Source organism: Ammospiza caudacuta, chromosome 4 (assembly GCF_027887145.1).
Source record: "Ammospiza caudacuta isolate bAmmCau1 chromosome 4, bAmmCau1.pri, whole genome shotgun sequence".
NCBI lineage: Eukaryota > Metazoa > Chordata > Aves > Passeriformes > Passerellidae > Ammospiza > Ammospiza caudacuta.
Window position 1 is genome coordinate 50551694 of NC_080596.1, and position 72089 is coordinate 50623782.

A 72089-nucleotide genomic window follows, 5' to 3' on the forward strand; every position below is an offset into this window, starting at 1 on the left:
TCCCCTTTTCTAAAGAAACCTAATCCAACACCAAATACAAAACCTATTGCTAAAATCTTTAGACTCAGGACTGCCTTAAAACTGGAGTAAAATTTAATCTTCCCTTTCGAAATGTGTTCACCTGGATAATGACAGAAAATGCTAGTGTTGCAATAGAGAAAGACTGCCTGTGTCTTTTCTCTGTAAGCAATCAGAGGGCTTCAGACCTCAGACTTTAAGAGTGTGAGCCTGCTACAAAAGCTATTTCTATTAATAAATATGTAAAATTAAGGGGGAATTTGGTGTCCCATCCTTCCACCTCAGCATGCCATAACAGTTGTCAGTAAGCCCCGTGTGAGAAATAAGTCCTCACAGCTGCTATCCTGTTAACTTTAGCGATTTTGTTATTTTGGCTAAGTTGTCAAAACGTTCATTTCCTGATGTCTGGGAATCTGGCTGAACAGCATATACAGCACTGGGCTCTGCTGGTTGCTCCTGAGATAGAGGGAGGCTGGCTATGAGGCACTGGCCTTCAGTGAAAGGTAATGCAGAGAAAGGACTGCTCTTAGTTCCTCAGCAGCAATTTTATCTTATCTGGCACATTGCTCTTTCCAAATCAAGACCAGCCTTTTCATCATTATAAACACCAAAGAGTGGTTCCCTGAGGCAAGAAGCAGCACTTGAAGTAAAGCACTGTGGTGGAAAGTGCAGCATGCAGCAAAATTTCTCACTCCGTAAGACATATTCCTGGTCTCACTGCAAAAGTCTCCTTTCTCCAAATGACACACAGCCTAGGGCCAGTTCCTCAAGCTCAATGAGACCATATTAAAGGACAGCATGCTGAGTCACAGCTTTAAATCATGCAAAGCTTGATCTCACGATGTGCTGCAGATGAGTGTCCAAGCTGCAGTCCCATAGTGCATGTCAGCCCCAAAGCACTCCTCCTGCTTGTGAAAGCCATGGGAGATACATACGTGCTTAAAACTGAGGACACAAGCTGAAACCTCTTCAGGAATAGCAAGGGCAGGATCTTGGAAGACTGAACTAAAACAAACCATAAGTAACTAGACTTTTGTGAAGTCAAATCACAAGTGTTGTTAGAGACGATGTCCAAATCAAATAACCTTATTTAGCAAAGAAAGTTGCATATTGAAATATAGGGTTTTGTCAATGAACCTTTTGAAATTTTATGACTCCTCCCACCTTTTCTCCTGAGCTGTCATGCTGTTGCTTTTATTAATTATGAGCATCCTCATTGTTATTACTCTTACTGTGGAACTGCTTGTATATATGTCTTGCAGTGCTGGTGTATCATTTCACCCCACATTTTCTCCAGCAAAGTGACCCAGCCTGCCTGTAATTGGAAGGTGGTGTTTGTGAGAGTGTGGTCAAAGTGCACCGCACAGCACAGGATGACAGCCTCAAAGTCAGCCCTGCAGCTGTTGTGCTTCTTTGAAAAAGGCCTCAGTCAGCTCTTACAAATTTGCTGATGTTTTTTCATTTCCATCAAACGGGCCAGAGCCCCAGAGCTGTTTCTCTCCCCATCTGCTCTTGCCTTCCCTGCACACCTCACTGAGAGCTTGCTGGAAAGGTTTTCTCTCCATTTGAAAGCCTGCTGGCATTCTGAACAAGGTCACTGTGGGCAAGGTGCTCACAAGCAGTCACAACTTGACATAGTCTTGAAATCTGATTGTATCACATAAGGACTTTCCTTTTTAGTAGGTATGAGCTTCTTTTAATCAACAGTTTCCAAAAGGGAGAAAGAAAACCAAAACTTGTATGAAGTTAAGGCTGGTGAAAACTCCAGGGCAATCCTCCAGACTCCGTGCCCTCAGCAAGGAACGGGAGAATACAAAGAGGGAATCGAGAATGTGATTCAGTGTGCAGAGGCAAGTGACACTGCTGCTTATGCCAGTTCTAGAGATGATTTTCTGGAAAACAGGAAGCTTTGTAGAGAACACGATCCACTAGACCCAGCTGAGGCAGCAGCATTCTGGTGCAATTTCATGATTTACCAAATTAGACCTGAGTGCTTACTGCCAGCAAGGAGTTGATCTATGCTTCCCAGCTTTTACCATAAGTTCTCTACTCTCTAATAATTGCATGATTATGGGTTGTGTTGGTCTGTTGATCTGTGCTGATGGAAAGCTGTTTCTTGGAACTGGGTCTGTTTTCTGCCAGATGAACTCAATTGACCAACTCACTGCAACTGTATGACTATGTCAATAAAGAGAACTGACAACTTGTGCCTGGAGGTGTAGCATGGGATCCCTTCTGGTGCCCCTGGATCAGACTGGAAAAGGTGAAATATTCAGCTTCATTTTCAGATGCCATGTCTGAGGCACCAGCTGGCCAGCAACATTCACATTATTCCTAAAACCAATGCTCTGTTGAGGGAGGGCAGGATCTGTGTTTCCTCTAGGACTGTAGCACTAATGCTGGCCCTCAGAAAGCCACAGGGATGTCTGGGGGAGAGGCTGGGACCACCTTTCTCAGAAGTAGTCTCAGCTCAGCCCAGATGTGAAGCACAACACAGGGCCTGGATTTGCTGTGTTTATGGGTAATGCAAGATAAATTTTCTGTCTCTAATTGAGATGAATACTCAACAGTAGATAAAACACAACTCCCCAACCAAAGTTTTTCACTACTATCAGTACATGTGTGTCATGGTGAATGATTCAAGCTCAAGATTTTGAAAGCTGACCATCCAGCAGCTTTGGCTATTGCTACAACTATGTGGTGAAAACCACTTGAGCTGCCAGAAGAGAGAACTTCCTGCTTGTGCAGTTTCATTTACCGTGGCAGGGAGCACAGTGGCACTCACCACGTGGAAGGAAGATGAGGGATCAAGCCATGGCACCAGCAGCCCAGCTCGGAGTGAATGCAGAGGCCTTGTGCCCATGTTGGCAGGGAAGGATTGCTGAGTGGCTTTTTTTAGCAAATGGTAGACATGACTTGGTTAGAAAGTGGAAGGGGAAGCTCCAAAGCCGGTTCTGTGTTCAGTGGTGCTCCATCATCCCTTCCTTTAGAGCTGTCTGGATGCAAGTATCACGGGACTGGCCAAGAATTACATGTCCAGCTAAGTCCATCTTGTGGAAGACCTCAGAGGCAGGATACATACCTAGGCAGATGTGATGGATTTGGGTGAACACCAGGTCCCTCTCTTCAGTCTTCTTATTTCCTAAAGGATATTGCCCTTACTGAACCATTGCAGCTTATAATCTTTTCACAAAATAGGCATTCATTCTGAGATCTTGCTGGATTGCAAAACCCATGGATTCACAGAGGCCAATGAGATGTCCTACGGCAAAAGTAACAGCTTCTGAGAAATGGGTGACAGAAATTGCCACAATTTTTTTGCAGTTCATAAATTAGACCTTTTCAAAGAAAAAAACACAGCTTCTGTTTTCTTAACAATTTACATTTCTTTTAAAAGAAGAAACTATGCATAAAATTTGGGATCTGTGGACTTATTTCTCTCAAGTAAAGTTACTGATTCTTGGTAAAAAGGAATTACATATTTAGACACACACAGCTTCCTCTCCTGTTTTGTTGTTTGGGGTTTTTTTCTCAGAGGGCAAGTACTTGGGCAGTAAACAAAATGAAGGAAGCAATACCTTCAAGATGTGTGAAGAAACACCAAAGATGGCATGATTTCTGCCCAGACTGGGCACTGGGAATTTATCAGAACCACTGATAAATGAAATACCTTATGCCTTACTAATTAATTACTCTCTGGTGACTAGGAATGGAATAGACTGGCAACTCTTAGTTAAAAACCAGCTGAGGGAAAATGATTTGAGCTTTCTGGTATTTTTCTTGTTTTGCTCTTTTTTTTTAACTCAGATTTGGTAAGTAGAGAAATTTCACCATGTATTATGTTTTCAATTTCCCTTTACCTAATCTTTAGTCTTAAAAGCACAGTCTGCTTTAGATCAAAATGGAAAAATATGTAGTAAACTTCATTGGGCTGGGATATAGAACAGCCCCTGCTTTAAAATGCATTATAGGAAGTGGGATGGGCACACAAAATAAGTGCTCTGCTTCCTGACAGTTAACTTTCCATCATTTTATTTTATCTAGGTCTGGGTGTGCTTGCCACTTTCACTGGAAATCCATATTTGTCTCTGAGTTATAAGAAAAGATTCAAGAAGTAAAAATCAGATGGAAATATTCCCCATAATGAAGGGGACTGTTAGAGCCTTTTGCTACAAGATTCCTTTTATGTGTGAAATATTTATTGGTCCTTGCCTGTTCATTATTTGAAGGGATATCTGAAGTAGTGCATCCTTGGGGAATTATGAGGGGAGCAGAGAGAATGTTTACAATGAAAATGGTGCTTAATCTCCATGAATGACAGGAAAAGATTAGGCAAACAACAGATAAACCATCTTATCATTTAGAAGTATACACGCTGAATGCGTTGTAAAATAAATACACTGCTGGTCTTTAAATCCTTTGTGCATCAAAGGACCAGGAGCACAAAAAGGGACTTATTCACCTCAAACAGGATTTACATGGATTCTCCATCCAAAGATTTAAAAAATACTTCCATTGATCAACCATTCTAGTCTAGCATCTGAGCTGGCCTGGATGTCCCTGTTGGGCCCGAAAATTGTATCTGCTTGCTGTGCTGCCTCCATAGCCAGAGTGATTCAGAAACTAGGCAAAGTGGCCTCTGTTCCTGTGCTGGCTGCACTGGGCTATAATATGACTATAGGACCTTTATTTTGGGAAAACCCACCATGGAGCCCATTTGTTATACAATACAGCAGTCAACTTGTATAGCCAAGAACGGGTGGCTTGGGTTTTATGCCCTCTCTCGTTAATGGTGACTCAAAACTGTAATTGCGAGCACTGGATTAAGACTGCCAGGCTCTAACAAAACCTAAGAAAACCTAAACATTTACAGACTGTGACCCCTGGATTGACAATGGTAATTTTGGGAAGTATTTCACAGAAGGAAAAATTTCTATGCCTTTATCAATTAGGTGAGAGCTCTTGAGATAGTTCTCCCACTGACATGTTCAGAAGATTGTCTCTTCAGATACTGTGTTATCTTCCCACTATAACATCCTCTCTCACAACCTAGAGCATTTTTCTACAACTAAACCAAACCAAGACACTTCCAGCCTTCATAAAAATTCATTTTGCAGAGCCTTTCCTGGTGTTTCACATCAAATGGAAGTTCTTCCTTATCCAGTCCATTACAAGTCCTCCAGGGTATAAAGGCTGCAATTCCAAAGTGCTGTGCAGCTATTACTAAAGCTGATCCCAAGATAAGGGGCAGTTTCATTCACCTCTGAGAGAGGACAATGTACAAACCTTTCAGTGTGATGGATAAAGTGTGAAGAGCCTGATTTGTTGTTATGTCATCTCCCAAAGTAAATCTCTTCCAGGTTAAGGCTGTCTCCAAATGCCACCTCCAAAATTTGACACAAGTTTTCCCTGTATTGGAACTTCATTGTCCATCACTATGTGCTGATCTCCACTTTGAAGAAAATGATGTCTCTGTTCCTACTGCATAAAAAGCCCCAGCCCCACTACACTCACAGTAGAGGATTATACCTTTCTCTATTACAGTTTTAAAAGTAATGACTTCAGATAGATAATTGGTAAAATCTAGCCATTAAGAATTAAATCTATTCATACTGAAGAAATCTAGATTGACTTTACTGGTGGAAATAGCCTTACCATTTATTCAAACCAAATGTAGCTGAATTCCACGGATGTGGTTCCTGCCCTGAGCACATAACTGTTGTAGTTTTGTGCTTTTTATAAAACCAATAGATTTCTATGGACTGTGAAAACACCTCCTGACGAATGTAAGATAGTGTTCTTCTTTGTGCAGGTTCTTTCTCACATGGAACACTGACCATTATTTTTAAGAAAATAGATCTGATATCAGTTCATGGGTAAAATTAATTTTTGCTCACTGGTGGGAATTATGGTCCTGTGTGAGGACTCTTTACACTGCAATCAGAAGATCGTATTTCAGATGAAGAATGACTTGGCATTTCTTCTTTTGTCACACTGAGCAGAAGTCACTATCAACTTCAGAGAAATTAAGGGTTACTGAATTTGGGTTACTGTCAAAAGGATTAAGTTGAATAATCCTGTCAGGGAAGTTGGAGATTTTTTTTCCTCTGTCTTTTGGTGAATTAGCTTTAAGCGGTATTTTCGATACCTTACATTAACCAGTGAAGGACGTTCATGCAGACTTTTCCAGTCTGCATCAGTGCACAGGAGGTCAGAACTGGACTTTGGAAACCCTGTGGTTTCTTTTTGAAAGGGACTGGCCTTTCATTTTTCTATGATTTGCAATGAATAAATCCAAGGCACTTTGGCATTTGGCACCTGAAGTACATTTGAACATAGCAACATTGAACATTAACACACTGAATTTTGTTGTAGCCCTCATTAGCATGTTCTGAGTTTTCCAAAGTCACCACATGGTCAGAGAGTGTTGTGCTACTCCTTGGCCTGCCTTGTCCTCTTGGAGAACACAGCACTGGGGATTCATGTGGGAGTTTCCCCTGCTCAGTCACTGTCCTTCAATGATACAGCTTGATAACTGCAGGTGGGCAGTAATTTCATTTGCTGTAGCACCAGGATAGCACCATCTGGGGTGGTGGATCAATAAAGGTAAGAAAAGGTCCGTGCTGAACTCTAACTGGACTGAGGAGACTGAACATCCACAGGGCACTCATCATCCCATCCAAAGAGGCATCCAGCCCGATGCTGCGTGGTCTTTGGTTCCTTTTTTACTGCTCAGCTCTCCCTGCTGCAGCCTGCAAGGGAAACACTGGTTTGTTTTCCTTCACCAGGGTCGTTTGAACCCAAATACCTTCCCATCACACAGCTATCCTCAGGGCCGATAAAAATCCCGACCCCTGGCCACGGGAAGGGACAGGATGTGGTTGTGCTAGCAGAGCCGGTGTGCAGGTGGCAAACCCTCACAGCAGAGGAGCCAAGGGTCAGGAAACATGTGGAGCTAAAGGGGCGGAAGAGAAAGTCGGGAGCCTGGGCTGAGTTTTCCTGATGACACGCACATCCAAGAGGAAGGCCGGGGGCTGCGGGAAGCGACTTCCGCTGACTGCACCAGGCCAGCGTGGCAAGGCTGCCTACCTCTGTGTGCTCCCCTGGCCAGCTGGGACCATCCTTTGGAGGCCAATGGATTAAGGAAGGGAAGCAGTATCAAAGTCATTTAACAGCTTTTAATCACGATCTGTCTTTTTCTCTTTTTTTTCCCCTACTAGCTAGAAACCATATACCTATATTTTCCCACTTGCTTCCTTTAATACCAGGATAATGTTATTACCTACCAGTAGGTGTGTTATTCTCCTAGCATGTTTTGACATCCATACCTTGGATTTGCCTGAAATGTTTTTGCACCAGTTCAATCAAAATATTTTCACAGGTTCACACACACACAAAAATCTAGTGACTGAAATGATAAAAAGAGGAGCACAAATTCGCAGTTAAACTGTGTGACTACAGTAAATAGCATTATAAGTGAGGCAGAGGAAAAGGGATGAAGAGACTTATTCTACATAGTGACTGTTCATGCATCTGTGGACATTAGACAGATTTGTTCTTCTCTGACACCTGCTGCTACATATTTTGGGTTAAAAATATTGTGATTTTTAAAAATTTAGAAATGATAATTTTATGCTTAGATTCCCACCCTTTATAAATCAAATATTCCTGTATTTCTAAGTCTGAAATAAAATAAGTCTTCTTGGCAGATATCAGTGACCCTGATCTCAATATCTTCCTTCCTTGAACTGCTCAGTTACCTTTTTCTTGGCACATGACAGTCTGCAGATGTCAAAGAATAAGGAGGTGTGTCGTGTGTGGTGCCAACACTTCAGTGTTGGCATAGTACTTCCTGCAATAAAGGTCTAATTTCAGGGTTATAGAGAATTCCTGCTGACTCACATCCTGTGGCATTTTATGGAAAAAAGTCCAAAACCAGATAATCTGGGTTCTATGTCACTTTCATAAGGTTCTCACCCTTTTCACCCAAAGGTTGCTTTCACCCCTCATTTCTAATGCTGGTAGTTGTGGCTTTAGGAAAAAAGCCTTTCCTACCAATTTAAGCCTGGAGATTTGCCATCCTTTTCTACATCTGCACCTGTGTAGTTCGCACCATGTCATTCTTGAACTCAAAATTCCCATCTCACCTCTTCTCCACTGCTGGCATTTCACTGCTGGTCTCAGCTGAAAATGAGAATTATAACCTCTGCAGAGAGAGCAGTGCCCCAGAGCGCAGCCTGCAGCCTCCACCACGCAGTCTCCCGTGGATCAGTTTCCCCAGTCTGTGGTGTTCCATATCCAGGGCTTGCCTGGAAAATGTGATGCTGACTGTGGAAAAGAACACAGCTGGGCTCTTTCCCTGACTGCTCCCTCAGCTGCAGGATGGTTCTCTAGGAAACCCTCCAGCCCCTCCCAAGGTTCTGTGCTTTCCTTATTGTTTCCTTGGCACTGCTAGCCTTTATCAGCTCCTTCTGAGTCTGGGCAGGAGAAAAAAAGGGTCCTCATTGCTTGCTGTGAGTGGTGCAAGGAAGGGTGACCTTGGTGGATCTCACAGCTGAAAGGGTGTGAATGGAAATGTATTACAAGCACTGAATCAGCAACTCAGTGAAATGAAATAATTTCAAAATGCTTATCAGCTATGTTTACTGTGTAGTTAATAAATGTTATACTAATAGAATTCCAGAAATATTCCTGACCTCTCACAAAGTGCAGATACATATGTGTATAAATATAAATGTATATATTATAGCCCCCATATATATGATTATACAGTTTGTCTTTTTATAATAATTTCAACACAGTGCTAATGTTGCTATTATATATGATCCCAAAATCCTCCTGAATAACATGCAGGCTCTGAGCCCTCCATCCAGCTCTAACTTCAGCCAGGCTCAATCTTCTAGTAAATATTCCTCTTCTCTTCTAGTAGAATTTGTAATGAAGCATTGTGTCCCAGTGGGTTCCCTTGGCTGCCTGTGCTTTTCAGAGGTCAGAATACATGTCCCAGTATTTCCTTTTGTCCTTAATGATTATTCTGTGAATTTTGTGCGTGGCTTGTTTGGGCGTCCTCCTCCAGAAAACAATGTGGAATGTATTTTTTAACCTTTGGTTGGTGACAACCTTTGGTGAGACAAACCCAGGGAAGAATACGGTCAGTGCCTGGTCACTTCCTTTCCTTTCCTGTTGATGCTTTTCTTCTGGTCCCACATTGCCACACATCAGCCATTAAATGTTCAGAGGATTCATTTAGCTACAGCCACAGCGGAAAAGAATGAGGAGGTAGTACAATATTTGCTATGATTTTTCTTATTGGATGAGAGATGTGAGAAAATAGTCAAATGATCAAAACCAGTGTAATCAATCAGCTTGTTCACAAAGATAAAATACATAGAAAACAGAGCTTTGGGTTAGGGTTTCCAGCTTAGGGGTAAAGAATGTGATTGTGAGAATTGATGTAGTCTGCTTCCCCAGGCTGTTGAAACATGATTTGTACCCCTGTAAAGAGAGCTTTGATCAGCAAAGAAGCTGGGATATTCTCCCTGTTCCTTTTCAAACCTGACTGATTTGTGTCCTGGAAGGGAAGCCTGAACAGAAGCTGAACTTGCCCTTAGTGGAACAGTTGGTTTCTTTGGAACAAATGATGGTCATTATCTCATGAAAATGGGCATGAAGCAAAAGAAAGAAAAATACTAAAATGAAAAGTCACAAACTGTGATGAACTCTTACACTTTGTAAGAAAAGGCTTCTGAGATATAGGTGTTAAAAATCAACTCCCATATAACAACTTTAAAGGGTTTAATTACATTTATCTGCTGTGCAAGTAAATTTTGAGCATAAAAACAAGGATTCCTCACTGTTGAGATAAAAATAGTTCTTCAGAGGGATTGTGAAAGCCAGGTGCACTAGTGCCTGAAAAAGTCTTTAGAAGAATGGTAGAGTGATGGAGATCCCTCCTATATCTGTAAGAGCCCTTGCTGTGTCTTTTGTGGATCTCAGAGTTCTTTGGTTCTGAAGTCCCTACATTATGTCCCATAATAAAGTTACTATTTAGTTATCCTGGCTGTGAAAATATTTGGGAAGAAAATGGAAGGAAAATGGAAAATTGGTATGGAAAATTCACCTGGAAGGAACCATTTTTGAAGTTTTCTCAAATGCAGTTTAGGTGTACTAGCAAGTATTAGTCGGGAAAGAGATGTCACATGCTCTGTGCCATTTGCTCTGATTTGGGAAAGTCATTTGATGTAATTTTGAACCATCTTTATAAAACTCTGCTTGAACTTTGGCAACTGTTGACACGTTTCAGAAATCCTCACCAAGTTTTGCCCTCAGAAGTCTCCCAGGAGTTCCTAGGTGGAAGCAGGGTGATGAGAATAACGTTTTGGAGGTTGGGTGGTTTTGGATTTCTTTTAGTTGTGTTGCCAAACACACAAAAAATGATAGGAGATGTAGTCTCTTCAAGATGGCTTCCAAGAGAAAGGTGTAGAAGAGGTATCAACTCAAACTGATCACATTAGTTCTTCTAGCTGAAAAGATATGCTGAAATGTTGTTGTAGGCTGGATGAAATATTACAGTTGACCCAATAAAGAAGTACTTAATTTTGGGCTGTTTATTAAAGAATGAGAAACCACAAATTGTACTCCTATTAATTATTAATACATGCAACTTGAATAAACCTGAGAAGAGTCTCCAATACCCACTTCTATTGCAAATTAGAATTAAATTTCATCCCTTACAAAGATCTGACAGACCTGATCTGAAATACCTCAATTGATGTCAGTCCCAGACCCTTCAGACAACATTATTTAGTGCTTAACTGCCCAGAAAATCGGAAAATGTACCCCACTATCTGAGATGGATCGCCTGTCCAGAAAATTAGACTGATTATTTCCTCTTTTACCTTTGGTGACTATAAGGATAATTGATCAGGCACCTCCAGCCCGTTCCCACTGGAAGGTTGTTATCATGCCTGTCGGTCTGGTCTCCTTTTTTTCAAGATTGAACAGCCTCAGATCTGTCAGCCTTTCCTTGTAGGCTGAGTTTTCACAATTCCTGACAGCCTTTTGCTCTCCTTTGCATTTCCTCCAGTCTCAACTCTTAATGCTGTCCTACAAACTGCTGGCAGTTTTTTCCAGTTGCTGTGACCAGTAAATTTTAGGTTGGTTCCCTAGGGAAATAGGACTTACTAATCACATTTTATGTCTGTCTGTTTAATTTTTCTATCTACTTGACTCATAATTTTTTAACTCTTCTGCCAGTTTCAGGCAAACGTGACAGTGGTTAAAAGTCTCTAAGATATTAGGTCCTTATTTTTTTCATTTAAGAAGTGGTAAGGTGTAGGAGAGACATCTGATTGGAGTGCTCACCAGGGAAAGGCTGCAACATGACAAAACCCTTGGCAGACACTGAGGCACCTCCATAGCAGAAAAGTGCTACAAACTACACAAAACCCTTGGGATTTTTTCTCATGCAGTATGGGACACACAAACTCTCTGGAAGCTGGGGTGCATTGCTTCTCCCCCTAACAAAATGATGACTCGTAAGAATATGTTGGATTGGCTGTCTCCCTGTCAGATACATTAATCATTTTTCTTTATTTCATAAAAAAACAATAACATATACCTGTGGAAGGTTGTTTCCCAAAGTTAGACTTCCACTACCATGGAAATTCAGCTGTGGGACGCCTGGCTTTGTGCCACTAGAAAGCCTCAGACACCATGATGCCATAACAGGTGGCCATTTCAGGGTTCCTGATGGTGCTGTTCCACCTCCATCACACTCCTTCCCTATTTGCAGGCACATGGTCCAGAATCCAGGTATTTGCTCCAGGACCTTCTCTGTGGGTAGTGTGATACTTGTTTTCCTTCAGTGAATGTTAAGGGAATTTGTGCCCTTAACATTTGGGCACAGCCATTTGGACATAGCTCCTAAGGATGCTGCTTTCCATTCCTGCAGCATGGAGGTGAGGATATTCTTGTGAATGCAAATCTCTTCACAGGAGGGGATGCAGGGAAAACATGCTGCACCAGGCAACTAATAGAAAAAAAGATTTTGTCCTTCTCCAGCAGTTTTTTCAACCTGGGCCTTGAGACTTTTTTCAGAGACTTTCAACTTTGAGCCCCAAAAAGTAAAAAGAAAATTCAAGGGTCAAAAAAATAGAATGAAAACAAAACTAACAAGGAAAACAAATATTGCATGCCACTTCTGCATAAGAATCTGTAGCTTATCCCTGTCACCAGTTGCCCATCCATTAGCCAAACTGACCAGGGGCCCCAGACACCCTCTGCTTCCTGCTCAGAAAGTGATGCTTCAGATCTGCTTCCTGCTGCAAGCAACAGGGAATCCACAGACTTCAGCCACAGAAACAACAAAGGCATTTGTCCCTTCTCCACAGAGCCCTTGCCCCGCAGACTTTGGTAGAAAAAACAACCAGATAGGGTAAAAAAGGAACAGTGTGAATGAAGAGTGTGTAGGGCCTTGTTGTCCTGGCAGGAGTAATTATGCAGAGTTTTAGGACACAATAGGGATAAGTAAATAAACAACTATATAAAATGAATTTTTAAAAGGTGCATCCCTAAAATTCCACACGCCTGGAACCATAATTACATGCCTAGGAGTGAAGAGACATATCCAAGGTACTTTAGACTACTCTGGGGCTTGACAGCAATGAACCTGCTCCTCCAATTTTGGTACCATCAGCATCCGGCCAAGCTAGAATAGAGTTGCTTTGGGGATGTCCATGCACACCAAACTCACACCTTCTGTTTATAGATGTACAAAGCCAAATACAAAGCACATATCCCTAGATCCCAGCAAAGGTACCAATGGTTTTGGCATACTCTGAAAATAGAAGCATTCACACCTCTACCTCTATGCAACTCTGTCTGAAAATTAGTGGATTTATGCCATCTCATTCCTACTTCCACATCTGTTCTAACCCGAGACAATTTATTATTTAATTTCTAGCTGCAAGCTTAGATTTTTTCCTTTGCAATGACCCTTTCAAGCCAACAGGTTTTGGGAGGGCCTACACACAAAGTGTATGTTGTGGTAAATGTATTTCTGAACCTGCATGCCATTTACATGGATGCCATCTCATTTTCTTGAAGCAGCATCTTGTACGTGCTGCGTGTCTGCCTATCAAAGTTCACCGGTGTGCTGGGGATGCGTGCCTGCTGACAGCCACGCTGGGGCCGAGGCTGCAGGCTGCTGCAGTGGTGCAGTCTGCACTGTGGCCAGAGCTGAAGGGAGCTGAAGGGAGCTGAAGGGAGCATGCACTGCTGCGTGAGGTGCTGAGTTGTGGCTCAGAGGTGTGCCCCGGAGGCGGCACAGCTGCTGGCTGCCGCATTCCAGATGTGTTCTGCATGGCATGCTGAGCCCCGGTAAACTTGTTGAGCTACAGGAGCAGGAAAGCACACAATCGGTGCTGCCAGGGCCAGCCCTTATCTCCCCCAGGTTGTTATTTGAATAATTAAGCAAACAAAGGGCCGCTCGGCTGCTGCTGCTCTGGCCTCTGCTCGGACTCCTGGCAGGGCTGCCCGGGACGCCCTGACAGAGCCAGAGAGCCTGGGGGAGTCGTGACAGGTCGGGGAGGAGACGGGAGGGGGCTTGTCCGGTTCCTCTGCTGCTTCTTTGTGTGCTGTTTTTAATGAGCTTTTGGCGGTCGGAGGAGCAGATGCACAAACAAAGGCTCGCCGGCCCAGCTTGGCCAAGGCAAGGCTCGGTGCCCCCTCCCATGGCTCAGACCATTCCCAGGGACAGCTCATGGACAGGAGCTTCCCCTGAGTGCAGCAGAAAGAGGCTGATGAGCCCAGACACTGGGGACACTCTGATTCCAGAACGGGGCTCGGGGAGATGCTCCGTGAACTGGGAGTCAATCTGATGAAACACGGAGTGATGCACAGGGCTTGATTGCATTCTGTCTGTCAGCCACCAGCTCTTCCACAGCTCCCCAGGTCTGGTCTCATGCTGAGCTGAGATCTGCTCAGTGTGGCAGGACGGCTGAAGCTTCATGGAGCTGCTTCCAGCCCCACGTTTCTTTGCTGTTATTGTCTGGACAAGGCAGAGGCACTTTTTTGAAGTAAGACAAGTTTAAAAAGTCTTGACAGGTTTTTTTCCTGTTGAGGCAGGTGAGAATGCTGAGACAGAGAGTAGAGTATCTTTAGAAGCCATTGCAGGCTGGATTCAGATCTCAGGAAGTTCTCCACGTTCACACTCTCACTGGTGAGGGAGGGAATCCCATCCTGTACTCACTGAGCTACATTAATATGTTCAGCTTTTCTCACTAGATCCCTGTGCTTCAGCACTGATAGTGTCTGGTGCAATCTGGACTACACTCTGCAAGTCTGACACAAAGGCTTTGCAGACATCACAGCCTAATCAGATGGATGAGAAAGCTTCCATCCCTTAAACCATTGGGGTTTTGATTTTGTAACCAGACATCTGTGTCCCACAGCTATCATAGCGACAATATATTTACATGAATCTTTCACTTGGATTCTAGGTCACTGTCCTTCTTCCATGCTCTGGTTGATTTTTCTCTCAGAGGTTCCCCATGGCATCTTCCAGTGAAAATCCACTACCAAAAGCCCCACTGAAGCTCAAAACAGAAAAATCAGTTTAGCAAAGTACATACAACATCATACACCATGTATTGGTAAAGTTACCTCACATCTTTTTCAATTCTTACTTTCCCCAAACATCTACCATTTCCAATGACACTTGGCTCTAGTTTTTATTTGATCTTCCTAGAGGATTAGTCTCACCAACACCATGTAACTAATTTGAATCAGATGAAAATCCTGCATCTGTTGACTGACTTCAAAATAAAGATACTTTTGTGCTTAAATGTTTACAGGGTTAGGGCCCCATTCAAAGAAGTTGCCTTCTTGTTCTCATTGGCACCACAAATGTCCCTGGTAATACAGGGATGGCAATTCACGCACTGAAGCAGCAGTTCTTGCAGAATTATTCTAGTTACCAAGATTATACTGACAGCCAGGCAAAGTGCTGAAGGATTGTGTCCCATCTAGGAAGCACAGTGTTAAAACTGGGATCTCACTGGGATCACTCAGGGAGATAAAAACAATTTGTGCTTTTGAAATGCAGAGTTCTCTGTGGATGAGCTGCAGTCACAACGCGCAAGCTCCTTGCTGCCAGCTGCTCAGTTCGATGTGTGCACTCGCCAGGTTTGTGTGTCTGAGGGGTCAGCCCCTCTCTCTCCTTCCCTTCTCCAGGACCCTGCAGGGCCGGGGACATGGCAAATGCCAAAGGGCCTGGAGAGGGCTAGCATTCATCTATCTTGGCTTAGATGTGCTCAGAGCAAACAGTAGGTATTTGTTTCCATAAAGCTCAGGCACCACAATAATTTTCAACAATGAATGCAGCTCCCCCTTCCAAACCACTCACTTAATAGCAATGACTGTGCATGAAAACAGAGCCCAAGTGGTATTGCAGCAAGCTGTAGCTGCACATCATCTGACTAGATTTTAGAAAAGTTACTTGTTAAAATAAATATAGGGGCATGTTTTCTACAGCTGCATTTTGGAAACTTTTGTAGAAATACAGAAAGCATTAAAGCGAGCTGCCAGTGACTCTACTGTTTTCTATGGACCCTGTAACTATTTCATGTAAATAGTTTTTAACTTACCCCTATAATTTAATTTTCTTTGTTGACTGCCCAAAGTGCTTTTGAGGCAAACACTTCTTGCAGGTCACCCAACCCTTATCAATTCTTTTTCTCTTTGTAGTCAAACCAAACAAAACCAGCATCACCACAAATAAAACTGGCTTTTTTTAGCAGCAGGTACCTTTGGTTTTCACTAACTATCTGCCACTAGCACACTAGCCCTTACATGCAGCCTAGTTTCAGCAAGGTCAGTAGTTGAACTCACTGCCAGAGTTCCCCAAATCACCCAGCAATACCGGTGACCTGACCCACAGTGTGATGGAGGTGGGGGTATGAATGAAGGCTGCCAATATTCTGGTTTAAGACCTCATAAGAATAGCAAGTGCAGTTTTTATTTGCATGGTGTTGACTCGCTGCCACTTGAATCACATGAGTCTTATTTGATTTTTCATGGATTTTATTTGATCTCTAGGAAAACTTTGGCTTCTCCCACTCCCTGTATCTTTCTGTGAGCAACAGGGGTGTAATTTCAAAGGAAATTACACTCTTTCCCCAGTACAGTAAAAGAGCTGGAATTGCATTGCATGCAAAATAAAATCACTTCTCCATTAGCTTAGTCATTTGTGGACAAGCTCCCATGCAATTTGCAGGGAAAGAGGAAAAGGTGGCACGTGGAGGTACACATATGTATAGGCATGCATAGTTATGTACCCAGCTGTGTATTTCTATCTACCTGATTATCTACCTGTTTATCTTTATACCTCTCTTTACTGATCTATCTAGCCCATGGGATTTATATTGTGCGTATGGATAACACATTAATGACCATTAATGACCACCACTATTAATGTGTGTTTATTTTTCCCAAAGGACTACCTCAAAACTTCTCTTTAGCAGGCACTAGTTAATAATTTTGATAAAAAGGCGGGAAGGGCAGCTGTGTCAGGCACTTGTCGGATCCCATTGCCGGGACGTGGCCGGTTGGGGTGGCTGGGTACATGCTGCATGGTTGGGGGACTCCGCGCTGTGAACTCAGCGCTGTCGCTGCCAGGCACTCCACACCCGGGGTGCAGTCGCTGCCAGCAGGATCGTGGCTGTGTCTCACTGACAGTACCTCATGTGGCGGGCCTTTGGGATCGCTTCTGTTGGGCGGATTTTAGGAAACCCCAAAAAAGCACGATGAAGCGCCAGACGACGCTGAATCTTACTGCTGAGGCCCTCCTGCCGCCGATCAGGGGACAGGGAGAGCTCCTGCCACCCGTCCGAAGGGGAGCATCCCGGCGGGATGCACAGGGAGCCCTGGCGCCGGGAAGGGGGCGGGATCGTGCTGGGGAGGGCGGGGGCTCGGCCCCGGGCCCGCCCCGGCCACAACAGGGGCGGCACCGTTCGCCGGGGTCCCGCATCCCCGCCGGGCGGTGTGGGGCGTGCGGAGCGCCTCGGCTCGGCTCGGCTCGGCTCGGCTCGGCTCGGCTCGGCTCGGCACGGCACGGCACGGCTCGGCACGGCTCGGCACGGCTCGGCTCGGCACGGCTCGGCTGCCGTCGGGCAGAGTGTTCTCTCGGCGCCCGCAGCCCCGCAGCGGGATGGAGCCCGGCGCGGCGCGGCTGCTGGCGGTGCTGCTGTGCCTGGCTCCAGGTAAGCCCCGGGGTACCCGCGGTACCCGCTCCGGTCTGCCGGGCAGCCCCTGAGGAGAGGGACGCGGGGATGCCCGGGTGCCGGCTATGGGTTTCCTATGGGTCTGTCGGGGCTGGGCCAGGGCGAGTCCCCGGGTGGGACGGAGCGCCGGTGGCTGCGGGCTTGCGGAGCCCTCTTGTCCTGTCCCCTCGGCCTCTCCTGTCCGCCCGGCCGGTGCTGGCCGTCGGAGAGCGCTGCCTGCCGCGGCACGCTGTCCTGCCCGCTTGGCTCCGGCATCAGCTGTCGTTTCCGAGAGCAAAATGTCCCTGGAGCCAAACGCGGGAAACCTGTCATGGGAAGAACCTGCTCGGAATGCGAGTGATCAGAGCCCGGGGAAGCGCTGGCGACACGGGGAGTGTCCCGCTCCGGGCACGCTGTCTCTGGCCCGGCTGTCACGGCCGGGGCTGCGGCTCGGCCCGGGGAGCCGGGACTCCCGAAGGTGATGGCAGCAGCCAGGGAGGAGTGAAAATCTTTCCCTGTGGTACTCCCTGTGGTACTCCCAAATGTTACACAAGCTGGGCTGGTGTCTCAGAGCAAGCACTGGCACCCAGAGGGCAATCACAGCCCTCACCAGCGCCAGTGGCTCCGGGTGGGTGCGATGCAAGCCGCTGTGCCGATAGTCCGGGAGTAACACAGTTTTGCCTAACTTCTTAGGAGGAAAGAGAAACTTAGGAAATCACAGCATAAAATAAATTAATGGGATTTCAGATTTGTGACAAACTGTGAAAATAGTTCCTTTGCTTAATTCATTGATCAGTAGTCTCAAAGAAGTATATTCGATTTATTATAAGAAAAGCTGGTAATCCCCAAGGGAGTGAGATCATCAGATGAAGGTTCACTTCGTTTCAATGTCCCACATCCTCTTGTTAGACCTTGAAGTTGGCAATGCAAGAAAACAGGAACTCCACCCTGGCTGCTGAATTGTAGTGCTCTGCAGCTAGCTCCTGACCATCTGCCTTTGCTTCCTGTTATGACAGAATTTTTGAACTTTTTGGGATGTGTGAAAAATCATGATTTACCCTTCGCTGCTAAATAGATGATGTGAAAGTGTCCACTTAAATCCGGATGAATATTCCTGCATATAATACTTTTCTGATTGAGTAGCATTTACTTGTTTATTTGGTTTATTAGAGAGGTTTCATACGTGTTTTTGCAGGTTTATGTATGTCTCTGGATCAGCCAAGCCTTAACATCCAAAAAGATGTCCTCACAATAATGGCAAACAACACACTAAATATTACTTGCAGGTAAGGACAAGTCTGTTCAGCATGATTTTGATGACTGGTAATTTATGTAGTGAGCTTTTGTACAGAATCCCACATGATGTGATCTCTCTCTCCTGTCAGGCCACCTTTTTTCTCTCCACTCCCTTTGGGCCTTGTGCCTCACTTTTCCCTAATGAGTTTTAGAAATTATGTGGGAGGGCTGCGGCCAGAGAGAGCTGGGGAGTGTAGGGTGGCTGTGGGAGGAAGCATTGGCTGTGTCCTTGTGCATCGTGCTGGTGAGCCATACTCTCAACACTCTCTTTTGGGTGATTTGTCACTTAGATTCAGCAGAATGTAAACCTCAAGTAGCTTCAGTGTAGCTGTTGGCAGTAGGTTGTGTGTGTGAATTTGTCCTACATGGTTTGATGCTCTCTGTGTGTGATGGGGTGAAGCCTGTCCCTCTCCACAGCCACAGAGACTGGTGGGGCTGGGGCTCACATCACAAGTGTCTGCTGCTCTAACATCTGCTTTCCCAGAGGTCAGAGACCGCTGGAGTGGTCATGGCCAAGCAAGCAGAGCAATGCTGAGCGGCGTGTCTCCGTGACAGAGTGCAGTGATGGCCCCTACTGCAAGACGCTTACTCTGAGCAAAGTCATTGGCAATGACACAGGGGACTACAAGTGCCTTTACAGGGACAGCCAGGCAGCTACAACCATTTATGTTTATGTCCAAGGTAAGTGCTTACACTGCTCTCAGGTGTCTTTTCCCTAGTGTCAAGAGAAGAAAGGAATATAGTGTCTCAAAACAGTTTTGATGTAAAATTTATTAATCCTAGAATATTTGATCCTATGGAACATTTTTCTTGTTTTCATGTTGACTAATTAAATTCAGGTATGCTAGTTGCCATCAGCATAAAATCCTTTATACCTATGATTCTGAACTGACCTGCCATATGCAGTACATGGTCTGCTGTTCTCCACCCAGAATTTAGCATAGCTAAATTCCACCCAGAATTTAGCATACATATCTCTGCTGAGCTCTGAGCCTGTCCTCATGCAGAGCTATTACTGACCTCAGCAGGAGTTTCATATGAGAGAGGATTGCAGAGGTTTTATATTTGTTAAAAATTACAGATCCAATCTCGTGTATGATTTGTACTGATACCATTTAAAAAAACCCCAAAACCACCCAAACCCCAAAACATAAACTTTCACACATTTGCTGACTCTGGTGGTAAAATCTATGTAGGCTGTAAGAGCTCAGTTTTCAGCTGAGTGTCACAGACACTGCAAAGCCTCCAGTTATACACTCAGCTTCAATAAGTGCACTCATTGAGGCATCTGCCTTTTTGTACTGATGGCTTCACCCTCATTTCCATATGCATCCTGTTTCCTCTTTATTGTTAACTTATAGTTAGCATTTTGAGAAATGAGATGTAATTAAGTACATGACTTAGCTTGTTTTATAGCGTCATGGAGCTATTTTTTTTTTTGGTGTTCTGCTCTGACTTTGAAAAGGATGCTGCCATCAGGGGAGTCAATGTAACATGTCACAATTTTTAACTGATACTTCCTGGAATACTTATGCAAGGAAAGTCACGCTAGGGTAAATCAGTTTTTTGTCGACAAAAGGACTGCTGTAGCAGGAAGCCATTCTCCAAAGTGCACTCTGCTGCTGATAACTGTTTTGAGAAAATTATATTCTAAATCTAGGGGGTGGGGTATCTATAAAGACATGTACCTCCCCTATTTAGTCTCATTATTTCAGTGCTTTATGACATGGATAATAGTACAACTGACTTGTGAAAAAATAGGGAAATAAGAAAACTGGAAAGGTTTCCAGTTTCCATAATCATGTGATGAATAATACCCACTTATCGATTGAATATTTTTCTAGATTACAGATCACCATTTGTGACTTCAGTTAGTGATCAGCTTGGCATTGTATACATCACTAAGAACAAAACTGTGGTAGTGCCGTGCCTTGGAACCATGTCAAATCTCAATGTATCTCTACATGCGGTAAGGAAAAAGCCTTCTATTTTTTCAAGAGTTTGTTGAAGTCACTCTGGCATAAATATGTTGTTTGAAGTAAAAATACATTTCTTAAAAACTCCTTTCCATCATTGTGAGTTTTATAGCCTGTGATTACAAGATGAGTGCTGTACCTGTACTCTCAAAGCATGTACTAATTCCCTGAGCTAGAATGTTGAAATGGGGGCCCTGCAGTTGTGGCAAATGCTGGTAAAAATTCAGGGTTGTTCGATTTTTGAATTCTGACTATGTGTTTTATCAATATTCCAAACAGAAATATCCAGAAAAGATATTTGTTCCTGATGGTAAATCCATTTCGTGGAATAATAAAAGAGGCTTCACTATACCCAGTCATTTGATCAACTATGCAGGCATGGTCTTCTGCGAAGCTAAAATAGATGATGAAAGCTACCAGTCTATGATATACATAGTTGCAGTTGTAGGTAAGCCAAAGGTTTTTATTTCTCTGTAACCGATGTTCTTTTGCTTTCTACAGCATACTGAACCAATTACATTTGGTTGGACGCTAGGTTATTCAATACTGACAATGCAGTTAATGCAAAATGGATGTTGAGATTTATATCACTTTTCTTTTAAATGCAATGTATTGTGTTCTTTCTGGTTGATCATTGGGATAAGTGCTTCTATTTTTAGTGTTTTACATTGATGCCAGGGATTTTAATACTTTTTTTTTCTGACAACGCAAACCTTTTCCCTAAAATCACTTATCCACAATCTCAGTCACAGTGGAAGGAAATGAGAGGCAAGCAACCATCAGCAACAGATGAAAAGAAATTGCTCTGAGTGGGTACCAAGGGAAGGGTGGATCTGAAGATCTTGCTGTGAGCTGGGTTGTCTTGTCTCCCTAAAGACCTGTGTCTTGCTCTCACAGGGTTTTATGCTTTCCTGCTACATTTTGTCAGTTGTTCCTCATACCCCAGAAATAATGTGATAATTCTGTGGAGGCCTAAGCCTGAACTTAGCAGCAGAAACTCAGCAGCTTTTTCAGCTGAGGACATAGTGGCCATTTCAAATGTCCAAATGGCACCAAGGCAATCTCTCCTGGCTTGTCAGGAAGTCATAGCCTTCCCTCTTTACTCTGTGCAGAAGGCTTTTACTTCTCCACCCAATTCACAAATCCTCACTCTGATTTGGAGGAATTTCAGAATATCTGTAGAATTTCTGCATTCAGAATGTTCTGTTTTGAAATATTTTACTGCACAAAGTAAACTTTGGATAATTTTGCTACTGCACTACCATTATTCTCTATAAAGTTCCTGCTTACTGCTGGGAATGGGTGTACAATCTCCCTTGGTTTAGGTCTCACAAGGATGAGAAGGAGGTGTCTAAGGCAGAGGAGCTGTATGAGTCACTGTCCCTTGCTTGCTCCCACCACTGGAGGGGCTCTGATCAGGGGCACACATCCTGCTGTGTCACTGTCTGACACGGATCTCAGCTCAGGGCAGGCACGTCACTTCTCTCCAGGCTCCTTTGTACACCCATTGTTGTGCTGCACTGGGGCATCGAGGGCCTCTTTTGTAGCTGGGGTTTTGGTGGGAGTTGTGGTGAATTCACCTGGGAAATTTGCTTACCCCCCCGTTTCGTGTGTGCCTTTTTCTCTAGGGTACCGAATTTATGACCTGACAATGAACCCACACAAAGAAGTAGAGCTGGCAGTGGGAGAAAAACTTGTTCTCAATTGCACTGTAAGGACAGAGCTGAATGTGGGAATAGATTTTAAATGGGACTACCCTTCCATCAAGGTAAAGTCGTACTAACTTACGGGTGCCTTCCTCACAAAGCAATTTTACTTATTTTGGCATAATGTCACTTCCCCCTTTAAAACATTGAGAAAGAAGATGATGATACGCAACAAAATTTCTGGTATATACAAATGTGCAAAGGGTGACAGAAGGAATAACAATGGCATTTCCAAACATCTCTGTCTTTTGTCTATTGCAGGAAAAGCGTGCCACTATTAGGGATGTAAAAACCACTGCAGGAGAAATAAAGAAGTTTGTGAGCACCCTCACCATTGACAGCGTGTCCTTAAGCGACAATGGTCGGTACACTTGTGCAGCCTCCAGTGGTCGCATGAACATGAAAAACAGCAGTTACTTCCTTATCCATGGTATGACATTTCCCACTGCAGTTCTGTTTGTTGTTTCAGATTTGGGATTAATTACTGGGATGCAGAAGGCCTCTTGATGATGAACCAAATGACAGAAATGAACCAAACTGCAGCTACAGTATTTCTCTTGCAACTAGTGTGGGGGTTTTTTATACCACAGCCTTAGTTAATAATAAGATTTTAAAGGATGCTGTATTTTACTGAAAGCTGTAGAATCCCACTGGAAAGTGGGCAGTAAAATAAAGTGATGTAAGCCTTTGACCCTCTTCTGCATTGACCTCCTCAAGGTCCTGTAAAACTCAGTTTGTGTAGGTGGCTTTGTACAAGGGCTGCCTGTTCTCACTCTTGGTGAACTTAGGCTGGATCTTGGTGGCTCTGTGACATGAGAGTCTGGGTCAGCATGAATGAAGCTAAGAAAATAAAACTTTCAGCTTTTGTATTATGAATAGATGAATCAAATGGAGTTTTGGTGGTACGGAAATGATGCAAGGGAAACAGCTTTGGCTAAGTGAATAGATAAGTACGAGGCCACATCCTACAGCCTTTTCTCACCCCCCTCTTGGGCACAGCCCCAGCTCTGCTAACTTGCTTATAGAAAAAATTACCAGCATGAGAATGGCTCATTTTTAATCACCAAGTTAGACAAAGAGATATATATTTTGAAGGAGAGTAATTTTCCTGAGGTCTGATTTCAGGGGCCAGAATATTCATGGCACTTTTAAAACAAAACAAAAGACTTTCAAACTTATTGTGGGCATAGTGATTCAAGATATACTGAATTTTCTCCTGGTCTCTTTCTGTTCTGCTCTTTAGCAGCCAAAATGAGATCATGTGCTAAACTGAGTATACCAGATACTAAGTCTAAACCATCCTAAATCTTAGTCAAAAGACTAATTTAGTCAAAAGGCTAATCACTGTCTTCTGTCTGAATGCAAGTTTATAACTTATATCAAGTAATGTAAATAATTTGAAGGTACTGTGTGACTGCAGTGGTTGAAATACATACTTGAGCATTTAACTTTATCACACTGCAGTTTTGAATAGTCTAATTTCCTGGAATAAGTATATTGAGAGAGTTTTATGATATGTGTATATATATATATGTATATACAGGTCTGACAGTTGGCATACTATCCTGAGAGCTGAGTCTTGTCTCTTCTTTCCAGAGCTCCTCAGTGAGGGAACTGGTCTGTTCCTCTGTGTGAAGGAACGGACTAGGCTTTCATGGTGGCATCTCTCCAGAGCCCAGTATGGAGCCATCTGACCAGTGACCCATAGTCCTGTCACTAGCTCCTATTTGTCATCTTGTTAGGTGCTGACCCACATGGAAAGCACTTTTGCTTTGGTCCATGAGAAAAGACCGTTTAGTTTGCTTCCTTTTTTCCCCCTCAGAAAGTCCTTTTATTCACCTGGAGAAAATGGAGAATGTTGTTGAGACAAGGCTAGGCGACACAGTCAAAATTCCTGTCAAGTTTAAAGGATATCCTCCACCAGAGGCTAAATGGTAAGAATTGGGATATAGTGTGTTTGAAAAAATGAGCAATTCTTAGTTAAAGCAAATCATTAAATATTCAAAGTGCTCTGTATTTTCTTCAGGTATAAAAATGGAAAAGCCATCAATGCAAATCACACAGTAAAACTTGGCTACGCATTAGTGATCACTGAGGCAACTGAAAAGGACGCAGGGAATTACACGATTGTCCTTACAAACCCCATTAACAAGATGCAGAAAAGACACACATTTACCCTGCTGGTAAATGGTAAGTGGGGTAACAGAGGTGCCTTTCTTTTATGCGTGGATTTGGTACATTACCATCCTTAGGCTTAATTCATCCCCTACCTATGAAGATTTAAGTACTGAAGAAGAGCAGTCCTTGAGCCTCAGCCCTGGGAGGGCAGAGGTGACCGGTCTCTCCTGGCTCTAGGATGTGTCAGTCAAGAGGCTGCAGACTCTGGGTGCTGGTGTTGTGATGATACTTTGTATGGGGTGGGGTTTTTTGTTTTGTTTTGGGTTTTTTTTCTGTATATTATTCTTTGCCTCTGTGTCCTGCTCTTTTCCTGCCCTTCTTGCTGGCTATGCTGCTGGAGTCCTCCTCCACCCCGCTCCATCCTGGCCCTGTCCCGCCTCACCCATCCTTCCTGCCCCACACAGGCTATCCCTCCTCTTCTGTCCTGTCCTCTACAACCTTCCTCCTCCTCCCCTGCCTCCTCCTTTCTGCTCCCCAGGAAACAGCCTATGCTTTGAAGACAGCAGGTCTTGGAAAGGGCAGCAAGGCTACGTGCAGTGGGATCAGGCCTGGGGAATAGTGTGCATTTAATGGCTGGTAATGGTGGTGAGAGTCCAGGAACTGCATTTTAAACCATGGACTATTGAAGGGGGATTTTGTAGGAGATCCTAAGTATCCTGATCCTCAAAGCATTGGGCAGGCTCACTGCTTCCCCACATGTCCTTGGAGATGCTGTGTTGCACTGGTATTGGGGCATGGTGTGAATTGGTCACCGTGGGTCTAAAGCATGCACCCTGGAGCCTTCAGCAAGAGGTGTGACCTGCTGCTCTCTCCTGCAGTGCCCCCCCAGATCGGTGAGAATGCTCTGATGGCGCCCGTGGACTCGTACAAGTACGGCTCGACACAAGCGCTGACCTGCACCGTGTACGCCGTGCCGCCGCCCAGCACCGTGCTCTGGCACTGGCAGCTGGAGGAGGAGTGCACCTTCAGCCCCCAGTGAGTGCCAAGGCCCTGCTGTTTCTGCAGCTTATGCAGGTCTTGAGGGATATTTGGGTTGGGTTGGGGTTTGTCCAGTGCCTCCCTCGTCCAGGCTCATTACAGAGTGCAAACTCAATGGCCAATGAAGAAAGAGGTTGTTGTACTTAATTTGCAGATTGCTGCAGGCAGGCTCTGCCAAGGTCATTGCTGTTGGCAGAGGCGAGGGCCACCCGCAGAGAGGATCCAGCAGTGCTGGCATGTTGCTCTTGTGCTCTCTGGAAGGGCATCTCGACTTGCATGGGGTCTCAAATGCAGCTGTTTGCACGCCCTTCCCTCAGATCCCCCTGTGGGCTGCAGGCCCAAAACTCCATCCCAAACAGAGGAAATTTGCTGTTTATGCTAATGATGCGTCCTTGTGGTGTTTTTTTCCCTTGTGCTCAAGTGCTGAGTGTGATGGGGCTCTTTATCTGTGTGAAAGTGTATCTCAGAGGAAGTGCACTGATTGATGTTGGGGAATGATAGAGAGAGTGCCTGACTGAGATTCACGCAGCTTCCCTTATCTGGACCTGCCATAAGCCCAGATTTCCTTTAACAAAAAAAAAGTCCAGAGTAAAAAAAAGGCATTCTTCTTTCCTGTTGTTGTTTTTAAAATGATTCCACTAGTTTCTTCCTTTGGTGCCTGGTTGCTTCCTACACAATGGCTACTGTCCTTAAGAAATTCTTGTAGGGAGTTCAGCGATTTTTATGTCTCTCTGTCTTCCTTTGAACTAAATCAACTTGAATCATCCACTTATGAATGGAGGTTTGTTCCCAGAATAGCTGCTTTGCTCCAGCCACCCAACTGAGCTGACACAGGCAGATTAATTAGGAAATTCACCTTTAGGCTTGGGGATACTTTGCTTTAAAGAGCATGAAGGTCTCAGGAGGTTATAGGGTGAAATTTAATAGAAATATTTCCAGAAGCATATGCTTCCCTCATAGATGCAAGCTGTGGCCAGTGATGCATCTGACTTATAAGTTCATATTATAAGTAGAACCCAAAATACCCCTCTGGAAGGGCAAATATTCCTCTTATCTAATGCATGTGTCTCTACTTACATTTCAGGAAAGTTCGCTCCGGAGCTAATCCGTATGCGTGCAAGAAATGGAAAGCGATCTCCGAGAGAAAGGGTGGGAATCAGGTTGAAATTAAGCACCGGGTCGTTACTATTGCTGGGAAAACAAAGGTGAGCACATTTTCTTTTCTCTTGGCTGGGGTTGATTAACCCTGTTCAGCAGTCCACATGCCTGGAAATACATCACTAGAGATGAGACTCTCTTCACCTCAGGGAAAACTTGGGGATCTACTCTCAGCTAGATGGGCAAGCTCCTTCTGAAGCCAAGGGGTAGAGATACACACTTTCAGTTCATTTGAACACTGACCAAAGTGAATCTCCACTGAGGAATATAAATGACTTAGATCTCAATAACTACCTTTTTGCGGTGTAAAGTTAGATGAGTTAATATTGCAAATTAACTGTAATAGAAATTGGAGAGACTGAAAAGCAGAAAAAATTGTGGGTGCACCCTTTTTTAACACATATGTCTAAGTCCATCTTCTGCTTCTTCCCATTTTCTTTTACCTGATTTTTACACGCTTAGAGACAAAAATGTAAACTTCAGAAGGGGACGGCGCTTCTGCCATGCCATGGGTTTGTGCTTTGGAGGGATTTGTGGTTGTGCAGATATCTGCAGAGCCCTTTGCTGAGCTGTTGAGGTGTCTGGGCATTACTTTAGCACTGATGTGGTATGAAATTGCTTGATTGTTCTCTTGTAGACTGTGAGCACCCTCGTGATTCAAGCAGCAAATGTATCTGCTTTGTACAGATGTATGGCCACGAACAAGGCTGGGTCAAGTGAGAGAGTGATCTCCTTCCATGTGACCAGTAAGTGCCCCCTGCCAAGGACAGCCACGTTAAATTAATGTTATTTTGTCTGTTTGCTGATGAAAGGCACTTCAGTGATGTTACCTGATTCCTGACCTTTATTAAATCCTTTCATTCTTTCAGATTTTAGGTTTACTTATGGCTTTCTTTAGGCAGCCTTTACAGTTGCCACTATTTTCAGTCAGGTGATTAGTTCTACCAGCATCAGTGGAGTGGCAGGCTGCTGAAAGTGATGCAAGATGTTGTCCCAAGAGTGACTGCTGTTGAGCTTTAGTAGTTACTTAAAAGAGCAATGGAGAAATTATGGTAGTGCCACAAAATGAATAAAGATTTGCTGTAAGAGCTAAGGCTAAAATTTTCCAAACCAGTGACAAAGACCTTCTGTCTCCTCAACAATCAGTCCCCATATTCATGTGCCAAAATTTTGTTTTAATCCAAATCTAAAAATGACCGATAAGATATTGCTGAAAATCATCTTAGGTTGCTGTAAGTTTCTACAAGAAGAGTGACTGAATCCTTCATTTGATCCATTTGAAATGTGTCACTTAAATAAGATTGTACTCCTAGTTCACTGACTGATTGATTTGATTGATCTGTTTCAGTGTTTCTTTTCCTTATTTTCAACCAGATAGATAATTTAATCTGTATTTTCAAAATTACTTTCTCAAGTTAATGTTAGCCACAAAATGCACAATCAAATAGGAATTTATTTTACTTTTTTAACTTTCAGGGGGTCTTGAAATTAATGTCCAGCCTCAGAATCAGCTGACAGAGAAGGATAACATGTCCCTGCAATGCACAGCAGACAAGTTCACCTTTGAGAAGCTGTCATGGTACAAGCTGAGCGCTCACGTTTCGCAGACTCCCTTCGGAGGGCTGCCCATGCCTGTTTGCAAGAACCTCAATGCTCTCCAGAAGCTGAATGAGACAGTCTCAAGTACCAATGGTGAAAACGTCACCTTAGAGCTCATCCTTCGCAACATCTCCCTCCAAGATGCAGGGGACTATGTTTGCATTGCTCAGGACAAGAAGGCTAAAACACAGCACTGCCTGGTGAAGCACCTCACTGTTCAAGGTACAGATCTCTAACTCTGAAGCAAAATGAGTGGTTCTGTATGAAAACAATTGCAGTAGTGGCAGTTTTTGGTATGTTCAGGCTTTGGATGTGTTTGATTAATGGTGTACTCAGTTTGTTAAATAGATTTACAGTTGTTGTAACACATTCTTCTGGGGTTTGTCCAGGCAGCAGGCACTGTTTCATTAATACCAGTGAGGAAACACTGACTGAGCCACTGTACTGTGCAAGGAGATGTGTTTGGTTTCTGCTGAAGTAATGTGTTTAGCTCAGTAACTTCTCCACTTTTCAGAACACATTTTTCTCTGTAGCTGTATTCATGTGTGTACTCCTAGCATTAATGCCATTTCTTTGTGTGAGTGGCTCTTGAGGTTGCAGTAGTGCCTGTAATTAAAAACTGCCATGAGGGATACTGGTGTTCAGGCAACAGCAATGCAAGCTGATAATCAGTCAGCTTTCCACACAAATAGTGATTACCTTGCTTTGGGACCTAGACATCTAGGTTGATTAGGCAGATTCAGGGAAATACTTATGCATGTTCATGATCTGTCCTGAATGGACATTTAATGGACCAGGAGTGTCAAACCTCTCATAAGGACTCTGGACACAGAAATGCAAGGGAAGCAATTTCTCAACTACTCCCTCTTCCCTCAGCAGCCTGAGCAGTTAAAAATTAATTCAGCTAAAGCAGGTTATATCAATACTGTTGAAATTTTCTTGGCTATTATAATTTTTTTCATGTCATGTGGAAGTTAAACTATGATCTTAACATGAACACTGTGGCTCTTGGTCTAATCAAAGGATTTGAGTCTTTGGTATTGGGACATGAACTGCTACTACTGAAAAAAATGGATCTTTTTCTTAATAAACAGTAATTTTACTGAATTTTCAAACCAACAGAGCCCATGGCACCCACACTTGTTGGAAATCTGGAAAATCAAACAACAAATGTTGGTGAAACAATAGAAGTGTCATGTGCAGTGAATGGCATTCCTCCTCCAAGCATCATGTGGTTTAAAAATAACGAGACACTTGTGGAAGATTCAGGTGAGGATTGCTCATTTGCTATTATCATCAAAAGGCTTTCTTTTGTGGGACTGACTGCTGATTTTCACCATGAAAAGTTTTGTTTTGAATTCCTAACAAAAGTGGCATAAAAATAGCAAAACTAAGAATAATTTTTTTTTCCCAGGTATTGTTTTGAAAGATGGAAACAAAACACTAACCATCCGCAGAGTGAGGAAAGAAGATGGAGGGCTGTACACCTGCCTTGCCTGCAATGTCCTCGGATGCAGCAAAGCTGTGGCTTATTTTTCAGTGGAAGGTTGGTGTTAGCTTCTTTCCAGATTGTGCACAAAATCTTTAGAATAACTAGAAGTAAAAATCTACAGGCTATCCTGATGGGAGATCTGAAAACATACTGAAAAAATATGAAATTTGTGAAAAGTGCTGACCATTCCTATCAAGCTGAAACTGGGTGCTATCATAGCTGTTGAGGTTGATGCTTTTTTCTCCACCATGCTGCTTAGGGCTTTTCAACAAAAACTGAATCTATCTTACTTGTGGTTGCAGTGAAAACTCTGCCAATCTATATTAAGTGCAACCCATAAAACAGAGCCAAGTAAACATGCAGCTATCCTGGGGCATCTCTGTTGTCTAGGTAACATAATTGACATACCATGTTTTTTAGCATAGTATGTTGTACCTTTTGAAATTATGTAATTACTTTCACAGGATCTGAGGAAAACATAGTGAAGACTTTTTGCAGTCTGTTGTGATTGCTGTCTCATTTTAGTGAAACAGGTAGTGATTTTAGGGACTCCAGCCTTGGTCCATCTGAAAGCATAATTTGTGAGACCCATCTCTCACTTGTTCTAGTCCTATTGTGGCACACCAAAATACAAGTTGCAATGACAAACAATAAATGGTAGCAAGAAGTTAGTCTGCAGTGTGGATAGCTGATGGACTTTCCATGATGGACTTTCCACTCAGAGTTGCAACAAGAAGCCTCAAACTAAAAGCTCCTTGCTCTTGATATTAGTTCATCCTTTCATTCATTAGTACATTTGCATACTTCAGTCACTGAGCCATTTGTACGCCTCTGTCTTTAAAAGTCAGGGTGGTTGATCCATACCATTAAGTTAATTAAAGCAATATCATGTTGTTCTTAGAGGTCCCTTTAGGATATTTAGATGTTGGGCAAAATGTTTTAATGGGGTGGAAATTATCTGCAGATGATGTCGATGTAGATTTCAGCTGATGTGGTAAATATTGCTGGGGCACATCTGTAGAAGTTTGAAATTTGTGTAGGACATACTGTTTAACTCCAAAAAATTTATAGTGCTGCTCATGGGGGTCGTGCAATGGAGTGTAGGAAAATCTCAGTGGTGCAAGAGATGAAATACAGGAGCATGATGTGGCAAAGAGGGGCTGAAGAGGAGACCTGTGTCAGTGCACTAAAAGGTGTTCAAATGGTATCTGCTGGCCACTATTTTATGGGAAAAGGAACATTGTAAATAAGACCTTATTATCGTGTGTTCTTGTAGAACCACATTTTTCATGCCCCAGCTGAATGATGTCAAGAGACAAGAGAGATTGTTCTCTAGGTCATTCTCGCAGCTCTTTATTTTCTATATGATGAGGGTGTTTTTTTTGGTTTCTAAAGAAAGAGTAATAAAAAGAATACTTTTTGGTATTCTAAAACCATTGTTTTCTAAAAACATTTTTTTAATTCTAAAAACATTTTTTTCCAAAATGTGGATTTTACCTTTTTATATTTGCCAAAGGTCCAGACAGTGTCTTTGGAGCAAAGTTGATGCTGAGAAATGTGATGGTGTGTAAAACAGCATGGAACTGTAATATTCCAACATAAACCCCCAAGCTTTTTGTTTTGTTTTGCTTTCGTTTCCTTGCCCCATGTTGCACTTTTAAAATGAACCTTCAGAACAAGGACCTCCATTCTTTACTTTAATGAATGAACAAAACAAATATGCTTCCAACTATCACTCAAATATTCATTTATTTCTTCCCAGGCGCTGAAGAGAAAACAAATCTGGAGCTCATTATCCTCGTTGGCACTGCAGTGATTGCCATGTTCTTCTGGTTGCTTCTTGTAATCATCCTCCGGACCGTTAAGCGGGTAATGAAAAAATTCTCATACCATCCTATCAGCACTGGTCTTGCATGACAAATGAGAGCTGACTTGAGGCCTTTTGTGTTGCTTCTTTCCATTGTTCTTAAATCAACAGACACATTTTTTCTCTCCATGCCATAACATTCTTGCCTGGAACCGGGGGCGCAGAAATTTGTTTTTAATTGAACAGGCCCTTGCAAGAGAAAAATGTTTCATCTGGTTCTGTTTATTAAAAAAAGAAAAAGAAAAAGAGAGAGACAGAAAAAAAAAGTGCAAGTAATTAACAATGATGACACTCATGATGACATGGTGTAGCGAAATGGTAGCCTGGCATTTCTGGGAACTAATGAAATACCCTAAAGTGAGAAAATGGCGTTTTGCCTGCACATTGCCAGCAAAAAACTGTGCAACTGCAACTAATATCATTTTCCAGGCCAATGGAGGGGACATGAAGACTGGCTACTTGTCAATCATCATGGATCCTGATGAAGTCCCTATAGACGAGCACTGTGAGCGGCTCCCATATGATGCCAGCAAGTGGGAGTTTCCCAGAGACCGGCTCAAGCTAGGTGAGTTTTCATGGCATGAGCCATTTCGTGATCCTGCAGCCAGCACCGTGCTGGGGGGTGTTTTGGGTCCTGGCTCCCCACAGGACTGCTCTGTTGCATGATCCCTGGGTGGGCTCTGTGTTCCCATTGGATATGGTGCATCCTCTCTACATTTTAAGTCCTCTTGTTAATTTTTGCTTCATTAACACATTTTGGAGTAGCTTTTTTATTCTACAACTTTTTCCTGCTGTGTCAAGCAGATATGTTTGTGTTCTCACTTCAAGGTAAACCTCTTGGACGTGGAGCTTTTGGCCAGGTCATAGAAGCAGATGCATTTGGGATTGACAAAACTGCTACCTGCAAAACAGTGGCAGTGAAAATGCTTAAAGGTAAAAATAATGACTAGAACTTCAACTTGAATATACAATATAGGGATATTTGTCAACACTCTAACCATTGTACCCATTGTTGTAAAAGTTAAGCTTAATGGCTGTTATCAGGAAAAGTATATGCCTTTTCCTCACTGATAACTGAAGCAATGCAGCTGTGCTTTCCTAGCCACTGCTTTATAATTCTACTGAAGTTCAGAATGCAAAGTTGCTCCTGCAATCAATTTGCATGTGTCCCTTATGCATCCTTGTTGGAGCTTTCTGCAAGTCTCAAGACAATGGCTTAGGCACGCTCCAAACTGAGTTGTAGTTTGGAATAGCTTTCTCCTCACTTTAAATCATATTATACTGCCTCACACTTGCCACAAAATGAGATGAAAAATGAAATGTGTGGTTCCCAGACACATTGTTCTGAAAGAAGACGTAATAGAGCAGCAGAATGGGGCTGCCAGCAGCTGGGGGCTGTATTCCACCCCGTGCTGTACTGGCATAGCTGACACAGCCTACCAGCCAGCAAGGCTCCTCACTTGATGGGCTGGTTAAATACCAGAAGAGAATGGGGAGGAGGGCACAACCTTTCTGTCTGGGGTGCTCCTGACCTGTGTTGCTTTTCCTCTGCAGAAGGGGCAACCCACAGTGAGCACAGAGCACTCATGTCAGAGCTGAAGATACTCATTCATATTGGCCATCATCTCAATGTTGTCAATTTACTTGGAGCCTGCACAAAGCCAGGAGGTGAGTGACTTCTTAGTGGGTGAGAAGGTGCTAATGAAAACCCTATTTCTACCATGTCTGCTGCACAGACAATTGAAATTCAAAATTAAAGACTGGAAAGAGTAGTTCTTTCTAACACATGCCACACATACACACACACCACACACACACACACACACATACAAAAGTCTGATAGAGCAGGTCCAGAGGTGGAATAAAGGTGGAATAAGGGCCATGCATCTCCATCCCTTACTTATTCTATCACTTTGCTTTTCTGTACTTGAGATCCATGTTTATGGTGGGCAGCCCATGTGTAACAGACTTCCAAACTAAGTCTAATATCAGATTTAACAAGTTACTCTTACTCTTGTCACCAGCTACAGGGGACTGCAAATTGGGACTTCCCCTCTCTGTCTTTGGATGGGCTGTTGGTGCCCATGTGTGTGTGTGTGTGTAGGAGGGGAAAATGCAATTTGGAGTCCAGCTCTGGGTGGATGAATCTATTTCACTTTATAATCAGAGACAGATGTTTTGTTTAGCAAATCCAGTACTACAAACTCTACAAACTAATTTGGAAGAAATTCAATGTAAAGTAACTTAGTAATAATTTTTCAGGGAATCTGACTTGTTGGCTTACTGTGGGATGAAAATTTAATTTGTAAAGTTCCGTGACAGAAGTCAGTAGTTGAAGGAAACATAATCCAAAAATATTTATTTCCTTGTTTATTCCATAATAAAATAGAGATGGCCAGTACGTAGAACCTAGGATGAAAATGTATCACCATAGCAAATGCCTTTATGCAATAAATTTGAACATGAAATACCATATTTAGATTGTACATTAAGGCATCTATGTCTAAAACCAAGTTTCCAGTTTTAAATGTTTAGTACTTTAATCACCTGTAGAAAAATGCAGGGATAATCACATGTGTATTCTATTGCAGAGGGTAATTGCACTGAAGCTCTTTCAAATATTTATGCTGCTTCCTTACAATGTTAATTAGTTTGGCTGTTATTGGCACTTCAAATATAAGCACACCACTATACTTTTTGACATATGAAATTAAGCCCACAATTTTCAAAATTATGTGCAGATAACAGCAGAAAAATAAATAATTTTGATGCATTGATTAGATTGGTTTTTTTTTATTACTGATATTTTAAAGAACCCTTGGCTATTGGAATGCTCTTTGAACTGTATGCATTTCTAGGCAGAATTTATGCTCTGAGATAAGGTGGGATATAAATGGTCTAGTTAATTGCTTTATGCGTTGTACAGGACCACTCATGGTGATTGTGGAATACTGCAAGTTTGGAAATCTGTCCGCTTACCTACGGAGCAAGAGGAGTGAATTTATCCCGTACAAGGTGAGGAGTCAAGGTTGACAGTGAAATGTTTGGTTTGGTGGTTTTTTTCCACACACAATGTTTCTTTTTCTAGTGCAGACTGCAGCGGCAGTCCTTGGGGACACTGAGTGTCTTAGCACTTCCCATGGGAATGAGAGATGGCAAAGACATCAGAGGCCATTTAGTCTTTCCCCTGGCCCCTGCAATGTAGTTGTTTTGTTATTGTTAGCTTAAAATGTGCAAAGGAACTGGGCTTCCACTATTTCCTTTGGCAGACTGTTCTACACTTGGCTGTATCTTTCAGGAAGTTTTTTCTGATTATCAGCCTGAATTTTTTCCTTTCTTAGTTAAGCTCCAGACCACCTTAAATAACTGCACTCCTTGCTTAGTGTATATATCCCTCAGATATCCATAGGTATCTGCTGTGACATGATTATCTGTTCTACTGTCCCCTTGGCTCATTGCTGAACGAGACTGCACATTTCTTCTGCTCTTAATAGTTTTGGATAATTGATGCAGCTCATGAGTTTACATTCAGCTTTTCACCCCTGAGTCCTTTGCAAAAGGGAGCCCCATTACAGCACCGTGATTTGAAAGAAGTAGGAAGATGGGGACTGGCATTTTCAAACTCGTTTCTGGGCGCCTCTGAGAGAACTCTTATTTATGGAGGGCATCCATCTGGAGGATCCATGCTGTCTGAGAGTCAGATTGCTGTGTGAAGAACTTGGCTGTGTGCACCCAGCACTCAGGGTCACCCTGGGGACCTACCCTTTTCCACCCCTAGCCAAGAGGGAGGCCCCTGGGCTGTGCTCTGCCATGTTGGTAGGCTTGAGCCTTCCTGCAGCTGCTGTGTTTAGATCAGAGCTTCTTCCCGCTGCTTGTTGGCTCTCCAGGGGGTTTTCTTTATCCTTGGAGACATTGTTTACTATTTTGTATTGGCAAAGGCAACTTGCTGCATCTTCTTGTGAGGTAAAAAGATAAACAAGTATCTTGAGAGGCCTTGAAGTAAGAGGCAGGGTTTGATGAGAGTGCTGACCCTTGCTTACACAAGCAGTGGGAATGGGATTTGGCAGTGTTAAAAAACAGCCCTGCCAGGGAAAACACCACCAAACCAAAGCAGGAGAAAATGGAAATGTTTTGGAGGATACCTGTTGGGCTGGAGTCCTCCCTAGAGGCATGCAGTGGCTTAGGGAAAGAAGGCAATAAGTCAGATTTTGATGGCTATTAGGGTTTTGGCCAAGGTAGAGGTTTAGCAGAAGGCCCTTTGCAGCAGCAGGAGGTAAAGCCATAGCAGTACAGAGAGGCTGAAGTGTACCAGAGGGTTTGGCAGCATCCATCCACATGTGTTTCACAAGCGAGGGGCACCAGGGGCTGAGGACACCAGCTCCTCAGTGAGCATTTAGTCACCTGCATGTGGAGGTGCTGCTGAGGTTTGGCTGGGAGGTTGTGAAAGCAGGAGAAAATTGTGCTGTGGAGGGGCAGAGGGTGCTCCAGCTGGTGAACCTGCATGGCCATGGGTTGGGTTTTGCTGGTTCCATCAGTGCACCAGCCTGGCGCCCCAACCAGAACTGCCTTGGAGCAGGGTAGCTGATGATGCCTTCACTGGTTGCTCTCCTTGCCTTCCCCAGTGACCTTGGCACAGACCATAGGGAGCATCACTGCCTCTCCAGCAGAATCTTCTGGCATGCTTTCAGCTTCTGATTTTTCTCACCCTCCTCTCATATTTCTAGACCAAATGTGCCAGATTTAGGCAGGGGAAGGAGAACTACATTGGTGATGTCTCTTCTGACCTGAAGCAGCGCTTGGACAGCATCACGAGCAGCCAGAGCTCCGCAAGCTCCGGCTTTGTGGAGGAGCGGTCCCTGAGTGACGTGGAAGAGGAGGATGGTAGGACACATCTTCTTCTGGTGCTGGAGCATGTGCCATTGGTGGGGCTGATGAGGGACACTGGGGACTGTGTGATTTCCAAAGCTCCCTCAAAACTGTGTGTGGGATATTCTCTGGATGTCCAAAGTTCCTGAGTATTATCTATACTAGATTATCTAGATCAGCATCCCAAACCCCTCAGCCCAACCCCAGATAATGTCCTGTAGGAAAAGGGTCTGTTTTTAGTGTGAAGTTTTTGGAGAAATGTCTATTAAATACCCCAATATTTTGAGGGTAAGTTGCAGAGTACAAACTCCAAAGGCAGTGCAGAGAGGGATGCACCAGCATGCCTACTGAACTTCCATAATGTCTACCCAAAAGTTAAATACTGTGAAACGCTAATTGATTCACTGCTTATTAGCAGAGAGCTTGCTTTGCCTTCCCTCTGCCCAGGTGGTCTGTCAGGAACAGGAAGCCTGAATTATCCACTCATTCAAAGCCTCTCCAGGATGTACATATCCTCTGCAGTGGTTTCACTGATGCATTTGCCATGTTCTCCTTTGGCAGATGCAGCATGAAATGCTCAGTGCTGCCATTTCAGAGGCTGCTAATTTCACCTAGGGGTGAGAGGTGAGATCAGACTAGTTATGAGGAAAGCTCTACTTCTGTTCCTCTACTGCTACTAAAAATCATTTAGTGCAAGAATACATCAGTTATGTGAACAGGGAGAATGATCTTGCAGTTTCAATCCAATCTAATAGGTAATGTCAGGCATGCACTTCACGCATTTCCACACCATCTTGGTCCCTTTCCAGTATGTCCTGGGGTAAACATCGACCCTCTGAGCTGGAGCATTACAAGAAGTATGAAGACCTGAAGGAGCCCTTATGGTGAGGGTTTTAGCCACCAGTGTTGTAGTTCTTGGTAGGTGTCTGCTTCAAATCAAAAGCTGAACAAAGTCTCAGAGTTGTTTATCTCAGCAGGAACTAAATGCCTAGCTATCTTTGGATATTTGAGTACATTATTCCTCCAGGTCACCAGATGATGAGGTTAGGGTTCTTCTACATTAAATTAGCAGGGCTTCTTGCCAAATCAAAGTCCTTCTCCCTATGGCATATTCTTTTCTCATAAAGACTAGGTGGGGCCTCCCTCTCCTGGTTTCTAAATTCATCTTCTGAAACCAGAGAAAACTTTACTGTCATAGGAATTTGTGAGCTGAATTTCAGTTGTTTTTCTTTTGGGATTGTTTTGCAAATCTTTCCTCTGGACATAAACAAGGAGACCTAGGGTATAACCCGTTGTCTCGAAGTTTATTTTGCACAAGACTAGTTTGATGTAAAATGGGTTGCTAGTGATAATTATATAGCTAAAAAAAAAAGTGCTTGATTTGCTCTTCCAGTCCAGTGTGGCATAAGGTTCGGATGGACTTTTACCTAACAAGCAGTTATTGGTGAAATCAGTGACAAAGGGCATGTTTGACTGTCATCTGATTCTTTGCAGCTGGTCCTGAAGACCTTTGCAAGAACCCTTTGACCATGGAGGACCTCATCTGTTATAGCTTCCAGGTGGCAAGAGGAATGGAGTTCTTGGCCTCACGCAAAGTAAGGGACTTCTCAGGAAGAGTGACATGTTATTTATTTGACTGCAGGAAGTAAGCTGTAGGTCTACAGAAGGAAACAGCATGTTCATCTTTGGACTGGCAGTCAGCCGCAACATTTTCTTTTTGCTCTGAGACATTCCCAAATCATTAATGCTACAGAGTGAAACAGCCCATGCATTTATTGACACAAATGTTAGTGATCTGTACAAGGTTTATGGGCCACCAGTTCATAGAGGAATGGTTAAGTAGTTGGAGGAGGGGAACTGACTTAAAAGGACAATTGAAGGAATTAGGGACAAATCCCTGGTAAGAGGAGCTAAAAAAGAGTGAAGGATTTTGCTCTGAGGAGGTTGGTTGTACCTTGTGCATTGGGATTGGAAGGGCAATGTGAGGAGAGACAATACTCAGCTGTGAAACTTATATGGGTGACTCCTTGGAGAATCTCTTGCCAAGGACACCCTGGCAGTCAACAGCACCTGACCTGCATTTTCTCCTTCTAAAAGTATTTTTCTGTGATTTGTGGCTAAATATGTAGAGTACATGTTTCAAAGGATGACAATTCCAGCAAGAGTGAGGAATTGCCTGCAGCTGTATAGAAACAAAAACCACTTAGAAATGGGAATAGAAAATAGAAGCAGGAGATACAACACTGCTCTAGAATGCAGGCTCAGTCTTCAAGAGCAGACTTCAGAGTCTTTTTCTAAAAACATACTTTTGTCTGCCTCTCATATAAATCCCAATTGATGTGCAAATGTAAAAATACCTGCTTCCAGAATCTGCAGTTTCAATCCATAGTAGAAGCAAATCTGAAGCCACTTTCAGAGCCTGATTATTTTTTTTTTTACTTCAGGCTATTGAGGCTTGAGTTTTGAATTGTTTGGGTTGTTAACTAAGCTGCTGTTCTGCATAGGTAGAGATGTGGACTTCTTTCTTTGTAGTAAAGATTAGTTTGTGTTGGAATCAAGTCAGCATTTTAGTGTGGTGTTTTTCAGAGAAATAGTGGAGTACACAGATTTGAGTGAACCTAAGTAAATCTAAAGGTAATCAGATCTGAACCTGTTTTGTGTTAGCTTCTTAGGATAATTAATTAGCTAACTTCAAAGGCCCTCTCTGCACAGTGGATAAACAGACGTATGTTTGGACTTGGGAACACAAGTCTCCCTGAGCCAAATCAGTTGTGACCATCAAAAAAGCACTTAAAATCAGCAACTGTTGATGCTGAGGTTTCTTTTTCTTAAAAGGTTTTAAGAATTATCTGGCCTTTGAGGGTAGGAGAGCACATATGTGAAAGAAATCAGCCCTGTGGACAGAGCTGTGACGACAGGCAGCACATGAAGTTGTTTACTTCTTTTTGCAGTGCATCCACAGGGACCTGGCTGCTCGTAATATCCTCTTGTCAGACAATAACGTGGTCAAAATCTGTGATTTTGGCTTGGCTCGAGACATCTACAAAGACCCGGATTACGTCAGGAAAGGAGATGTAAGTTTCAGATTATCTGTTTGATAGAGAATCAATATGAAATCAGAACTTCTTTTTTCTTTTTTTCCCTTAAAGAGATTTTTGGAAACTTGGTGTTTTGCTAAACTTTGATACCATTTTGTTTATGGAAATACTTTTAGGCTAGACTACCCCTAAAATGGATGGCACCGGAAACCATTTTTGATAGAGTATATACCATTCAGAGTGATGTATGGTCCTTTGGAGTTCTGCTGTGGGAAATATTTTCATTAGGTGAGTCACTTTAATTTTACTGAGCCATCTCTAAACAAAAGAGTCCGAAGAAAGCACTCAAAGTGTTCTTGGAACCTCTGTAGCATTTTCTTTTTACTTCTTGAAAAAAAAATTCCTGTATATTTTCTCCATCAAAATAAAATACTCAAATTTTCTTTAAAATGCAAATGTAGGAACATGGGCTTGAAATGCTTCTTCATGCAATTTCAGTATGTGATGATGTGCCTCATTTACTCAGTCAGTTGCTGTTTCCATCATAAATATAAATTGTTTACACATCCAAATACACCAAATTGTCTTATTAACACAAACCGTAGCAAGTTATTTGCTTGAAAATGAATCCCAGAATTTAAGAGTCTAATGCATTAAAATTACTGTTGTTTTCATTTTAGGCGCATCACCGTACCCTGGAGTGAAAATTGATGAGGAATTTTGCAGAAGACTGAAAGAAGGAACGAGAATGAGAGCACCAGACTATACAACACCAGAAATGTGAGGAACTCTTCTTCCATCTGCCCACATTTACCCCACACTACTAGCAGGTGCAGGAGCAAAAATGGGTGCTGTTTTCTTCACACTGGTATTTTAATTGGTTTTGTCATTCCAGGTACCAAACAATGTTGGACTGCTGGCATGGAGATCCTAAGCAGAGACCAACTTTTTCAGAGCTGGTGGAGCACCTGGGGAATTTACTGCAAGCCAATGTCCGTCAGGTGTGTGACCCGTATTCTCTGGTGGCTAAAACCACTGGCTGAACCTGTCCTGTCCTGCCAGCCATCACAGCATTCCACAGCTGGGTACTGTCTGATGGAGCTGTCAGGGAGCCTGGGCTTCCTCTGCTGCCCCCATTGCTGACCAGCAGCTGGGTCTCTGACCAGCAGAGAGTGACTTGTGGTGTAGAGATCCCAGAGGTTGTGTTGTGGTAACCAAAAGCCACTCTGCCCTGCCAGCAAAGCTTCCCCTGACACTACTGGTGGCACAGGCTCAGTTCCCTGCTCTGCTGCTGATTTCTCTGCAGGCTGCAGACACATTCCAGCAGGTAGCTCCTGTTGATCTTACTGTGCCAAAGATGGTTATCTTTGTGTATGTGGGGGTGGGTGTGGGCTGCAATGCTTTAAATGGCTATCCTGGAAAACAAGGACACAAGAACTTCATTGCTCTGTGCAAATTAATGTGGTAAGGCATGACCTGTGTGCAGGCATTGCAGTAAGAGAGACCACTGCAACCAGGTGGGGACATGGGCCTCCCTCCCAAGCTCTCCTTGTGGTTTCTCTTCAGTTACTATGGAAGTGGACAAGGCCAGGGCCATAAATGCGAGCCCACTGAATGAAGGAGGATGGATTTGGCTGTGTGCTCCATACTAGACAGACTCTCCCTTTTTAACCTCTGTGATAATGGGAATTACGCTGCCCTTCTAAACTGTCAGGTTAATTTTTTTTGTGGCATTGGGATTCAAACATTAATGAGATCTACCTTTATTTTTTCAAAGACATCAATAAAAAGTCCAGTTTATATATTACGTTACAGTATATAATATAAAAATCTATTTTAAAAAAAGTAAAACTACTTGGAAGATTGATAAGAACCACCTCCTTCTTTTAATGTAGCTGCTCCTGCAAAGGTGGTATAATGTTCACAATTTAATAAAACACCCACCCTGTTGGGCTGATGCATTCTCCATGTACGTGCACGTATCTGTTTATGTCTGTGTGTCTCTGTAGCCTATTTAATTTTTGTGTTTTTTCACTGCATTCTACAGGATGGTAAAGACTACGTTGTCCTTCCTTTGTCAGTGTCATTGAATATGGAAGAGGATTCGGGTCTCTCTCTCCCAACTTCACCTGCTTCCTGTAGGGAGGAAGAGGAAGTCTGTGATCCTAAATTCCATTATGACAACACAGCAGGAATTAGGTATTTTATATGGTGGACATCCTACTGGGGCCTCTGGGAAGGTTTTGTTCATGCTGGGGGAAGGGAAAATGAAAGGAAGAGACTTCAGCTGCCTGGTCCATATTTAACCTTCTCCATAGGGATAAGAAGGAATTTGTAAAGCTTTTGCAGGCAAAAGCTAGTTTCTTACCTTCCCAGTTAGTGATTTTCTTATTTATTTTTATTGTTGCTACCCTTTCAAGACTTGGTATTCTCATTCAAAAACAAACAAACAAAAAAAGCAAACCCCATGAAAATATGTGTTGTTTGCTTTTTAAGAACCAGAACATATAGAAAGTTTTACTGGTCCAGTTTGGTTGTGGTCACAGTGTTCTTGTGTTGCAGCTGCCAAGAACATAAATGATGATAGAGCTATCATTAATAACGTCTCTGGCATTTATCCTACTAAAGTGAAACATTGGAAAACAGCTCATGAATTGATGGCCAAGGAGAATGTGACATAAATAGTGTTGTCACTGTTTTTGTGCACTGCTTCCTTCTGGGGGCTCATGGGGCATCCCCAATGGTAGATGCTGTTAGGTATCATGGCAGAGGTGACCTTCCAGTGAGGAGTTTGTACTAATGCACTTCAGGGGCTTATGTTGGACCCTTTGAGGACTTCTGGCATGGGATGTAAGAGAGAAAGGAATTTTCCCATCCAATGCAGCCACTGAGATGCTGGAGCCCTGGTTGTTCAATGCAGCCTCAGAAGAAGGAGGGTACAAAGAGCAATGTGAACACCAGGGTGGGGACAGACTCTGTTCACAGGTTTCATGGGGTTTCCATGAAGCAGAGCCCTCTGCCTCAGTGCTTGTATCATAACCACCACAGACTTGGGTAGAACAGGATAACATTTTTATGTCATCCTAGAAATGACTACACAATGCATTTCACACTTTGGGTGAACTTACAGCCCTGCAGCTGAACTCTCAACCCCATGTTTTAGTAGTGGGGCAATTCAAAATATACATGTTTAAAAGAAAAAAAAAAAAAGCATTATTTAGCACTGAAAAGATCACACTTATTTTCCACTTTTAATACTTCCTATAAGGCTTTTCTTGTCCCCATTTCCTGTTATGAGCAGAAGTAAAAGCACTCTGTTGACATTTTAAGGAGACTTTGAATCTCTTTTCTCTCATCTTACATTGTGACAGGATTGTGAAAGCAAGCATGTTAGAAGAGGCAAAGTGAGGAGGTTAAGTCACGCTTAGGGGCTTTATTCTTATGTTCTGGTAGCTGAAAATGATTTTGTAGGCATGGATCTTGCTATGCTGGTAGTGAAAAAGATTTATCTGTTCAGAGATGTCATTTTCAATCTTCACAAAAGTACTAACTATGAAAAAATATAATCTCTAAACCAAAGCTAGAGGAGGATAGCAAGCACAGGGAAAACATGGAGAATATTAAAGAATCTTTAAATTGCTGATATAAATTAAAATCAGCAGGACCTCCTAACATCTGCCCTATTTGGGATAGGAAAGAGATACGCGATTTCTGAACCTTGAAAGATTGTCATTAAAAACAGTCAGGTGATGTATAGAAGAGTTAGTATAAAGTGTAAAGATAATGCCTACTCTTGGAAAGAACAGAAAAAGTGTAATTCTGCAATCAGTTTAATTTGAATTCTAGGAACCATCCTGGAATAAATGTTCAGATAAGTAATGGTAAATGCCTACAGGAAAACAAATTAACTACAAATGGCCAGCATGGAATTGTCAAGAAAAAATTACAGTAATCTTGTCTGGGCTGAGCAGAGGTGGGTCTCCCATACTTGAGAGGTCATTCAGATCAAGGCTGGGCTTCTCAGCCCTCACCACCCTGGAAAACTGCTGTGCAGTTCTGTGCCTATGTGTGCATTTAATGCAGGCACACAGGGAGCTTCCAAACACAGAAGGCAGTTGTGGAATGAACTTCTAGTTGTACAAGATTAGGGTGTCCAGGAGAGTGCATGGACTAGATTGTCCATTGGATGGTTTGGTCCTGAAAGTATTGGATGGGAAATATATTAGATACCACTGCAAAGGAGCAGAGCACATGGCCAGTGGAGAGAGCTTGAAAGAACTGGTTTTGTTAAGTTTAGGAAGAGAAAATGGAGAGGGAATATAGTAACTGTTTTCAGTATATGAAAATTTGCTCCAAAGAGGGTGTTTAATGATTGTTCTGTGTCCCCAGCATTAGGACAAATTTTATTTGAGCAAATACTTTTAATATTTTTAAATTTAATAAATAATAATATTTAATGTTTGAAAAATGTTCTGAATTGTGATTGAGTACCAGAGCAGGCTACTCAAGGAACTTGTAAAATCCCCACCAATTTGAATAATTGTCTATTGGAGATAAGCAGGATTCAGCATAGCTAAAATGGGAAAAGGGGGGAATGATGCTTTTAATTGTCTCCAGTTTTGCACTTCAAGTGGATGCAGGTTACTCTACTAACTCCATGGCTTTTCCTTCATTAGCTGTTAAGAACATAAATTTGCCCCGTTTAACTGGGACACCATCCATTTGATTCCATTTTCACTTAGGCAGAAAGCTGAGGGTGCTGTTTTGTTTGCTGTGTTAGTATCTCCATGAGAGTCAATTTTATTTTTTTGTCCAATATTTTTTATGGATGTCTTCCTGAACCAGAGGGCTTCTTTTGGAGAAGAGCCTTCAAGAGAGATTTAGCACTCCCTGTCCTGATCCCCACGGCTTAAGGGCAGCAGTGTGCTGACTCTGCTGTTGTTGTCCTAGGTCCAGCCAGGGGTCTCAGAAGTGCAGTCCAAAGAGAGAGACACACGTCTGTGCTCCAGGCTTCTCTGTTTATTATAGTTCTAAGCAAAGCTTGCAGGAAGTTAAGCCCTCCAGTGTAAATGAGGAAAGAAGCTGTTTTCTCAAAGCCATTTCTTAGAATTTGCTCAGAGATCAATATTGTCAGGAGCAAAAGGTCAGAAATATGCCACTTTCTAGGCTGTTCATCCCTTTCAATAAATAGATATTTTGAAGTTTGCATAACATGTTTTGACAAAAGGATTAACTTCTCTGAAGAGAGATAAAAGGATTCTGATATCATTGTGCGGTTTGCAGCCAAGTTGTGGAGAATAGACACAAGATTTTTTTGTTTTGTTTTCTTTGCAGTCAGTACCGACAAGGTAGCAAGAGAAAAAGCCGCCCTGCGAGCGTGAAAACATTTGAAGATGTCCCATTGGTAACCACTGTAAAAGTTGTTCAGGAGGTGAGTTTGTCTATTTGTACATACTGTCCTTCTGTCAATGCTTTTTTTTTGTGGCTTTAATATTTTTCCATTTAATGCATTTCCAACACCTTTGCAGGAAAACCAGACAGATAGTGGGATGGTTCTTGCATCTGAAGAGCTGAAGGCGTTGGAAGAGAGTGAAAACCAAGTGAAAATACCCTTTAGGTAAGGCTTGGGCTGCACATAGAATTCAATATGACCTTTTACTGCAGTATGTCAGAAGACTGATGATTGGTTTCTAAAATTGTCCAGAAGAAAAAAAACTTTTCTTAAAGTATTTTCAAAAAGAGAAAGCAAAATTGTGCCTAATATACCTGGTCATCTTGCATTTGGTGTTAGGCGAGGGGAGGTAATGCAGCTTTTGGAAGCCTCAGTCAGCACCCAGAAAGGACTTGTATTTATCAGCTGCAATAGCATCAATTACCCCTCAAAGGCACTGAGCTGGTGCACACAGCTGAGCATGTCTGAACTGATGAACAGCTCTTGGTTTTTTGCTTGCTTTATTTTTTTTTTTCCCTAATAGCTGGGACTCAAGTTTTCAGGATGTACCTGGGTGTATTTTCAGAGCATAGTACAGGGGTTTCGTTGTGCAGTTCACAGGAAGCACAGTGGCATTCATGAAGCTGAGACCTCATATATGCTCTCTGAGAGCTTCCCAGGAATTATTTTTTTCCAGAACAACTTCAGTGCAGATGAAGATATACTGCAGTTACAATTGCACCACAGCTGATGTAAAGCCTCTGCAAGCTTTCTCTCCATTTCATCTGTGGTCTCAATCCAACTCCTTGTATCATCATAAAATTAAACATCTTTTTCATGCATTAGTGAAGTTAGGGCATATGAATAGGTCTTTCCTTGTAATCAAATGCATGTTTAAAAAGGCTTGAAGCCAGGTTTAAGTACAGCCTCTTGCTTTGGTTGCTGCTGTGATGGAAAGCAGCTGCCATCCAGAGTCGCCCACCTGCCCTGCAGAAGACACAGCTCTCTCAGCCCCGTTTCTGGTTGTTTTTTGCAGCACGCTGGTGCCCAGCAAGAGTAACGAGTCCGTCATGTCCGAGGCCTCCAACCAGACGAGCGGGTACCAGTCGGGCTACCACTCGGATGACATGGACACCCCCGTGTACTCCAGCAAGGAGACCGAGCTCCTGTGCGCGCCCGAGGCGTCGCCGCCGCTCTGCCGCGCCCACGGGCTCCCCTACGAGAGCCCCGCGCCGCTCTAGGCTGGCAGCCCCAGCTCCCCTGGGATGTGCCTGCACTGCCTGGGCTGCTGCTATCCGGGTTTCATGTACTGAAAGATGGCATCCATGGGACTAAGAAAAGACACTAATTTTCCCCGAAGATGATGCAGAAGCATCTGGCAGCAAAACTGCGCCGTGCCAGGCCGGGGCTCTTTCCTCAAGAGACACTGGTGGCTGAGGGTGCCAGCAGAGCCCTGGCCGTGGTGTGTGGGCTGCGCCAGCCCCATGGCACAGGCTGAGCCTGGTGATGTGGAGCATCTGCCTGATGCGGGCGGCATCACGGCATTCAACTTAACTGTTCCTACTTGTACGAAATAATGGCACATCCCTGCTTTTGTGGGGCTTTTTTTGTTTGTTTTCCCCTTGTGGCTGGACTCCAGGAAGGAAACAGCACGGCACTGGCTTCTTGTTTCTCAGAGTTATTCCTTGCTTGTACCTTCACAAACAAAAAAGGAACCTCCAGCTCAAGGCTCTGGCACTCTGACGGCCTGAGACTAAACATAGGCTGGGCTAAATATAGGTGTGGGTGATGGTCTCTGTCCTTGGCAGAGGAAAAAGGCTGCTGTACAAGTCCTCATGAGTTGCATTTTCTCAGTGAAGTTTGTTAGTAGGGAGAAGACAGAGCACTGAGCCAAGGGATGGGACTCAAATAGCAGGGCCGTGCCTGACCTCTGAGGATGGCTCTGCTCCCCTTTCATCCCCAGCACCCTCACTCATGCCTGCCTGCCTCTGAGCTGCCCAAAACTGCTGCAGAAAGTACTCCCCTCCCCTCAGATCACCACTTGGGCAGCCTCAGCAACAGGTAGAAAAGGCAATGTCATTTATTCCAGGACCTCAGGAAGCACTGTGGTTCTGGTGGGGCATCCTGAGGGCACCCTGCCTTCTCATCTCATTCCCCTTCCCTCAGATTTAGGTCTGACTTTTTCACTTTGAAAACTCAAAGTCTGTTTGCAGTGGCAGAGATCTCAGTTTATGTAGCCTTGGGAACCCGTGACTGGTTTCGTGGCAGCTCTGATCTTCTCCGAGTGATGAAATTGTGCCTAATTGTTGGACAACTTCTTACCTGTGCTCTTGTAGTTCCAGAACTCTACTGACAGACACAATGAGGACTACATGATTTTCAAATGTAAAGCTATTTCTACTGAGTTCTTTTTGTATTTTTATAAGTATTTTTTTGTTTGTACTTACTATAATGTCAAATGCTGGGAATCATGAATATAAGGCATATACAGTATTTATAGCCTCTTTATGTAGAAATAAATGTAATATATTAAAATATAAATATATATTATATAACAGATATTTTACTATTCACATTTTGTATCTGTGTTCTGTAGCATTGAAAAGGTCACAAATTTTTTTAATAGCTAAAACTTTTTGCTTTATTAAAAGGGACTGGAAATTTAGACCTGGGGGCTACAAGTAGGTTTGTTTTCTTTTGTTATATCTGTTGACAGGGAAGATTCTAAAGTACTACTTGTTTCAAATCTACAAACATGTAGTAGGTATATGTAGTAAAGGAACTTCAGTGATTTTTAGCAGTTGGCAATAAATACCTTTAGAGAAATGGTCAGAGGAAGAGACTGCTTGTATGAGCTGAATCTTCCCTTGAGAAAGTTTATTATGTTCCTTTGGGGATGGTTGATCTAATTGTATTGTGGCTTTTGCCTGGGGAGTGGCATTTTCCCTTAAAGCCTTATTCATCTTTTCCCACTTTTGTTTCTCCTAGCTCACTTCTCACAGACTAAATGTTGTCCCTGCTCTTGTGCAGTGAAGTCTTCCTTTATTTTAAACCTGTACTTAAATCTCCTACCTTTTCACTCTGTTGTCCAATTTTTGACTTTCTCTTCTGCGTTGTGTAGGTCTTTGTTCTGAGGGCAAGGCTGTCCACTGCTAGGGACTTAACAGCTTATGCTACAAAACAGTGCAAGGGAAGTTAAGCCACACATTGCAGACTTTAATTCAGCTTCTCTTTATTGTAGTTTGAAATGAGACAGGCTACTGCATAGGGAGAACATTTGTCTAGGAAGTGAGAGATCTTGCTGCTTAATTCTTCTCAGGCTGAACATGGGACTAATGCTCTCTACATATGTGCATTACCCAAATACAAGGTTATGAGATGTTAAACTGTAAATGTTTCTCCATTCCTCCCCCTAAATGTAAAGCATTTTATAGCCAGGAAATCAGGAGCAGGGAGGTCAGACAGAAAAAAAGGAAGAGGCTTCCTAGATCATTCGTAAGGGCTCCTAGGAAGGATTTCACATATATATTTGGCATTTGCCTTGCTTCCCAGGCAAGAGTCTAGCCAGCAGAGTATGCTCAACAGACGATGCTACATCCTTTAACATCCCCCCTCTGTAATATTTTTCAATGTTTTTAATGAAAGTGCTCTTCTATGTATTATTACACAATGGACATGAAATACTGACGCTGGCAGGACCTCGATGAGCCATATATTAGAGAGTCCTGACACTGAGGAGGAGAGGAAGATGCGTCATTGATATCCATCTGCCCCAGACCTGCATTCCTCAAGGTTTGGGATGTTCCATTTAGACGTCTCATTTTGTAGTTTTTTCCTTCTCCAGCTTGGTGTAACACACGATATGTGCCACATACACACAGTCAGATATCTGTGTGCTCACAGTACCTTTGGAAGAGCCTCCCACCACAATGCAGACTAATGAAGTTTCAAGACATAGCCATATCAGTTACTAAGTTCACACTTACAATCCTTGTCAGCCAATTAAACTCTCTGCTGGGTCCAAATAGTTTTAAATATGCCTGCAAAATGTGGCAACTAGCACACATCTGCTTTTGTAAAGGAAATTAGTTTCTAAAAACAAAAAAAAATCAACCCACACCATATAATTGCTGTCAGAAGCAAGCAAAGGTTCTATAAATGTGTTCATATCTTTGGCATCCAGTAACACAATTCTTTTCTTGAACCATGGCCATTACATCCTTTAAAACACCTGGACTTTTTGTTGTATTCTGAATACAGCACATTCAGCTAAACCCTAGTCATGCCACATCTGTCTTTGAGATGCTTTGAATTCCAAACGGGATATTTTCAATTAAACAACAGACATATAATGCACAGATTTGCAAATGCCTTGCAAACCAGTCCCAGCTTTATCTCTATCCTGCAGCCATGCAGCAAAGTGTCAACATTTGGATCAGCATCCTTATCCATGAAATTCAGCCTGGATCTGAGCCCAGTGAGCTAGAATAAATAGAAGGGACACTTAGGAAATTATGTATCCAAACATATCACTGTGAGCAGCTGGGCTGGAGTGAGGAGAAGCAGTGATGGGATTGACTTGTCTTGTTCAGAGGAGCTGCCAGAGTGAGCAGTAATTGCTGGTGGGTTAGGATTGGGCAATCAAGCACAGCCATGCCAGAAATAGGCAGTGTCATGCCTTGGAGATGGCTCATGTCAGCCTTATCAATGTAAACACAGCCCACCTGAAGAATGCAGGGGTGTTCAGGAATAGTAGGTGGGTCCTTCTCCCTGCAGGAGATACTGTAACATGTATCTCATCATTTGCATGGAAATGTCCTGGCAAATCCAGTCCTTGCCTAAGCTTTTCTTATTAATGCGTCTCCAATTGCAAACAAGTGCATTTCACATGAGAATAAAAGTGTTAGGATGATACTCCATGTCTTCTGATGTGGTCATCCCAAAAGACCATGCCTGGATACTTTTGGGACAGAATGCTTATTAATTCTTAAGTGCTTATTAATTCAGAGTGCTTATTAAAAGCAGCATGTGACTAAAATCACTACAATCAGAGCTGCAGACACTGGGGACAAAAATTTCCTCTCCATGGCATCTCTTTTTATAGTTCCAAGACTGGAAAACATAACTGGGTAGCGTGGATAGCCTCCAGATATAAAGCTGGAATTTGCTATTTTTATGCAAAACATTCCCAAACCATGAATCATCTGAGGTTTCCCCTCATCACTGGTACTTGAGTACACACCCTATGTTACCTCGCAGTGTGGGACCTCACAGAGCAACAGCAAGGGCAAGGAAAACAAAGTTAACGTTTGTTCTTTCTAATTGACAAATTTATTAGGGACAGAAGTTAACCAACAAAGACCTTTTCTTTGGACTTCTGCCCTGTATTTTTATTCTGCCTGGCTGAGTGCTGCATTCTGTGTTGTAATATATGTCCTCAGCTCCTCAACCCCTGACATTCAGGCTGATTAAGTCCCAGAAGGTCATTGGGAAACATAGCAGGGGCTTGTAACATATGGTGCTGATAAACATCTCTGCATCAGAGATAAGGAGCTGCTCAGTGTAATCTTAGGAAGCTCAGGTTTTGTTGCCATAAAACTGTACAATGTAAAGCCTAATCCCTACACAGGTTTAATTAGCTGTTAAACCTATCAGATCCATGATGAAGGGTGTTCTGGTTACCTAGACATTGTTCACTGGCTGCCACCAGTTGGCTCAAATGTGAGGTATCTCTGCCCTGCAGCTTGTTGGGATGACATGTTATGGTGAATGATGACTGCTCTGTAAGTTTTGGGGAGGAGTGGGGGGGAAATTAATTCAATTTCCAGACCCAACTTTAATGTCAGACACAGCCGCTGGTGCCACATTAAATGGCAGTGCCATGTGGTTTCCTAAGTCCTGGTCAAAAAAAAAAAAAGACTTTCTCAAAGGGTGGAACATATGAAATGAAGTTCAGTTATCTTTTTCAAGGAAAGCTGAATTTGTTCACCATCCTGCAAAACTGTTTCTCTGGGCTCCATGCTGCTCTCTCTTTCAGTATAGTCATGCTAAATGGTGTGGTTAGCAATGGTTTCACAAAGAGAGTTTATTTTTATTTCTCTTGCTCTGTTTTCACACTACAGTAAGAAGCATGATTGCCACTCATTGTAGAAAAATGTAAGGTAGTTTTCGTCCTGCCCAGCTAAGCAGCAGTGAGGGTTTGGCAGCCTGGACCTCTGCTTGGTCCAGAATTATTGTGATGGTGCCATGACAGTGGGGCACAGCAAAGTCTGTGCTGCTGGCACCAAGGTCACTAGCAGGATGTCAGCCACAGGGTAACCTCTGCATGTGCTGGAGGCACACCTTCAGCTGCAGCATCTCCCCATCCAGGAATAACCAGAGCAATGCAAGTCATGTCTGGTTGCTGGAGTTTCTTGCACTTCTTGGTGCATTCCACTCCCCTGTTGTGTCATGTACTGCAGCAGCAAAGGTTATGTGTCATGTTTTACCTCTATCAGACTCGTTTGAGACTGAAGATGGCAGGGTGTTTCCCACCACCCATTCCCAGTGTACTGGACCTGGTTAACTCTGCAGCTGATGGGGCCCAGCACGCAGCAGTGGCCTTGGTTTGGGGACTGACACGCTGCCTGGGCTGGGCACTGCTGCATTGCATGGAGCAGGGGAGAGGACCCAAAGAAAGTTTTAATAATTGTGTATATCCTTTTCAAATATGCATAGGTCCTGGAGAGTTGTGCTTTAGCACCAGGAACTGAGGAAGAACAAGGGGATTTAGTTGTTAGAGACCTTCAGTTTGCACTGTTGGATTGGAATACCAGCACTGCTTTCTGCTAGTTATGTAGAGGCTGCTTTATAGTGCATATTTCATGCAGAAATATGCCCCTTTATTCCTAGGAAGGATAATTCCTGAAGTTTTCCAGGTTTTCACTTGTAGACTCGCTCCATTTATTTCTCTGTTCACCATGTTCAGGCTACAGTTTAAGAGCTGATCAGTTGGGCAAGGCATCTGAACCAGCAATGGGCCCTTATGTTTAATATCCTTTGATGGATTTTCCACTTTTTGAACTCATGCGTAACCCTTAACATCTGCAATTTCCCACAGCAAGAGCTGTTTGCATGCACATTTTCACTTCATGGCCCAAGCTACTTTCCAGCATATTGATCAAGTTTTCCCCACTCACTTTCATTGTGGATTTTATGGACAGCTATCCCCCAGTCTTTCCCTTTGAAGTCAGAGTATTCCTGTAAAATGTGTTTGCATCTCCCCAAACCTGTAAACAGGGCCCCTCGGTGAGAAGGTGACATCTGTCTGGCATGATTCCCAAGCAGGTCTCCACAAGATCTGGGGTTTCCGTGGGGAGGAAGGAGGCTGTGGGACAGGCAGCAGAGGGCCGTGCTTTGTCCAGCGGACAGATGGACAGACGGACAGACCGCAGCACTGGGGAGCATCGGTCAATGTCAAGAGGCGGCTTTGCCAGCACCTTCCCAGCGCTGCTATTTTTGGCTGGTGGAAGGTTTCCAGGGGCTGGGCTGGGCTGGTCCCCGTGGGCAGCGTCGCCCTGCTCCCAGGCTGTTTGTGCTGGCTCCTGGCTGGCTGCACGGAGGGATAAGAGGCAGCAGGCAGGGGCTGGATGACTGCAATGCAGCACAAACAGCAGCACCGTGAACCAGCCAAGGAGAGGGAAAGCCAGGCCTATCTTATCAGTTACTTACTGAGTTAAGACTCAGGGGTATAAAAGCTCTCTTTAAACTCTGGGTAATACCCATAAACGGAGCTCTTAGGAGATAACTGCACCAGCAGAACTTTTTAGGTGCACTTACATGTAGTTTTGTATTACAATCACAAAGACATCTTTATATTGTCTGATAAACTTCTTAAACTGGCAACAACTATTTAGCATTTCAGTATAGTTAAGTACTAAAGCAGCAGGGAGTGTGCAGCTAAAGCAATACAATTATTAATGTGTGTTTGCTAATGCTATCAGAACAATGGCTTTAGTCATTTCCAGCCTGCTCCCGGGCTAATGTTGCTAATTTTTCAGGAGGATTATTGAGTTTTATTAGCAATTTGCTTCTCAGTATAATTATATAGCTATTAGAGAAATCAATATTGTATCATGCAGTGTCCCTTAATAGCTATAGTTTGTAGAGTCTGTTATGGGGACAGCTTTGAAAGCAAATAAGGAGGAATCTTTATAATTCTGCTGAAACTGGTCTTTGCATGATGATATAGATGCTTTAGACATTGAAGAAAAGGTTGCAAAATCTGCCCACAGTCTTAAATTAATTTAATTAATATGAATTTAATTAACAGTTTTACAAGTAGACTGTAGAAAAACATTGCTGTATGTTTAAAAATTTTTCCCCCTTCTGACTCCTAAATATCATTAAAATTCCTGACCACTACATAGCTTTCAAGCAAATTAATATATTAATCTAAATATGTATATTCAAATCACCATATCATAAAAATATTTGTCAATTATTCCAAAAATTCACTAGCCTAATGAAGAACACTTTGCCACAGAAGTATCTGTGATAGATTTCTCATCTGAGTTGATGAAGTGCTTTTTATTTTTCTTTATTAAGAGCATATTATTAGGTTTGGGCATATTAGAGTTCATCAGAGCTTAAATATCATGGTAAAAAAAATGCAAGGTACATCCTAGGCAGCTCTTGCTTCACAGGCCATACTTGTGAAACAAGCTTATATACTTTCAGTATAGCTCAACCCAAAATTCTCTGACATTTACTCTGACATTAAGTGTCAGAATTGGGCAGTTTTTTCACCAGAAGAAACTCTCTAACTTTGGCTTAGGACTCTTGGACTTAACCCTTACCCCATGTTCTGTTTTTGTGCCAGCAGAGGATAGAGCTGACTGGAAAACAAATTGCAGTGGGGTTATTTGGTTGGTTGATTGGTTTTCTCAGGTTAGTTTGAACTCAGCTCCCAGGACATGGCTTACTGAGCATCACAGCTACAAAAAGGGATGTGGCAGCTGCAGGAGGGAAAGCTGTGGATGCTGGCAGTAGTGGAGAGGCACAGCTTCAGTCCTTCCTCCAGCTAACACTGCTTGTGAAACTAAAACCCCTGCAACCTTTTTCAGATGTAGCACAGTGTGTCTGTGTGGCTGTGAGCTGCAGATGGGGGAGAGTCACCCACTGCTCCCATCTGGGGCATTTTCTGAAATGGTAGGAAAGACATTTCCCTCTGTCCACTCTGTTCATGTGTTTTCTTCAGCAGCTGAAAGAACTTCAAGTAAACCTGAAGATATTCCTTCAGATGTGTAAAATTCTTCATCAAAAGAGTTCTCTGTATTCCTTTTATTTGTGTTACAGAGAATAAGATAATACAGAGAATAGATAATATTTTGCTCACGCCTCACATAGGTTGTGTCTTAGGGAAAAACTGGTTCTCTGTCTCTTCCAGCACAAGAACTAGTGAGCATCAGCTACAAATAAATTAAAATAGCTTTCATCTGTGCTCAGTAAACTTGTGAAATTATTTCCCACAGGTTGTAAAAAATTACATCAGTTGAGCAAACTATTAAGCAAATTAATGGAAGAAGAAAGCATTCAGAGGTACTAAATATATAAAACACATCACAAGTTCAGGAAATCTCTGAGCTGCAAATCACGGGAAACTGAGAGAGGGTGTTTGGGAGAAGTTTTCTATGTGCTTATCCTGCTGATTTACTGTTACTTTGGATTCCACTGTCAACTGCTAAAGCTCCCAGAAGGGTGCTTTGGTGTACTGCAATATGACCCCCTGAAGCTTTTATAAGTGAACTTGTAAGCTCTTATTGTTAACTAAAACAGTGTCTTGACACTAATTCTCTGCAAGAGTTACAGTTTCTGAGCTGCATGTAAAAGATGATAAATGTGTGTTTTCCAACACACGCTTAAAGTGCTCAGCAAAGAGCATTGTATGCATGGGTAAAACAAATTCTGCTAAAATTGCTGTAAGTGGCTCCAAGCCCTTGGAAAATGAGCGTGCCTCCAAAGAGAGGGTGAAGGGCAGTGGACCAGCCCCTGTCACAGACGCCTCACACGGGTGGCTGTACCCTGCAGTTTGATTTCAGCAATGCTCCATCCCACCAGGTACCAGCTGCACAGCCTGTGTCTGTCTCAGCAGCTTGTTGAAGAGTCATGTAACCTCTGGGTGAGAGACTTTAGGCCCTGATTTTCAGCCTTTTTGCTGCAAATAAACACTGCATTCCTGACATTTCAAGTACACAGGCAGAATATCCTCAGCTCCATCAGGCTCCTGACATGTTGTGCAGAGGAAATCTATTACAGCCTCAGGAACTGATGGGTTTCCTACTCATTCTGAACAGATTGACTGGTGCTAAATATATATATCCTGTATTTCCACACAATTTTGGTGAAGAAGTCAACCTGTTTACCATTTTTTTTTAAGATGGAAAAAACCAAAAGGTGAATGTAAATTGATAATTCATAAAGGAAAAACTAAATCATATTTTTCTTATCACTCCATGTTTCTAGCTCAAAGTTCACTGAACACAACACAAGACCATGCTCAGCAATGCACAGAGAGGGAAAGCTCATTGACACCATTGGGATGCCTGTGTACCTAGTAACTTTACAGGGAAAAATTTCCTTGAGGCTAAAGCATGGAAATTCTAAACAACTGCTGAAAGTCCATGACAGTAAAGGCTGTTTACTTTGGTGTCTTTGGATGTTGCCCTGTGGCATCAGCCTTTAAGAGATAGTCAATATTCTGGCCTTGGGACAAAACATAGATAGATACACTGAGCTCAGCCCTACAGCTGGTGGGACTTGTGCATCCACAGCCTCTCTGCAAACAAATGAATAACTGCCCTGAATATGAGCCTGAGCAGAAACAACCTGTCAGATTTGCAGCTTGGTATTTAGTGCAGACAAGCACCAATATCTGCCAGCCCATGCACAGCAGGCATGTGAGAGATCTGGATCCAGGGGCTGCACAGACCATGTCAGGCAGTACAGGTAAGACGCCTTCACAAGGCTGTAAGACAGCAGTGAACCTGTCTGACTTCTTCCAGGCCTTTCCCATAAGGCTGAAGAAGGGGAGAAAGGGAAGGGAAGAAACAGAGCAGACAGCCTGATAAAGCTGCCCTCTGGGAAACCCAGCTCCCTGTTTCAGCTGACACCTCACTACTATCTGTGTCCTTTTCCAGCAAGTCACTGGCTCACTTTAAGTCTTCTCCCATGTGAGAGGTATGATATGAGCTTGTAAACAAGTTTTACTCTCCCTTAAAAATGCTCTACCTTAAAACTCTAAGATTAGATCGTAGGTGTTAACTATTCAAATAGGTTTTTTCTTCCTTATTCCTTTGTTTCACACACACTCTGACACCTTAACATTTCAGTCATCCTCCCAGCTAGCTCTAGAGCAAAACTCTAGGAATCTGGTATAGCTTTCCTTATTGCTGGGAATAGATGGAGATGCCAGCAAGACTGTGACTGGCATTGTCAAAGCAGGAACTAATCAGCCCCTGGGAACAAACATTTGCTGTTCTGCTAGGAAGGCAGTAGGGAAAACTCCAGTTACGTCTGATTTTCTCTCAACTCGGCTCTCTGTAAACAAGGACATGTTAAAATAAAACACATTAGAAGAAGAATATGCTAATATTACCTGAGACTGAAAGAAAAGGGGAAAGCAGATAGGTCTGCCCTCTAAGCCTAGAACAGTGAAGCTGAACTAGCTATGGCTCCTGCTCTTGCCATCAGATTTTGTAGTGCCTATTAAATCACAAACTCCATCTGAAGTCTTTCCCTACCACTAGACTATATATAAAATAACAAAATGGAAAATGAGTAGATTCAAGTAGTTAGTTGACCAAAAGGTTACTGCAGGGGGCAGGAAGGGAGGACAGGCAGACAGTGTGATCATATTAGAGTGATTTCCTGCCCCAGGTCTGCAAGAACCATCGGAGTGAGGTTATGCAAAAAGTTAAATGCCATACATATTATACCACAATGACCAAATACATTTTTTAGAGAGTCCAGGGAACCAGCTTTCTTTGAAGTTCACAGGATTTTTGCCCTCATATAAACCTCCTCCTTGGGAGGAACATCATCCTGCAGAAAGAGCTGTGTGAAACTTTATCCTCATTGTAACTCAAGAGTGTTTCACCTTGGATTTTAAACCAGCCAATATTTTAAGTGTTGCTGTCTTGGCAAGAACTGTGCATAGAAAAATCACCTTTCAGTGGCCTCACAGTTTCTGAAGCCCATGGGACAGTATCTGTGGAAAAAACAAGGCCAATTAGACAACAATAACCCAGGCTTCTCCCTACAAAACAGCAGTCCCCTCCCAATGCAGCTAAAGGAAGCAACAAGCCAGATGAGGAAGGTAAACTTGGGATCTGAAAGGAAAGAGTCTCTGGTATTTATAAAAGTCAGAGGTTCACACGGAAACTTGGTTACAGCACTGATCCTCTCCAGTCTATTTCAGGACACACAGGCCTTTTTGAGCTATAGTATTTGACTCATTAGTGCTGGAATATTGCTTCTCTTTTTAACCCTTTAAGTGGAAAACCTAGTGCTGATTTGAAATCATAGAGACAGCTAGAATATATGAAGTGAGAGCCAAGTGCTGAAATTCGTTGCATGAGTAAAGCCAGAGAGAAAACCAAACCTCAGCTTCAGCATGTGAACTGTGAGCAACAAAGCCATTTGACCCATCATGGTCTTCTGTGATGGACATACCCACAACATGGAAAAACAGAAAAGGAAATTACCTGCAGCAGGCACTGTGATGAAGTGCAAAGAATGCTGATGCATGCTACATTTTAAAGGTTAATACTCTCTGAAGGAACAGCACGAATTGCATTTAATGTCTTCCCACAGGATCTTGGGATAACTGAGGTTTGGAGGGACTGCAGAAGGTCTCTCCTCTAGCCTCCTGCTGAAGCATGGCCAACTCTGAGATCAGATGACAGTGGACTTCACCACCCTCTTTGAGACATTGATAAAGATGTTAAACACAACAAGAGTTTACAGGAAGGACACCTGTGGTACCCCCCACTTATTATCAGCTTCTAGGTGGAGGATGACCCATTAACCCTCAAAGCCTGGTTATCCAACCACTTTTTCAGCCCTCTAGTTATCTACTCATCCAGACTGTACAGCTCTAACATGGGATGCAAGATCGTTGTGAGTGCCAGCCTCAAAAGCCTCACCAAAGGCACCTGCAAATAAAATAACCTGCAGTTATTTTATCACAGAAGAAATCAGGTTGATCAGGCATGACTCACCACTCTTCAGTCCATGCTAACTGATACCAATCACCTTCATTCCTTTATATGCCAAAAAAATCTTCCAAGAGTACTTGTTTCAAAGTTTTCCCAGGGATCAAAGTGAGACTGATTGTCTGCAGTGCACTGGATTGTCCTTTCTGGTCTTTTCTGACCATGTGTGTGTAGTATTTGCTTTTCTCCAGTCACTAGAGAGAGGCCTCTCCCAGTTTCACTGACTTTTCAAATATCATACAGAGGGAACCTTGCATCTCTCTGGACTGAGCTACAGCTTCTTGAGGGACCAGAGTCACTTCAATCCTTTAACCCCGAAAGCCAAGAAAATATTTTGAGGTGGTTGGTCCCCAGCCCTGCAAGATCTTCTACCACAGGGGTCTAATCTCTTACATTTTCTATTCAATGTGTCTATATGATACTAGATGAGAAATAAAGCTCTGGCTATGATGATTAATAGATATCAAGAAGCAAGCTTAAAGGATCAAACTATAGATGACACCTGACTCTTAAGTTTCTGTTGCTCCTGTCCAGGTGATATGTTGACTCAAAGGAGATGATCTTTTCATTTAGAGAGGATTCAATACCAAAACCTAAAATCTAGCTAGATGCTTCAATCCACACCATAGGAAATACACTTAAATATGCCTCAATATCTGCAGCAGGAATAACTGGGAAACAAGTGGGATGTCCTAAGGAAGGAGGTGTGCAGCTATTTACAACCCAAATGAAAAATGTCTCTATCACAGAATCACAGAATATGCTGAGTTGGAAGGGACCCACAAGGATCATTGAGTCCAAATTCTGGCCATGTGCAGGACCATCCCAGAGAGTCACACCACACTCCTCTTTCCATCCATAGATGGCTTTTTAGCAATTAATGCTGTATTATTAATCACCCACTCATACTAACAATGCTTAATTCTTGGATTTTCTGACTTTGGACTGTGTTTGGACTCTGCACTGACCTTCATGAGCTTTCTGCTGCAGTCAATGTAGAAAGCAGCAGCCAGCCCAGCCAGAGTCACAGTTACATCCTCACATACATTACCCCATCACACAGACCCTATTGCCTTTCAGGTACTGGGAGGAGACCAGTACATGTAATTTCATATTTCATTCCTTGGAAAGCTCAGAAAAAGTGCCTGGATACTTAGAAGTGCTAGGGCTTCCCCATGCAGTTATGACCCATAGAAAAGACATGCCTGGTTTTATTTGGTTCAAGATTTTTCTGAGAGCATTTTTGCAGAGATATTATCCTAGGAAGGACAGGCATGTTGGGAAAAACTCTGCTGTGTGGGAAATATCCTCCTTTGCAAATGCCAATGATGCATAAGGAAAGGTGCAGGCTCAAATTGACTCTATTGGAAGGTCAGTAAGCCTTTCATCATCCTGGAGAACATCTCTTGGTTTTTTTGCCATTGTATCTGAGTAATTTTTTTGTAAATAAGTACTCTTGGATTTGTCAACTAACAGGAATTGTCTCTAAAACTTTGTCATTGATGCAGCATGATTCATGAGCTGGTACCAAGGACTCGGTGACCAAACTGTGTGTGGGGTGAGGAGGTTGCTTTGAACCTTTCCTGATCTGACTCAGAGCCTGCATGCCCTTAGGTGGCTGGGGCATGGCCGTCGTGTTTCTTGATCTCACCCTTTTGTCTGGCATCATCTGAAGGGATCCTGGCTTACACATGCTATGATGGTATCAAAGAATTCAGCCATGAGCAAGAGTGGAAGATTTGCTTTCAAAATATTCCTTTAAAAAAATAACAAAATGCTGAGTACACCCTAAATACTGGTCTTGATCGTAGGAGTTTCCATATCACTGTTAGTCCAGGTTCCTCTTCTTGTCCAGACCTTTTCTACAACTTGTTAATATAAGCCTTTAGCTTTTCTCAACAAATTGGTTTGAACTTTCTAACCTCAAAGGTTAAGCCTGCTGCTCAGCGAGTATCTCATATTATCTGCCTTTATATACTGGAAGAATGCCTGTGTCATCCCAGCTGTAGATGTTTGCTCCACTCCTGGCAGGATTTTAAAATTGCAGGTTACACCTGTTTATCATCTGGAATGAGAAAAGCAATGTGACTCTCTCTGTAGCAGTACTGTGTTTATCTGACAGCTCAAGCTCAGGATCATGAGATCCTCAGGAGACCACGTTTCAACTTGGTATCCCGATTTGTGGCCTCTAATTGTTTGTTTTGAAAACAGAACTGTCACCAGCATCCCTTGAAAACAGAGCTCTGGGTTTTAACTATGTTGTAGCAGTCACTTGATATTGCTGCTAAAATGAGAGAGCATGTTGGTGTTAATTGAGGTCAGCATCAGATGTGTTTTATTGGCTTCTGATTGCTACCATTACAACCATTATTCCTACTGCTTACTTTTATATGACCTCCTGCTCATGCATTAGTTAGTATATCAGTTAAGCAGGTTTCTTCCCATCATAATGAACAGCAAATGAGGATAATAAGAAAGTCAGCTTCTGCTCCTAGAAATGAATGGAAATGTTGTCATTTCACCAGCATCATATCAAGATAATTGTGCTGAAAGACATATTATAGCATTTCCCTTCTTAAAAAAAAATGAAAAGTTAGGACTATGCACTTAAATCAGTCCTAAAACTTAAAAGCGACCATTCCAAAAAGGAATAAGAAAGAGGCAGGGACCTGTCAGCACCATCACCTTGAATAATGATGGCCTCTGTTCTCACTTTTTTGACTCTGGGGAGACATCCATGCCTGAAAATAATCACAGGCACATAATTCACAAGTACATTCAAATGCAGTTGTGTCACAGGGAATTTGAGATATAATAGAGAGAGAGATGTGTTGGACAGAAGGGCTGGGGAAGGTCATACCATTCCAGGCCATCTCAAGCAAGATCCTGAGATGATGGAGGAAAGAGCTAGTGTGGGCTAGCAGGAACCTTCCACAAACACCTACAAAGAACCAAGGTGTCCTGTGTCTTTTTCTGCTTCATGGTTTAGAGGCTGTGCTAGAGCCCCTTTTCAAAGCATTTGGTGAGTTTCTCCAAAAAAATGGGATCTTATTTTTGCATCAGGTGTTGATCCATTCTTAAAAGGAATGATGTGCTTTGTAAACAGCTTGATATTTCCAAACACTGCATTCCTCACTAGGTAAACACAATTTCTTCTCCTTCTGCTCCTATTAGCTTGCATTTATCTGATCATCTAAGTCAAGTTCCTGTGGTGTTTTTACTCTTAGTGGTAATTTTTATTTATTTTGATTAGCGTTTCAAGATTTTACAAGGGAGCATAAGAGGAGAGAAGTTTTGTAACAAGCCAACTCACATTTGTGGGGAAATAGCGGAGTTTGGATTCATGCTTGATCATTCCCTTTTCTCTCCCTGGTGAGTAAGGTGAGAAGTCATCAATTGTGGGCTCGGGATGAAGACAACTGGCCTGGGAAAATGATGCCCATCAGCTCCTGAATGGAGTGAGAACAGGTAAAGATAACTGGGCAGGGTAGCAGACTTGTTTCTGCCCAGCTGGCCCTGCTACCCAGAGACACTGAGGGAGTGCAGTAAAATGGAGTGAAAAATAAGTGGTGTGAAGGATGACTTTGTGAGCTGGCCAAGCTGCATGTTATAGTCAGATCCTGGGAAGAGATCAGGCTTGGGAAGAGATAAAGATTATAAAAGAGTGTTTTACTCTCTGTCATCCAGCCAGTTTGGGTAGTTGGAAGCCTTGATTTCTTTTGCCTTTATTATCTATTTCCACACAGCCCTTGTAGCAAATTACCTGAGAAGTGTGACCAGGATGGAGATCACTCTGGCTGGCCAGGGCTTCACATCTAACCAGAAGGGGCAAGCCCCAGGGGCCAACAGAGATGAAGTGGGATGTGCTTGGGGGGACAAGGCTTTAACACCAAGCCATGCTCAAGCACTTCTAGGATAAGGGTTGCACATGAACAAACTAATTTTACTATCATTGTTTGGATGTCAACACTCATCTGTCCTGGAATTAAGCAGCATGCTCTGAAAATAAGGCACGGTGTTTATCCAGTTAACAAGATGACTGGCAATGACCTAATCTTGAGGTGTAATATTTACACAGTAAAACTAAGGATCTTTGACGAATAAAAAGTTGCAATTAATGGCAAGAAACCAGGGATTCGTTCATAATAAACCTGAGCCTGACTGAAGAAAGGCACCCTAAACAAGGGTTGAAAGAGCCTTGGAAGAAGAAAATCATCATTCATCTTTGCACGTCTTTTGATTGAAGTTGTTTTAGGAATCACCTTTCAGAAGGAAAATACCCAGAGCATATAAAGCACTTTGGCCATTGTTTATCCAAGGCAAAACACGGGGACACAACTTAAGTGTGTATAAACAGTTGATTTCATGGGGAATTAGTCTGTATTTCAGGGATCAACAGGGATCCGCAAGGTACAATGGGCTTCAAGTTGCCACTGAAACTTAGAATGCCTATGACAAGGGTTTTAGTAGAATTTTTAATGTTATTCAGAATATTTATCTTTGTAACAATTTTTGTGCTCTGATATTTAGTTTTTACCCACAACAACACCTACCAAAATGGAGGGAACAGTCCAGAATATTTATCCAACTTACTTCTGACATTTAAGGTTAGGATGCTTCTCTGGGGTCTCTGAAGTCAGTCTTTCACATCACAGCCTATAATGATATATTTTAAATAAAAAGTTATAGCATAAATATAAATATTGAAAAATCAAAACAAAGTTTTAAATTTACTGTAAAAATTTCAGGCAAATTTGAAATAAAAGTAGGATCTGACTGGCTCTGCTTCTGTATGTGGCATTTAACATTTAAAAAAGTCAACAAGAACATCATGGTTGTTACTTCCAGGAAGCAATCTATTTTTAATATTACAAATGATTTCCTGTTTTCTTTTATCTGAGATTTCTTCAGAGCGTATGAAATTCAAGGGTTTAAACATTTTTTCCCTTTTGGCTGTGGTATGCAATCACGAAGAGTTATCAACATTTGTTATTTATTTTAAGAAAGCCTCTGCACTATATCAGCTGAGCAGGGTAACATTGATAGGCTTTATGGTTCACAAATGTCACCCTTGTCCTAGGTGAAAAGCTGCTGCTGCTAGAAAGCTCGTGCACTGTGTGCATCCAGTGTACGTGGGATACATGTTCTGAGACTGAGAGCAGCCAGGATATCTACTGATCTGCAATGAGATTATCCATGTTATTATTTTTAGTTCTTATTGAATTGGAAGCAAAGTGAGCTCAAAAAGAAACCATCAAATGGCTCCAGCTGAGATCAGTGATAAACAATGTTTTTTTTCACACAGCAAAAAGCAGAGTAAACACAGCCAAGGTTTGCTCTGGTGGTGAATCTTGGAACAGCAAGAACATCCTTTTCAAATTCTTGTGCAGCAGCAGGCAGAGAGTGAGGTGTGTTGGAGAGACTTCTGTAGGCTTTTTTTCTCTGTGGCACCTGCAGCACAGTCTGGAGGTGCCAGGGGAGCAAAGAGAAGTATGTATACACATAGCTGCATGTACAGCAGGTACTCACATGGATGGTCAGACAACATGTGGGAAAATCCAGTGTTTGAGCTGATTGTCTATGCTGGATTGTGAATATCTATGAGAAAATCACATTTCTTGTTTTAATTTGACAAGAACTTCTGTAAAGCCAGTCAAGATGCTGGTGTCAGGATGCAGCTTGACAGTTCCCTGATTTTGCTTTGCAAGGTACCTTTTTCAGTGAGAGGATCCTACAACTTCCTGAAGGTTGTTAACTGCTTTTGCTGAAAAATGCCCAAACTTAGCTCAAACCACTTTTAAAAACAGGCATGTTTGGGTTTGTCCGTGTGTTACACTACTCCAGTTCTTTACTGCAAATTCAGAAGCTGTAATGATGTCCAAATGGATGTTTGAGTTTACCTCTTCACTGAGGAATATGTCTGGTTTTTAGCTCTAGTCAGAATCCCTCAGTCTATAGAAAATTGTTCAAGTTTTGTCTTGTGACTAAACTGTTTGCTAATCTTATGCAATGTGTACTCAATATTGAAAAGCCTACAATTGTTATTTATGCACCCAGACTTAACCATAAAACTGATTTTCATACACTCATATGCTTCTCAGTGTCCACTTCAGAGTGATCTGTATTTGTCTTGCTCCATCCTCTTCTGTCTGACCCTTTCATTAGTTTTGAAGCAGAATTGTTGCCACTGCAAACTGAGTTAAATTGTTTACTGGTGCTTCATGCTTTGTCATGAGTCACAGCAGAACTGCTGACTTTCAGCAAGACACAGAGCTGCAGTCATTAGGCTCATAATGACCTGCAGCCATCTTCCTTGCTAGCACCTGCTTCCTTTTCTGAGGCACTACAACAAAAAAATCTAAGTAATATGGCAAATTCCAGAGCCATTCACAGTCATCTGGCATCCCTCCACTGACCTTGGTCCACAAACTGAAGACCAGCTGAAAGACCTGTGAGTTGGTTCATTGCCAGTTTATCCTGGAAATCCTTGGTAGCTTTCTTATCCGCTTTGAATACGTGACTTTGGTGGTCCTCCAGCAGCTCAGGTGGGGTCATCCAATTCCCTCCCAGCCCTAAGCCCCCATGCCTTTGTCTCCACTCAGCTGCTCCCCTGGGCTGTTCATACTGCTGGCTGTCTCCAGGCCGTTGCTGATGGTCTGTCCACAATGCAGGTGGCTCAGACTGTTCTGTGACACAGTGAGGGAAGCACCATTCATGCAAGGGCATGGACAGGCACTCCTGCTTCTGCAAATCTCCCAGAAACAGAAATGAATAGAGAAGAGCAGGTTAACAACTTCAGTAATGACCTAGATCATGGACAGTGTGCACACTCAGAGAGTTTGAAGGCAGTACTCATCAGGAGAAGTGGTTGATACACCAGATCATTGTGGTGCCATGCAGTGGGACCTGGACGGGCCAGAAGAATGGACTGGCAGGACCTTCATAAAGTTCAACAAGGGGAAATGCAGAGTCCTTCACTTTGGGAAGAGTAACCCCAGACACCAGTACAGGCTGGGGACTTAAGGTCTGGAAATCAGGCAGAGGTGGCCTTGAGGGTCCTGGTGGACACCAAGTTGAACATAAGATAGGCATGAGTTCCTGCAGTCTAAAAGTTCAACAGCCTCCTGGGCTGTACTAGGAAGGCTATCTCCAGCAGCCTGAAGAGGGAATCTTACCTCTCTACTCATCGTTGGTGAGACAGATCTTGATGCTGGGTCCAGTTCTGGGCTCACCAGTTGAAAAAGCACATGGACATACTGAAGTGAGTCTGCCAAAGGGCTACAAAGACAATTAAGGAACTGGAGCATCTCTCAAGTGAGGAAAAGGTGAGAGAGCTGAGACTCTTCATTCAGCCCAGAGAAGAGAATTCTTGGTGGAGTCTTAGCTGTGTGTGTACATAGCTGAGGGGAGGGAGTAAACAAGAGGGAGTCAGGCATTTCTCAGTGGTACCCAGTGGGGAGAGAACACAAACTGAAATACTGGAAACACTTTTTATTGCAAGGGTGACTGCACACTTGCACAGGCTGCCCACAGAAGCTGTGGACTCTCTATCTTTGGAGATATTCAAAACCTGTGAACAAAATAGCCCGAGCAGAAGAGTTAGACTGGGTGATCTCCAGAGGCTCCTGCCAGCCTTGCCCATCCTGTGATTCTCTGATCTTTGCAGTATCTGGAGCTAGATGATTCAACCTCTCCCCTTTCCATGGTTAGAAACAGATTAAAAACCAGTCATAATGATAAAAACCTGATCTGACCCTTTATTGTTGTGGATGACTTTTACAATATCCTGCAAAGTGTCTGGTGAATTTGGGAAATATCTGTGTTTGTTTTTTGAGTCCTTGTGGGAGCTCCTTTCTGCTAGCAAGAGCCAAATTGGGCTGAGGCTTCCTGGTGCCTCTAAATTTCTACTCCATGTCAGATGGGCTGCTGTCCTTGTTTTTCCAAGCTGTGAGTGATGCAAGGTTCCCATTTCTCTAGGAGTTGATTGATTTTATTCATACTTAAAAAAAAATGCATCTCAGGCAAAATACCTTTCATATGCTATTTTTGTGAAGCCTTAAAATTCTGTTTGAAACAGATTTTTTAAATTCATACATCATGGACCAACTTTAAGGTATGTGAGAACGTCTACTATCTGTTTATTCACATTTCAGGAGTTCTCTTTCCACATGAAACCAGTCACAGTCCTTGACACTAGCTCATGCTATTTGAAGATCAAGTCTTCCCAAGAAGATAAAATCAGGGGATAGAATTAAGAAGGGATATAATCTTGGATTCTCTCAGAGATGCACTGCCTCTTTTTCCTGGATTTTCCTGAATTCAAATAGAAAAGAGATCAGATTTTGTACCCAAAAGTCCTTCCACATGTATATCACTCTTCCAGTCAACTTAACTCCTCCTGAGGGCAGTGACACTTCACTGTCTACTGCCAGTGTATCTTTATTAATTAGTCCTAATTAATAGTGTAGTGTATCAGTATTAATTAATAATCTTTTGCCTTTCTGTTCCTTTTCTCCCAGTGGCCCTTGACATTGCTAGGTCACTTCCTAGGACAAACATAAGATGTGAGCCATACAAATACATGAATGCTTTGGTTAAAGCCTTCTGTGGAGTCCTGCTCTGCCAGCAGCTGCTTTGACCTGACTGACAAGACGAGCTCAATGTATTCTTTATGTTTTTCTTCAGTAAAAATAGACCACATTGAGGGAGGTAATCCAACATATAATAAGGTTTACTTCATTATCATGGACCTGGTTTTGGCACACTCTGGACTTTGCGATCCAAGAAAGATGCCAGAAGTGAAGCTCTATTCCTCAGACCTCACCTATTGGAATAATACCTGACAACCTCTAGAGAGACTTCAAAGAAAAATGATTGATGAGATACTAGAGATACTAAAATGGACTATTTTTTTTTCTCTTTACCACTCAGGGACTTACACTGGGGAAGTAACCCAAGGCTCTAGCAGATTTCAAACGGCTGACTCTCTAACTGCAAGCATGTAGGCACTTACCACAGCTGTTTAATACAAAATACTGCTCTGCACTGGCATTTGGAAACAAGTTTCTGTGGCTGACATTCTCTACTGTGTGTCTTAATTTTTGATTCCTTCACTTTCATAACCTGCAAGTAGAGATTTTTCCATTATATTTGTAAAGATGCAGCCAGCAAAAAAAAAAAAAAAAAAAAAAAAAAAAAAACCCAAACAAAAAAACAAACAAAAAAACCCAACCAAACAAAAAAAAAAAAAAAAACCACCAAAAAAAGCAGCATAAAATGACAAACGGCCACTGGGTAGGAAATGAATCACTCTGACTTGAGTGTGCTAACTACAGATACTGCAAATATACAGAACTACTTTGAAAACTTTCAAGGACAATGCTCTGTTAAAACTATAACATGTTTTCTGAGGATATGAATGTATTATTGCACAACTCTTTGAAAACAATAAACCAAATTAAGCACTCAGTAAAAAATCACAGGGATGTGTTTGGATGGGAACATTTGTTTCAAATGGACTGACATCTACTACTCTCAAAATGTTCTCTATAGCCAGGTCTTTGTTCTCCTCTCTAGGAAGGATTCAGGAGACTACTGACTGAGTTACATTAATTTGTCTTTTTTTCCTGCACATCAGTATCAACGCCAAAGGATATTGCCGTAACCTGTTGACATGTTTTGTTACAGGATATATGATTTATCTTTTTTTCAAAAGGAGAAGCAAGAGCTTTTTCTATGCCGTGATGTGACACTTGGCATTTTTCAGAAGATGACCTTGGCCATTTGCCAATATATTGACATTTTACATCCTATTTCCAGTTTGATTTGCTTCATTGGATCCCATTTGCTCAAGAGAGCTGAAGATATACAGTTAAGATCTAAGGTTTCTCAGAAACTTTTCAATCTCCTCTACTCCCATGTTGTAATTAGAGGAGAAAATTTAAAGAAAAGCTGTAAGCTAAAGACAAAATTTAATCCTAACTCATCCTTGTTGATTCAATTTAAGTGATGGGAAACACCAGCAGTTTGAATAAGATTCATTGTTCCAAATATTTCACACCATGTCATTAGTAGAAATTATGTTTATTTCATTATGTTTTTAGGTATGTGCAGAGGATTATCTAAAAGTCAAATAAAGTATTGACTTTCTTTCTGAGGCTTCTTCGTTGAGACTCCTGTTTGAGCTGCCCAGATGTGGCCTGGATAATAGGTGACTCAACCAGGGATAAAAAAACTAGCAAAGTAAAACATCTGTGGTTCATTTTGGAAAACATCATAACAAATAGCATAAAGTGTGAAAGCTCATGCAGCTTTATTTGGACAGCCTGGCTCGGAACAAACCTGCTGCGTTTCTTTTCCCTCAGCTCTCAGCACAGAATGAGGTCTGTCCTGGCCACTTCAGCTGGGCCTGCAGCTGGCTCAGCTCTCAAATGCAGGGTTGCTGGAGAGTTTTTATTCAAAAAAAAGCCCAAGAAGAGAAAAAACACGGTTAGTAACAGCTTCTACATACTCAGAAGAAAATTTTGAACTCTCTAGTGCAGGCTGTGGGAGAGGCTCCCTTTCCTGTTAGGCCGCAGGCTCCTTCAGCACACGGACCGAGTGTGCTGTGCTCTGTGCCAGCAGCGGGGAGAGGGCCAGCCCAGCACCACTCACACCAGCCCAGGCTCTGGTCACACATGGCACCTCCATCCAGCTGGCTCTCCTGCCTGCTCTGCGGGACACAGGGGCTGGGATGCCTCAAGGACCTTCCACAGCTCTTCTGTAAACAGCCTGGCTTTCCTGTTCCTCCAGAGAGGGTCATTATTTCACTGCAATGGTTTGAGACATGTATGAGAACCTCAGGTTTCACTGAGTGGTGTTTGGATGGAGTCAGGGGATGGCCAATGTGAGGACTTGTGCACCCGTGCAGGTGGGATATGATGTGCCATCTGCCTCTGGGCACTGCTGGGGTTCTCCCTCTCACCCACAGCATCCCTTGGCACAGCCCACACAAACAAGGATCTGTCATGAAGCATGTTCACCTCCATTCTTTCTGCATCACCATTTATTCTCCTGACAGTGCTCCTGTCTCAGCAGTTTCTGGAAGAGGTCCAGCACTAATATGGAGTCAACAAGAGGTGGAGAATTCACCAGAGAATTGCCTTTGATCAAGCACTGACATCAGACACGTATGGCTTTGGCTTCCAGCTGCCAGCTCTTGCTCTTTTTGGACTTTAAATTTGTTTCATTGTCAAGGTAAATTCAGTGTAATCAAACCACCTTTCATTTTTCTATTCTCCCTCTTTTGCTGCTTCCCTCTTCTGCACTTTTCTCATGAATTATGATATAAAATAAAATAAAATAAACATAAAATGTGAACACAGACCTGTACATTGCCCTTATCTCTGCCTTGGACGGGAAGAAATGGTCTCTGCTGCTTCTCCCTCTCATATGACTTCAGACTTTGCACTGAACCTCTGGGGTTGCTACAGATCAGGATTATTTTTCATGCACAATAATTACTATGGTAGTCCAGGGTACTGAACCATCTGAGCTCAAGGCAGTAAAGAAGGGCCTTTCCTTCATCCTGTCCGTTGGGTTGTGTTCAGACCATGGAAGAAAAATCAAAACACTGGCCTTTGAGTCTGTACACTCAAATGTACATCTTCAGATGTGTGAAGGAACTCTGGAGAAGTCATAACAGTCTCATACCAACACAAACACTCATCTCCTGCCTCACCTCCAGTGCCTTCTGCCCTCTCAGAAACACCTTCTTCACAGAGATTCCTCCTGGACTTTAATTCACATTTCTTCACTCTGATACACAGCATCAAAAGTCTTTTTTACTTGAGTCATTACTAACAAATATTTCAGAATGCGACAGGTAATAAGAGTAAAACTAAGATAAACTCCACTTGGATATGGTTATCATAGATTTCAAACCTCACAGTCTGAAGAAATGTTTCTCTCTCAACCAGATGCCAAAGGAGCGCAATGAAACAACTTTGTAAATCACAATATAAAAAACCCCACGTTTAGGTGCCACTCATGCATGTAATTCACATTATTACCAAATATTTTCATTAAGAGCTTTAATAAGTTTCTAAAAATAAGCCTTTTATGTAAGGTTATGTAATTTCTCTTCATAACTTGGATGCATAGAGAAAACAGTAGATAAGCCCCTAAAAATTAGAAAATGAAGATATATGTATGATGCACCAATTGACAGGAAGCCAGTGACAGTTTCAGAGTGAAGTTATAAAGGGATAATAGAAGAAAAGGAAGGTGACCTTCCCCAGAAACAGTGGTTTGGATGGATTGATAAAGGTGTAGTTCCCTACTAGGAGACCAACAAAAATACAGAAAGATAAGCTCAAAGTGACAAAATGCTAAGGAGTTTTTAGTAGCTTAATATAGCATGCTAAAATAAGGACAGACTCTGTGCCAAGTGAAACCAAATCCTTATAAACTAAATTACCTTCCTGCCAATGCTTTTTGTGAGTACTGATGCTTTACAACATATTATAGAAAACTCTGATTTCAGTGGATCTTCTTCTACAGCTTTGATATAATAAAAAGATTACTAAGAAAAAGAATATAAATATTTTGTAATTAACATATTTATTTTGTAATTGACATGTTTATTTTGCATTGTTTGTTGTTTAAAAATTTTGTATCAAAGACAGGATTCTAACTTCCCTAAACCCAAACTGCTTTCAGATCTGATGCTCTTGTACTACTCACTGCTTGCTCACTGTCCTTCTGTAAATTTGGCCATACCTGATATTAAATTACTGATTCTTACTAAAATGTTTCAATGAGCCAGTACTATAATGAACCATGCTGTAAGACCCACATGGTCATAAAATCACAGAATCACAGAAAGTAGTTAAACCAAGTAGTTAAACCCTATTTTCTCACATACTTGAAGTAATCCAGCTTTATGTTGCTTATGTAGCAATGCAATGTGTACTTTTACATAATGAATCCAAAAACATTAAATAAAGTATTTTAAAGGCTGTTATGAAGCACAAAGCATATACAATCAAAGAGTGGCATAACTGAACGCCTTAATCTAGAAAATCTGCAGTTGCTGTGTTGCTCCTTTTTACTGTAAAGACAGACTGGAGGCATTCTCACTACCATTGCTTCCCTTTGCTGCTTTTATTTCCCCGAGTTAAAGGAGTGATATCCAAGGCAAGCGTTCCTCAGGGCTGCAGAGCCATCTAGTGTCGGATGAACAAGGTTCTCACATAAATAATTTCTTTCCATTTACTCTTTAATTCCTTGAATGTGTTGTCATTCAATATCTTAAAATATTTTATCGCTGTTTCTCAGGCCTCTTTTAGTTCTCTGCTGTTTCTCAGGGCTCTTTTAGTTCTCTAGCTGGACAGGATACTCAAGTCCAGCTAGAGCAGATTTCAGTGATCTACTTTGGAAATGATGAAGAAATAAATGACTGATAAGCTGCTATCCAAGAACAGAGGCAAATGTAAATGACAGACTGAAAGGGACTGATGATAGGAGGAATATTGCTATCTAAACATGTGAATATTCATGTTCGATAAAGAAAGGCATGCTTCGGTAAGGATCTGAAAATAACAAGGCCAACAGAATTTCAAAAACACTCAACAGGATGTGGGCAACCTTGGATTTCCATTTAAATGGTTTATTTTTAGGCTAAGATAGTGTGTGTGATCACACTGTCTCCCACTAGTAATTTCTGAACCTGCTAGGCAGGTTGGATGGAAGACCAACAGTCTCAAGGATATGAAATTCCTGGATGGCCCATGAAAATCAGTCATTGGGAGATGGAAAGAGTCATGAGTGAATATCTCTGTAGAGAGACAACTCATTTAATGAAGTCAGCTGTTCTTGGCACACTTTGGTCTACCAAAGTAGATACTGAGTATACTTTAAATAAACACATGCACACACACTGCAGAACCAGGCACAGCAGAGCACTGCCTGCTGTATTTTGGGACTCTATTGT

At 42.6% G+C, this 72089-nt stretch overlaps 1 protein-coding gene across 1 annotated transcript; it reads left to right on the top strand.

Annotated features, from left to right (window-relative positions):
- Positions 1 to 17061: 17061 nt before the first annotated feature.
- On the top strand, positions 17062 to 47599 carry KDR (kinase insert domain receptor). The gene is made up of 30 exons (XM_058804364.1): positions 17062 to 17279; positions 18475 to 18565; positions 19060 to 19256; positions 20420 to 20544; positions 20831 to 20999; positions 22180 to 22319; positions 22519 to 22687; positions 24080 to 24191; positions 24284 to 24447; positions 25254 to 25410; positions 26498 to 26618; positions 27209 to 27317; positions 28048 to 28392; positions 29293 to 29439; positions 29585 to 29716; positions 31425 to 31531; positions 31959 to 32094; positions 32358 to 32462; positions 33084 to 33197; positions 34456 to 34544; positions 36254 to 36410; positions 37890 to 37990; positions 39347 to 39469; positions 39610 to 39721; positions 40114 to 40213; positions 40329 to 40434; positions 41481 to 41632; positions 44768 to 44864; positions 44962 to 45050; positions 45901 to 47599. Exons 1-30 carry the CDS (start codon positions 17228 to 17230, stop codon positions 46103 to 46105), a joined length of 4023 nt encoding a protein of 1340 aa, XP_058660347.1. The 5' UTR covers positions 17062 to 17227; the 3' UTR covers positions 46106 to 47599.
- Positions 47600 to 72089: the final 24490 nt, after the last annotated feature.

Coding starts and splice junctions, on each gene's coding strand:
- KDR (XM_058804364.1), top strand. CDS start 17,228: ATGGAGCCCGGCGCGGCGCGGCTGCTGGCGGTGCTGCTGTGCCTGGCT. Junction 17,280..18,474: donor GCTGCTGTGCCTGGCTCCAG/GTAAGCCCCGGG, acceptor GTGTTTTTGCAG/GTTTATGTATGTCTCTGGAT. Junction 36,411..37,889: donor TGACGTGGAAGAGGAGGATG/GTAGGACACATC, acceptor GATTCTTTGCAG/CTGGTCCTGAAGACCTTTGC.